At 49.2% G+C, this 60,407-nt stretch overlaps 4 protein-coding genes, 1 long non-coding RNA gene and 1 other non-coding gene across 28 annotated transcripts in view; 4 read left to right on the forward strand and 2 right to left on the reverse strand.

The window, feature by feature from the left end:
• The window catches only part of ESYT1 (extended synaptotagmin 1), a 20,017-nt gene extending 19,033 nt beyond the window's left edge, over positions 1 to 984 (forward strand). For both annotated transcript variants that reach the window (XM_054442027.2, XM_054442026.2), the window contains exon 31: positions 131 to 984. In XM_054442027.2, coding sequence (XP_054298002.1) covers positions 131 to 170 — 40 coding nt within the window. In that variant the 3' untranslated portion in view covers positions 171 to 984. The remainder of the gene's footprint in view (positions 1 to 130) is intronic.
• Positions 985 to 10,256: 9,272 nt separating this feature from the next.
• LOC134737642 (uncharacterized) lies at positions 10,257 to 17,668 on the reverse strand. The gene is made up of 3 exons (XR_010122737.1): positions 17,627 to 17,668; positions 17,110 to 17,421; positions 10,257 to 10,446 (listed from the first exon to the last, which is right to left on the reverse strand). It is a non-coding gene; the product is annotated as an uncharacterized LOC134737642 (long non-coding RNA).
• Positions 10,908 to 17,456, forward strand: MYL6B (myosin light chain 6B). 6 transcript variants are annotated; one of them, XM_054442048.2, is made up of 9 exons: positions 10,908 to 11,499; positions 11,857 to 12,082; positions 13,351 to 13,570; positions 14,291 to 14,318; positions 14,532 to 14,675; positions 14,898 to 15,071; positions 16,944 to 17,021; positions 17,174 to 17,211; positions 17,358 to 17,456. In XM_054442048.2, the coding sequence occupies exons 3-8, from the start codon at positions 13,397 to 13,399 to the stop codon at positions 17,200 to 17,202; spliced, it is 627 nt and encodes a 208-aa protein (XP_054298023.1). In that variant the 5' UTR covers positions 10,908 to 11,499; positions 11,857 to 12,082; positions 13,351 to 13,396; the 3' UTR covers positions 17,203 to 17,211; positions 17,358 to 17,456. The 6 variants fall into 6 exon arrangements, with proteins under 6 accessions (XP_054298023.1, XP_054298025.1, XP_054298024.1 ...); XM_054442050.2 differs by lacking the exon at positions 10,908 to 11,499 and adding an exon at positions 11,703 to 11,782; XM_054442049.2 differs by lacking the exon at positions 10,908 to 11,499 and having other exon boundaries at positions 11,704 to 12,082.
• An 84-nt stretch (positions 17,669 to 17,752) lies between the features above and the next one.
• MYL6 (myosin light chain 6) lies at positions 17,753 to 21,000 on the forward strand. 2 transcript variants are annotated; one of them, XM_054442053.2, is made up of 7 exons: positions 17,753 to 17,847; positions 18,113 to 18,140; positions 19,010 to 19,153; positions 19,397 to 19,570; positions 19,665 to 19,742; positions 20,047 to 20,091; positions 20,808 to 21,000. In XM_054442053.2, exons 1-6 carry the CDS (start codon positions 17,845 to 17,847, stop codon positions 20,073 to 20,075), a joined length of 456 nt encoding a protein of 151 aa, XP_054298028.1. In that variant the 5' UTR covers positions 17,753 to 17,844; the 3' UTR covers positions 20,076 to 20,091; positions 20,808 to 21,000. The 2 variants fall into 2 exon arrangements, with proteins under 2 accessions (XP_054298028.1, XP_054298027.1); XM_054442052.2 differs by lacking the exon at positions 20,047 to 20,091.
• A 780-nt stretch (positions 21,001 to 21,780) lies between these two features.
• SMARCC2 (SWI/SNF related, matrix associated, actin dependent regulator of chromatin subfamily c member 2) lies at positions 21,781 to 49,047 on the reverse strand. Of its 16 annotated transcripts, none has more exons than XM_054442034.2 (30): positions 48,847 to 49,047; positions 46,677 to 46,796; positions 45,638 to 45,723; positions 44,518 to 44,599; positions 44,328 to 44,420; positions 43,659 to 43,728; positions 43,346 to 43,415; positions 41,480 to 41,555; positions 41,181 to 41,312; positions 40,960 to 41,075; positions 40,457 to 40,581; positions 38,472 to 38,531; positions 38,285 to 38,322; positions 37,879 to 38,009; positions 37,498 to 37,569; positions 34,123 to 34,236; positions 33,160 to 33,313; positions 32,398 to 32,490; positions 32,047 to 32,163; positions 31,896 to 31,958; positions 31,147 to 31,405; positions 30,739 to 30,900; positions 29,616 to 29,680; positions 29,248 to 29,383; positions 28,999 to 29,165; positions 27,539 to 27,673; positions 24,738 to 25,119; positions 24,068 to 24,151; positions 23,723 to 23,788; positions 21,781 to 23,178 (listed from the first exon to the last, which is right to left on the reverse strand). In XM_054442034.2, exons 1-30 carry the CDS (start codon positions 48,955 to 48,957, stop codon positions 23,102 to 23,104), a joined length of 3,456 nt encoding a protein of 1,151 aa, XP_054298009.1. In that variant the 5' UTR covers positions 48,958 to 49,047; the 3' UTR covers positions 21,781 to 23,101. The 16 variants fall into 16 exon arrangements, with proteins under 16 accessions (XP_054298009.1, XP_054298008.1, XP_054298012.1 ...); XM_054442033.2 differs by having other exon boundaries at positions 32,047 to 32,166; XM_054442037.2 differs by lacking the exon at positions 32,398 to 32,490.
• An 816-nt stretch (positions 49,048 to 49,863) lies between these two features.
• TRNAS-CGA (transfer RNA serine (anticodon CGA)) lies at positions 49,864 to 49,945 on the forward strand. The gene has a single exon. It is a non-coding gene; the product is annotated as a tRNA-Ser (tRNA).
• The last annotated feature ends 10,462 nt before the right edge of the window (positions 49,946 to 60,407 follow it).

A 60,407-nucleotide genomic window follows, 5' to 3' on the forward strand; every position in this document is an offset into this window, starting at 1 on the left:
GGAAAAAAAGATACAATCTCAGCAGAGAACCATTGATTCTATCAAGTAGAGAAGCCCTTGGATCGTGTCTCATTTATAAATAAGATGACACAAGAGTCATCTTTCTACATGAGCCCTCTTGTTTTCACAGGTATGACCTGATGGACGACAAGGACAAGGGCAGCTCCTAGGAGCTGGCGAGTCCCAGCCTGACTCTGCTCTGTCTTCCTGCCTTCGTCTTGCTCCATCACCGCCTCAATGTGATGAGCCTAAAGCTACGGTCCAAGGGCAGAGCCTGTGCCCTTCAGCCCTTTCACCTAACAGGCCCATATTCGGGCCTTTGCCTGACCAAAGAGAAGAACTGTATGTTCCCTTTACTGCACGGCCTTTATCCTTCTGGGCCCCTAGGGCGGGGACCTGAGCTGGCTGTTTCCTGCTCTGCCTGCACATTGTTCTCCCTTCCTCCCAACTCCTCAGGGCCTTCTGTATCTGTGCCTGGCCACTGGCAGCACTAGCAGTGGTATTAGCTTATGCCAAATACAGCTTTGGAAGGATCTTTTTTTCTTTAACTAGATGGTCACCTTCTTCCCTGCCACACATGGGTGGGAAGGTGGACAGGCTAACCTCTCCAGCTGTGAGCCTCTTAGACTACTGCATGTAGCAAATGTTCAGCAGCTCAGGCCCCCATATCCAGTTCTGTCCCCACTTTCCTCAACCCTGTCCTGAAAATTCTACTGCTCTGATGGCTGGGGTCAGTCTCTTGTCACTTTGGAAACTGGGGACACTTGGATTCTACTCAAGCCTCCAAGTAGTGGCATATCAGTCTTGGAGCTCCTAGCTGGTGATACGGAGAGGGCTTTGGGGGACTTGGGACAGCAGGGCCAATTTTTTTGCCCAAGTGCCTAGGCTGCTAACTCACTGACTAGAACTTAATCTGGTACTCTTTAGTTTTGCACCAACTCTGCCAAGCCACTGTATCTTACATTAAACATCATACTCAAACTAGCTGTGGTTCTTTTCCTTAAGGATAGGGAATCAATCTACCCATCTGATGTTTATTCCTACTGTCAAAAGCCTTTATCTAATTCGTGAATCACGTCAGTTTAATTAATGATCAAAGCCTACTAAGGTTGCAGCCACCAAGAATGTTGAGGATGGTCAAGAGACCTGTGTAAAGTAGCTGCTGTTGCATTTCAGGTGAGACTCATTTCCAGTCACAGTGATGAACTCTGTTACCCATCCAACTTGTCTGCTGACCACTGTAGGCTTTCCAGGGAAGGGATTCCTAAACCTGGTAAACCTGGGAGCTCTGTGCCACTGCACAGGCTCCTGGTGTCTCTGTGCCACCAGGGCATGCTCAGCTACATTCAAAAGGGCTTCAGGCCCATCTAACAGGAGCTGAGAAATACACCCATTCCTATCATCTTGAACTCTGCTCCTTGCAGGGAGTTTCCTGGAATGCAAGCTAGAGAAGCTGTGCTCCATCTGTTCTGCCAATTGAAAGGAGAGAGATGGACAGAGTGAACTACTGAAAACAGGGTCACTGGCATAGGAACTTGGGGATTTCATAACTGCCTCAGGGAGACTTTACTATCTTCTCTTGAAAAATATAAACCTTAGGATGCTGCCCACTGGGAGAAGAGGGAAGACAGGGGAAAGGATTCCTGCTCAGCTCCACAAGTTGTCGAAATTTGCTTAATTAGCAAAAACTGAATTTAAACTCCACACTGTCCACAAACTCAGCCTCTATATTTTCAGCGACCCTTTTGTATTCACTGCTGGTTCCTCTACCATCTCCACTTCCTTCTCATCAATGTAAGAGGACCCCAAGCCTTGGCTTTGAGCAAGAAGGTCTTATTTATTTGCTCCATTCCCCAACTCCAGCTCTAAAAATCACAGGCAGAAAAACTCCAAAAACAGAGCAGAGAAAATTTTTAAGGTCTCTCGTCAAATTTCTAGATATTGGCCGTGCACAGTGGCTCACACCTGTAATCCCAGCACTTTGGAAGGCCGAGGCAGGTGGATCACAAGGTCAGGAGATTGAGACCATCCTAGCTAACACGGTGAAACCCCATCTCTACTAAAAATACAAAAAAATTAGCTGGGCGTGGTGGCAGGTGCCTGTAGTCCCAGCTACGGGGGAGGCTGAGGCAGGAGAATCGCTTGAACCAGGGAGGCGGAGGTTGCAGTGAGCCGAGATGGCGCCACTGCACTCTAGCCTGGGCGACAGAGCGAGACTCCATCTCAAAAAAAAAAAAAAAAATTCTAGATACTAGCTGGGCATGCAACCCAAGGCCTGTTGTTCTAGCTGGCTTCAGATAATACAACCTAGGATTTTGTAATGTGTGATTTTAAGAAAACATTCTTGAGCTAGTTTATCACTTCAAGTAATTATATTTCCAGAAAACTAGAGGACATGGCACAAATTCTTCCGTCCCAGAAGGGTCCCTACTCTTTCCTAACCTTTTTGAGTTCAATATATATAAGGGAAGAGGTACTACTCTACATATTAAATACAAGATGATGGCTAAGTGTGATAGCTCATGCCTGTAATGCCAACACTTGGGGAGGCTGGCTGAGGCAGAGGATCCAGAGAAAACCCCCACCCTTAAAAAAAAATTAGCCAGGCTTGGTGGTATGCACCTGTAGTCCCAGCTACCCAGGAGTCTGAGGCAGGAGCATCGTTTGAGCCCAGGAGTTCAATGTAATAGTGAGCTAGGCTCGTGCCACCACTCTACTCCACCCTGGGTGACAGAGTGAGACCTTGTCTTCAAAAAAAAGAAAAAAAAAAAAACTAAGATGATGACAACCAGAAAAAAAAAAAACAACGAAATACATACAAGATGAGACACAAAACACAATTGCACATTTATATATGAAGATGGAACACATTTTAAGGGTCATTAGTCACATGAATTAAATATACTTCTGTCATTTCTCAAACAACTGACTTTTGACACACATACACAATGCATACCTTTTCCGGAGAAAGACATGACTGCATATGGTTACGCTATCACTGATGTTTGCAAATACTATCCTCTTGGAATGTTTTTATTGGACCAAACAACGTGCTGTAGTTAACTAGGTGTGGCAACACAGTTGTCTACCCAACAGCCATTTCCCCTCTTCCCTACATACAGAATCCCAGAATGTCCCTGGTGGCAGTATGCCAGCCCCAGGAAATTAATCAAGATCCCTTTTGCTGAATAATCACTTTCCCTTGCAAGTTGAAATTACCCTGACCCAGTTTTGAAATTACCCAACAAGATGTTAGAGGAAGTCAGTTAGGGACTGTAGCATCTAAAGAAGAAAGCCCTCATTGCCCCTTCCTTTCTGCGTAGGTTATTGGTATGAGGATATTATGTCTGGAACTGCAGCAGCCTTTTTTTTTTTTTTTGAGACAGAGTTTTGCTCTTCTCATGCAAGCTGGAATGCAATGGCGTGGTCTCGGCTTGCAGCAACCTCTGCCTTCGGGGTTCAAACAATTTTCCTGCCTCAGCCTCCTGAGTAGCTGGGATTACAGGCACCTGCCACCATACCCAGCTAATTTTTGTATTTTGACACAGGGTTTTCATCACGTTGGCCAGGCTGGTCTCAAACTCCTGACCTCAAATGAGCCGCCCGCCTCAGCCTCCCAAAGTGCTGGGATTACAGGCATGAGCCACTGTGCCAGGCCAGCAGCAGCTTTTTTTTTTTTTGAGACGGAGTCTCATTCTGTTGCCTAGGCTGGAGTGCAATGGTGTGATCTTGGCTCACTGCAACCTCCACCTCGCGGATTCAAGTGATTCTCCTGCCTCAGCCTCCTGAATAGCTGGGACTACAAGTGCCCGCCACCACACCGGGCTAATTTTTGTATTTTCAGTAGAGACGGCGTTTCACCATGTTGTCCAGGCTGGTCTCGAACTGACCTCAGGTGATCCGCCTGCCTCGGCCTCCCAAAGTGCTGAGATTACAGACATGAGCCACTGTGCCTGGCCACTGAGATATTTATATACATCTCACATTATTTCCTTAAGGTAAGTGGGGCCAGGCGCTGTGGTTTACACCTGTAATTCCAACACTATAATCCCAGCACTTTGGGAGGCGGAGGCCAGCAGATCACGAGGTCAGGAGTTCAAGACCAGCCTGGCCAACATAATGAAACCCCGTCTGTACTAAAAAGACAAAAATTGCCCGGCACGGTGGCTCACACCTCTAATCCCAGCACTTTGGGAGGCCGAGGCGGGCAGATCACGAGGTCAAGAGATCGAGACCATCCTGGCTAACAAAGTGAAACCCCATCTCTACTAAAAAATACAAAAAATTAGCTGGGCGTGGGACGCCTGTAGTCCCAGCTACTTGGGAGGCTGAGGCAGGAGAATGCCATGAACCCGGGAGGCGGAGCTTGCAGTGAGCCGACATCGAGCCACTGCACTCCAGCCAGGGTGACAGAGTGAGACTCCTTCTCAAAAATAAATAAATAAATAAATTTAAAATAAAATAAAAATAAAAATACAAAAATTAGCCGGGCATGGTGGCAGGTGCCTGTAGTCCCAGCTAGTTGGGAGGCTGAGGCAGGAGAATCGCTTGAACCCAGGAATGCTGGGATTACAGGCGTGAGCCACCATGCCCGGCCAACTTCTATATTTTAATGACTTTTAATACGTTCTTCCAAGCTGCATTCTAAGGAGGTTATATCCATCTTCTATATTCCCACCAGCATTATGTGAAAATGTGTTTTCCTATATTCTCTCCAACCCTGAATTTTTTTTTTTTTTGAGATAGAGTCTCGCTCTGTCGCCCAGGCTGGAGTCCAGTGGCTCGATCTCGGCTCACTGCAACCTCCAACTCCCAGATTCAAGTGATTCTCCTGCCTCAGCCTCCCGAGTAGCTGGGATTACAGGCTTGTGCCACCACACCCGGCTAATTTTTTGTACTTTCAGTAGAGATGGGGTTTCACCGTGTTAGCCAGGATGGTCTCGATCTCCTGACCTTGTGATCCACCCGCTTCAGCCTCCCAAAGTGCTGAGATTACACGCGTGAGCCACCGCGCCCGGCCTCCAACACTGAATATTATAATTTTTAAAAATCTTGCTGGGTCAGGCACAGTTGCTCACGCCTGTAATCCCAGCACTTTGGGAGGCCGAGGCGGGCGAATCACGAGGTCAGGAGATTGAGACCATCCTGGCTAACACGGTGAAACCCCGTCTCTACTAAAAATACAAAAAATTAGCCAGGCATGGTGGTAGGCACCTGTAGTCCCAGCTACTTGGGAGGCTAAAGCAGGAGAATGGCGTGAAACCGGGAGGCGGAGCTTGCAGTGAGCCGAGATCGCACCACTGCACTCCAGCCTGGGCGACAGCGAGACCCTGTCTCAAAAAAAAAAAAAAAATCTTGCCAATTGATGGGTACCATTTTGCCTAGTTTTATAGATTTTCCTGCCTCTCTCACTGTCAGACTAACCTGTCATTTAACTTGTCATTTCTGGCCAGGCACAGTGGCTGGTGCCTGTAATCGCAGCACTTTGGGAGGCCGAGGCGGGCAGATCGTGAGGTCAGAAGTTCCAGAGCAGCCTGACCAACACGGTGAAACTCTGGCTCCACTAAAAATAGAAAAATTAGCCAGGCGTGGTGGCACATGCCTGTAATCCTAGCTACTCAGGAGGCTGAGGCAGGAGAATCGCTTGATCCCGGGAGGCGGAGGTTGCAGTGAGCCAAGATTGCGCCACTGCACTCCAGCTTGGGTGACAGAGCAAGACTCCGTCTCAAAAAAAATAAATAAATAAAAATAACTGTCATTTCTTGTTGGTGTCAGTAAGACTTTTCTCCAGCACCAATCCCCTATCTGTCAATTTTCATTTCTAATCTTGGGCTAGAATCCCCTAAGATGAATGGAGCATTTCACTAGGTAAGTACTACTAGAAATAGTACCAGATTTCCCTAAAGAATTAAAAACCTAAAGCCGGGCGTGGTAGCTCATGCCTGTAATCCCAGCACTTTGGGAGGCCAAGGCGGGTGGATCACGAGGTCAGGAGATCGAGACCATGCTGGCTAACACAGTGAAACCCCGTCTCTACTAAAAATACAAAAAAAATCAGCCAGGCCTGGTGGTGGGCGCCTGTAGTCCCAGCTACTAGGGAGGCTGAGGCAGGAGAATGGCGTGAACCCAGAAGGCGGAGCTTGCAGTGAGACAAGATCATACCACTGCACTCCAGCCTGGGCGACAGAGCGAGATTCCATCTCAAAAAAAACAAAACAAAACAAAATAAAAAAGGGCTGGGCGCCATGGCTCAAGCCTGTAATCCCAACACTTTGGGAGGCCGAGGCGGGTGGATCACAAGGTCAGGAGATCGAGACCATCCTGGCTAACACGGTGAAACCCGGTCTCTCCTAAAAATACAAAAAATTAGCCAGGCGTGGTGGCGGGCACCTGTAGTCCCAGCTACTTGTGAGGCTGAGGCAGGAGAATGGCGTGAACCCGGAAGGCGGAGCTTGCAGTGAGCCGAGATGGTGCCACTGCACTGGGCAACAGAGCAAGACTCCGTCTCAAAAAAAAAAAAAAAAACAAAAAACTAAAACTGGCCCAGCGTGGTGGCTCACACCTGTAATCCCAGTACTTTGGCAGGCTGATGCAGACGGATCACCTGAGGTCAGGAGTTCAAGATCAGCGTGACCAACATGGTGAAACCCTGTTCCCACTAAAAATACAAAAATTAGCCGGGCGTCATGGCGGGCGCCTATAATCTCAGCTACTTGAGAAGCAGAGGTAGAAGAATCACTTGAACCGGGGAGGCGGAGGTTGCAGTGAGCCGAGATCGCGCCACTGCACTCCAGCCTAGACCACAGAGTGAGACTGTCTCAAAACAAAAACAAAAACAAAAAACTTAAAACCAAAAGGAGTAGAGAGATCAGGCAAGTAGAATAACTATAACAAGGCAGGCGCAGTGGCTCACGCCTGTAATCCCAGCACTTTGGGAGCCTGAAGCTGGTGGATCATCTGAGGTCAGGAGTTTGATACCAGCCTGACCAACATGGCAAAACCCCGTCTATACTAAAAATACAAAAAAATTAGGCCAGGTGAGGTGGCTCACGCCTGTAATCCCAACACTTTGGGAAGCCGAGGTGGGTAGATCACAAGGTCAGGAGATCGAGACCAGCCTGGCCAATATGGTGAAACCCCGTCTCTACTAAAAATACAAAAAAAAAAAAAAAAAAAAATTAGGCCGAGCGCGGTGGCTCACGCCTGTAATCCCAGGACTTTGGGAGGCTGAGGCGGGCGGATCATGAGGTCAGGAGATCGAGACCATCCTGGCTAACACGGTGAAACCCCATCTCTACTAAAAATACAAAAAATTAGCAGGGCGTGGTGGCAGGTGCCTGTAGTCCCAGCTACTTGGGAGGCTGAGGCAGGAGAATGGCGTGAACCTGGGAGGCGGAGCTTGCAGTGAGCCAAGATAGTGCCACTGCACTGCGGCCTGGGCGAAAGAGCGAGACTCCGTCTCAAAAAAAAAAAAAAAAAAAAAAAAAAAATTAGCTGGGCATGGTGGCACATGCCTGTAATCCCAGCTACTCGAGAGGCTGAGGAAGGAGAATTGCTTGAACCCAGGAGGCGGAGGTTGCTGTGAGCCAAGATTGCGCCACTATACTCCAGTCTGGGCAACAGAGCAAAACTCCATGTCAAAAATATATATATAATAATAATAATAATAATAATAATAATAAATTAGCCGGGCGTGGTGGTGCTGGGATTGCACCACTGCACTCCAGCCTGGGTGACAAGAGTGAGACTCTGTCTCAAAAAACAAACAAACAAAAAAAAACTATAACAACTAAATATAAGAAATAGCCAGGTACAGTGGCGCATGAATTTGAGGTTGCAGTGAGCTATGATTGTGCCACTGTATCCAGAGCCTGGGCAACAGAGCAAGCCCCTGTTTCTCAGGGGGGAGGAAAGGAAATGTATACAGAGGCCGGGCGCAATGGCTCACGCCTATAATTCCAGCACTTTGGGAGGCCAAGGCGGTGGCTCACCTGAGGTCAGGAGTTCAAGACCAGCCTGGCCAACATGGCTAAACCTTATCCCTACTAACAATACAAAAAAAAATTAGCCAGGTATGGTGGCACACACCTGTAATCCCAGCTACTTGGGAGGCTGAGACATGAGAATCACTTGAACCCAGGAGGTGGAGGTTGCAGTGAGCTGAGATGCACCACAGCACTCCAGCCTGGGCGACAGAGCAAGACTCTTATCTCCCAAACAAAACACAAAAAGGAATGTATACTGAATAAACGCGCTTGAAGAGAGCAGCTAAAGGGCCCTAATACAATCTCCTTCTGCTTCTCTTCCTCTCAACCTTTTCCACTGTGCTCTCTGGCAGCCTATTTCCACATAACACTTCCCACCCATTCCATCTTTTTTTTGTTTTTGAGGGGGGTACAGAATTTCACTCTTGTTGCCCAGGCTGGAGTGAAATGGCATGATCTCGGCTCACCGCAACCTCCGCCTCCCGGGTTCAAGCGATTCTCCTGCCTCAGCCTTCCTGAGTAGCTGGGATTATAGGCATACACCACCGCGCCTGGCTAATTTTGTATTTTTAGTAGAGACGGGGTTTCTCCATGTTAGGCTTGTCTCGAACTCCCGACCTCAGATGATCCATCAGCCCACCTCGGCCTCCCAAAGTGCTGGGATTCATGAGCCACTGCGCTCAGCCTTTCTTTTTTTTTTTAGATGGAGTCACCCTCTGTTGCTCAGGCTGGAGTGCAGTGGCACAATCTCAGCTCACTGCAACCTCTGCCTCCTGGGATTCTCATGCCTCAGCCTCCCAAGTAGCTGAGATTACAGGCGTCTGCCACCACGCCCGGCTAATTTTTGTATTTTTAGTAGAGACAGGGTTTCACCATGTTGGCCACGCTGGTCTCAAACTCCTGACCTCAGGTGATCCACCTTCCTTGGCCTCCCAAAGTGTTGGGATTACAGGAATGAGCCACTGCGCCCGGCCTGCTTTTTTAAAAAAATTTTTTAAGGACAGGGTCTCACTCTGTTGCCCAGGCTGGAGGGCAGTGGCACAAACGTGGCTCACTGCAGCCTTGACCTACTGGGCCCAAGTGCTCCTCCCACCTCAGGCTCCTCAACAGCTGGGATCAGAGGCACACGTGCCACCATGCCTGGCTAATTTTTGAATTTTGTTTGTAGAGTTGGGATCTCTTGCTATGTTGCCATGGCTGGTCTTGAACTTCTGGGCTCAAGTGATCTTCCTACTTTGGACTCCCAAAGTGCTGGGAATGTTGATGTCTGATTAACCCCAGTTTTGGGAATGCCTCTAAGATTTCTATTTTATCTACTGTTCCTTGTGTAAGAGCATGTACTTACCATAATTTCTCCTTAGATCAAAACAATCTTGATCATAAGCCCTGGCCTTACTGAGTATTCTTGCCTTTCCCCGCAGGGTAGACTTCAATTGTCCTAGAGGTTCCTTCTCTGTGGTAAGTCCTGGGGTCAGGACTTACTCCAGGGGATAATGTCCTGGGGATCTACCATTGTGTCTCACCACTACCCAAGACACAGACATGGCTTCTGTTCACAAATTCCTATTAAATATTTCTAAGAAACTGGATTTGTCAGCCTCCTTCCTCAACCTCTTAGCTTCCTTGGACTTTGGGGGTAAGTGTGCATAGACCTGTGCACTGTAGAACAACTCCCCAGTGGCTTTCCATATTCTTTCAATCTAATGGGCCACTCTGGACAGCTGAACATGTGGAGGTTCCTGGAAGACGGCATGCCTAGGGAAGGCAAGCAAGCTCCGGACTCACCTCCCTCCCTGCCCACAAAATGCAATCTCTAAGAATATACAGGCCAATCAAGGCAGGTCACACCTATAATCCCAGAACTTTGGGAGGCACCTGAGATGGGAAGATCACTTGAGCTCAGGAGTTTGAGACTGGGTAACTCAGTGAGACCTCATTTCTAGAAAAAAACAAAATCAAAGAAAAATAAGAATATACAAATCACATGCTAAGCGGGGAGGGGAGAGAGGAGAGACAGGCATTTCTCACAGATAATTCACATATATAATCACCCTATGCCCAGTTAAGACCATGTTTCGTCCAGTTTATGTTATTTATGATCAAGACAGGGATGGCACAGAAAATGAAGGATAGCCTTCCAATCTCTCCAAGGGTCTTAATGTTTTTTCCCTGTACTACTTCTCTATAGAAAATGCTAGAAAGTCAGATGATGCCATAACCATTCATACTTGGCAAAATGCCAAAAGTGGGAAAAGGAAAGAAAAAAAAATTACAAGAGCCATATTTTGAAATCAATGTCTGCAAAAGTGATGAAAGTCACACAAAGGCATCTATAATGTGGCCCTTTCCCAGTCTTATAACCACTTAAAAATGTATTCCTTCTTCCTCTCCGTCTCTTCACAACACCTATTGATCCTTACTTCATTTATGTAAAATGGGGAAAATATCAGCGACCTCATACCTTGGGAAGATTAAAGGAAAGTTATTTAACAAAAACCTATACAGCACTTATGCTGTGCCAGGCCTAGTTTATTTTACACTTTTTTTTTTTTTTTTTTTGAGATGGAGTCTCACTCTGTCACCCAGGCTGGAGTGCAGTGGTGCGATCTCGGCTCACTGCAACCTCCCAGGTTCAAGTGATTCTCCTACCTCAGCCTCCCAAGTAGCTGAGATTACAGGCGCCCACCACCATGCCGGGCTATTTTTTTTTTTTTTTTTTCGTATTTTTAGTAGTGACAGGGTTTCATCATGTCGGCCAGGCCGGTCTCGAACTCCTGACCTCAGGTGACCCGCCTGCCTCGCCTCCCAAAGTGCTGGGAGGCGTGAGCCACCAAGCCCGGCCCTATTTTACCAATAATAACACTTCGAATCCTCCTAAGAGCCCTATGAGGTAGGTACCATTATCATTATTTTACAGATGAGGAACTGAGGCCCAGGAGAGATAACTAAACCTGCTGAGAGTCACTAACCAGGACCTGGTAGAACCAGGATTTAAATCTGAGCAGGCTCGTCTGAACCCCATGCACTTGAGCACCCTCTGAGATAATTTAGCCCCTTCACCGGTACCAGATCTATGGCGGCCTCCAGAAATGGTTGCTAACTTACTATTATCGTTATTTCTGTCGTACAATTCATTTCTACCTTTCCAATAAACTTTCCCCAACCAGTGAACCTCACTTACTGCCCATAAAGTTCACCTGTGCCTCACCACCCTACCCTCGCCCGAGTTTTCTGCTCTGATCTAATCCTCATACGCCTGTGCAGCACCAGCTTCCAACACCAGGTGCACCGCCAGGGTATTTACTGATACAGTGAGTGAAGGTGGCCCGGCCGGGCTGGTTCCCATCCTCTGATCAACGCCTAGGGGAACCAGTGAACTCCAATGCTGACCATAATTGTCTCAGAAAGTAGGGCTGGAAAGCCCAGCTCTCCACTCAGAGACCTGTGAAGACCGAGGAGGATGGCGCATATGCAGCCGCAGGATGGTAACCTCGATCAGAGAAGGCTGGGGCAGGTGACTGGGCTTAATTGCAAATTTTAACATTTACTTCAGCAACCAGATCATTAAAAACAAACTACTCTGAGGCCTCTTTTTTTCCTGCCAAACCGCGAGAGGAAGCGAAAGAGAGTGCAGCGGCTCTCCCCGGGGCGGTTAAGTGCTTCCAACTATGTGACCTCCACGCTGCCTGCTGCAGCCTCAACCTTTCCCCAGGTTGTGAGTTCTTTCAGCAGTAGGTCCAGGAAAACAGTCGCCGCGCCCCCTCCGCCTCCCGAGACTAGGAGCCCGCCAGGGCTAAGTAGGAGGGATACCCCAGGGGCCCCGCAGGGTTTTAGGGTTGGGGTGGATTGGAAATTGTTCATTGCCTTTCAGTTCCGGGACATAAAGCGCGCTGGAAGGACACTGAGTCACCAACCACCGCCATGGGCCGGAAGCCACCGCCCTCGCGTCAGCTGTAATCTAGAGCGCGGCGCATCCCGTGAGCCCGTGGGGGACTACGACTCCCGGCATGCTCCGCGGCCATCGGAATTAACCCTTCAGGGCTGGGGGCCGCGCTATGCCCCGCCCCCTCCCCAGCCCCGGACACGGACCCCGCAGGGTGAGTTTTTAGGGGCTGAGGAGAGCCACTTTCTTTAAGATTTAGAGGGGGGTGCGTGAGTATGTGTGTGTGTGAGTGTGTGTGTGTATGTGTGTCTGTGTGTCGTGTGTGTGTGATGTATTTTGTAAAAATGGGACAATTTGCAGTCATGAGATTCAGACGCTGTTTTGCGAATGGGAGACCCAGCATCAATCCCGGGGCCTAAGTGGAATCACTGCTATCTTCCTCAGAATGCTACCTAAATCCTTTCCTAATTTCCCCCAGAACAAAATTAGCCCGCAACCCCTCCCCACTCCCAAACGCCCCCCAACTTGGACTCTCTCCCAGCGCCCCCGGCAGGGTTTGTGACCTGGCGCCTGAGTCAGGATTTTTATTATACCCCTGGTTGTGGGGTGAATACTCATGGAGGCCATAGGAGCACCCACATCCTCTTGGATTAGGGAATTTAAGCTGTCTCCCAGAGCCTGCCCTTCTCCTCAGGTGCCACCACAGGGTCCCCACAGGTTCAGCAAGCACCCTACCTTTTGTTTGTCTTGAATGACCCTGAGCTTGTGGAAGAAGGTTCCTTCCATGGAAGAATGGGTAGCAGATGTTAAACCTGATCTTTGCCCCCACTCCTGCCCCTAAAACAACACTGGGCACAGGAGACAATGAGGGATGTCATACTCCTGTTTTTATGACTATTCTTCCTTTATACTGTGAATAGTTGCAGTTCTTGGCTGGGTGGGGGCTCAGGAACTACAAGTATTAGGGATCATTAGACTCTAAGGTTAACTACCCCTGCTCTTTACAAAGCCATGGTCAGAAGGGAGTGGAGGGGCTGGGCAGATGGGCTTCTTGTTTTTGTCATTGCTCCCAGACCACACTTTAACTTGTTCCAGTTCACACAAGCCTCCCTGACTGCTACCCCTCACCCCACCCTTCAAGAAGACTAAAGCTGCTGGATCACCTGCTTTGCCTCACCACCCCCATCTCAGTGCCACTGGCAAGCATCCTTTCCTCACCCTGGAGGTTAACTACCTCATTCTGGGCAGTCTCTGGCTTCCTCCCCTACCCCTAAAGGAAACATTGTTCTTTTCTGGTCAGCCTTTGGGGATAAGGGGACAGAGGGAAGAAGACCTTGGGGCATGAGTCCTGAACCATAGGAGGCCAGGGGAGTGAGGGCAGGCGGTTATATCTCTCCTCTACCTCACCCTTGCCACAGCCAACTGGCTCCCTGCCCCTGCCCCCGCCCCTTGACATCCCAGACTCCCTGGCTATTTAAACAGAGATGGGTGCCCCCATCCGCACACTGTCCTTTGGCCACCGGACATCATGCCTCCCAAGAAGGATGTTCCCGTGAAGAAACCAGCAGGGCCCTCCATCTCCAAACCTGCTGCTAAGCCAGCAGCAGCAGGGGCTCCTCCAGCCAAGACCAAAGCTGAGCCAGCTGTCCCCCAGGCCCCTCAGAAAACCCAGGAGCCTCCAGTCGATCTCTCCAAAGTGGTGGTGAGTCTCTGGAAAGTGAAGATAGAATTGGAGGGGGTGGTTTGAGGGTGGGATACAGCCTAGGGGATTAGGGGGTATCTAGACGGTAGGGAATCAATGAGCCCTGGAATGAGATTGGGGCTTTCCCTTAGTCCCCCATTTGGAAGCATCCAGTCTTATGACTCTGCTGTTGTCTTTGCTGTTCTCTCCCTCTAACCTATAATCATGTGTGTACAGCACATACACACTCACTTACCCCCTGCTGGAGGCAGGGACTCTTAGATGGGGAACATCTGGGTTCTGAGGACAGTTTCAAGGTGAAGGGAAGAGAGCTGTTGCCTGCCCCTGGCTGGTGGTTCAACTCAAAAGGCCTGCAGCTCTGAACTCCAGGAGGGGAGGCTGAAGAGGACAGACTTGTTAGACAATCACAGCTGGGGGCCAGGGGTAAATTTAGCCTTTGTTCAGCCCCCAGTTATGTGAGGGATGCAGGGCTCAGGGCAATGGAGGGAGGGAAACAGGTGGCATGGGATTAACCCTGTTCCCAGGAAACCCTCCCCACTGTAATTCCTCTTCTTGGGATTCTCCCAAGGCCCAGAGCTGGGAATGGGACTGAGGTGGCTGGGCTTCCAGCCTGGTCCCTTTGGGCCCCTCCTCAGAAGTGGCTGCCAGTTGGTTGGGAGGAGTGTGGGAGAGGGATTGAATAAACTGTCATCTCTCCCCACCTGCTTTTTTCTTCCACAGATCGAGTTTAACAAGGACCAGCTGGAGGGTGAGGAGAAGCTGGTCTAAGCCCACTGTCCCATCCCCAATCCCCTGGTCAGATTCTCTTTCTATTCCCCTAACCCCAGTCCTGACCTTGAAACCTCCCATACTAGTCCTCTTTTCCTCCCTTGTTCTGTTCACATAGTTTCTGAAATTCCGTCTGTCTGGGGGTGATGGGAACCCTAGTCAGTGTCTACACTGATCCTTCCTTATACTTTAGAGTTCAAGGAGGCCTTCGAGTTGTTTGACCGAGTGGGGGATGGCAAGATCCTGTACAGCCAGTGTGGGGACGTGATGAGGGCCCTGGGCCAGAACCCCACCAACGCCGAGGTGCTCAAGGTCCTGGGGAACCCCAAGAGTGATGGTGAGGGGACCCTTGGGAACAATTTGGGTTTTTAGTTTTCAAAAGTTGGATGTTGGTAACAAAAAGAATGAGGTAGATCTCAGGACTTCAAAAGCTGTCAAACACAGAAGCAGGAAAATATCCTAAATGCTGTGAATAGGATGAAAGCATTGTGGTAGGGTTGGGAGCTGGGTCCTATGTGATACTACAGTGACCTCTCCTTTACCTCTCTCCAACCTCCAGAGCTGAAGTCCCGGCGTGTGGACTTTGAGACTTTCCTGCCCATGCTCCAGGCAGTGGCCAAGAACCGAGGCCAAGGCACATATGAGGACTACTTGGAGGGGCTTCGTGTGTTTGACAAGGAGGGGAACGGCAAAGTCATGGGAGCAGAGCTCAGACATGTTCTCACCACCCTCGGTGAGGCAGGCAAGGGGGACCAGAATTCCTTTAGAGTGGAGAGGGGGATGGGGTGGGCCAGAAAAAAGACTGGCCAGATAAGCAGAGCCAGCAGGAGGATTACTATCCTGCAGGTGGTCGGCAGGAGACTGAGAAGGTCAGAGCTATGGGGGTAGAATCTGAAGGACTCGCTCTTCCAGAGGCTAAAGTGCCTTCCGGAAGGCAGAGGAAAAGGGATGAGGCGGGAAACCTGAATTTTCATTTTGGAAGAGACGTGTGGGTTGTGTGTTTTGGTATGTCTCGTAACCTCCTGGGATTGTTTCCTTGTGGGTCAATACTTTTCACCAGTACTAGGGTGAAATAGAAAGCAAGAGGCATCCATGACCAGGGGAGGATTCCCTTGAGGACTGAGGCTATGGGAAGTCTCCGGGGTGGGAGAAGAAGAGGTACCACTCTAAAGAGCGTGTCCTGGCCGGGTACGGTGGCTCATGCCTGTAATCCCAGCATTTTGGGAGATCAAGGCGGGCGGATCACCTGAACTCAGGAGTTCAAGACCGGCCTGGCCAACATGGTAAAACCTCATCTCTATTAGTAATATAAAAATTAGGCGGGCATGGTGGCACGCACCTATAGTCCCAGCTACCCAGGAGGCTGAGGCAGGAGAATCGCTGGAACCCGGGAGTCTGAGGTTGCAGTGAGCCGAGATCACACCACTGCACTCTAGCCTGGGGGACAGAGGAATATTCTGTCTCAAAAGGCCAGACACAGTGGCTCAAGCCTGTAATCCCAGCACTTTGGGAAGCCAAGGCAGGCGGATCACTTGAGGTCAGGAGTTCGAGACCAGCCTGGCCAACATAGTGAAACCTCATCTCTACTAAAAACAAAAATTAGCCAGGCATGATGGCGGGTGCCTGTAATCCCAGCTACTCAGTAGGCTAAGGCAGGAGAATCGCTTTAACCCGGGAGGTGGAGGTTGCAGTGAGCCGAGACCGTGCCACTGTACTCCAGCCTGGGCGAAAGAGCAAGACTCAGTTTCAAAAAAAGCAAAACAGCATAGGCTGGCCGCGAGCAGTGGCCCACTCCTGTAATCCTAGCACTTTGGGAGGCCAAGGCAGGAGGATCGCTTGAGCCCAGGAGTTCGAGACCAGCCTGGGCAACATAGTGAGATTCTATCTCTATTAAAAAAAAAAAAAGTACAAGGCCAGGTGTGGTGGCTCACACCTGTAATCTCAGCATTTTGGGAGGCCGAGATGGGCAGATCATTTGAGCTCAGGAGTTCGAGACCAGCCTGAGCAACATGGCAAAACCATGTCTCTACAAAAAAATTAAAAAATTAGCCAGATGTGGTGGTGCACAGTTGTAGTCCCAGCTACTTCGAAGCCTGATGTGAATCACTGGAGCCCAGGAGGTGGAAGTTGCAGTGAGCCATGATGATGTCACTGCACTCCAGCCTGGGTGACAGAGGGAGACCCTATCTCAAAAAAAAAAAAAAAAAAAGTACAATTGTTATGTTTATATTGTTGTTTACAAAAATATATGGAAAAAGCCAGGCGCGGTGGCTCACGCCTGTAATCCTAGCACATTGGGAGGCTGAGGCAGGTGTATGACTTGAGGTCAAGAGTTTGAGAGCAGCCTGCCCAACATGGCGAAACCTCGTCTCTACCAAAAATACAAAAAATTAGCCGGACGCCTATAATCCCAGCTACTCGGGAGGGTGAGGCAGGAGAATCGCTTGAACACGGGAGGCGGAGGTTGCAGTGAGCCGAGATCGCTCCACTGCACTCCAGCCTGGGCGACAAGAGCGAAACTCCGTCTCAAAAAAAAAAGGGAAAGCGTGGCCTGGGTGAGTGAAGGAGGGAAAAGAGGGCCTCAGACGTTGTGTCTGGGATTCAGGAGAGAAGATGACTGAGGAGGAGGTGGAGACTGTTCTGGCAGGACATGAGGACAGCAACGGCTGCATCAACTACGAGGGTGAGGGGACAAAAAAGCGGGAGCGGGGCCGAGGGAGGAGGGCAGCCAGGCGTCTTGCCGCGTGTGGGCGGGGGCACCCCTGGATTACCTAGAGTCAGATGTATTATCCAAAGGCCTGCTTCTGAAGCCCCTCTTGCCTCCTCTCTCTGCAGCCTTCTTGAAACACATCCTAAGCGTCTGAGTGCTGCAGGTAGGGCCCTCCCACCCCTTCGCCGCGCCTTACGAGGCAAGTCTCCCGCTCTTCTCTCAGCCAGCATAGAAAAGCAGCGGAGTTCATTCTGCTGTCCGGTTGCTGCACAGGCTCCAGCGCTTCGCAACTTTGGTTTTTTTCCACAGATCCAGTGGGGTCCGGACACTGGGCCCCGCAGGCGGAAACACGTTCCAGCCACCAGGAGGCCACCTATTGTTTCAAAATAAAGACTGGGTTCCTCTCGGTTTCAGACTGCTATTTTTTTCATGGTTGGGGGAGCAGCGGGAGACGGGGAGGGTGCTAGGAGGAGAGGGCGGGAAAAGAGGGCTCTCTCCTCTTCCAATCTGATCTTCCTGCTGTTGGGAGGTGCAGATTCATTGTGCCCCCGCCCACGCCCCCCCCACCTCTCCCCCACCTCCGAGCGGTTCTGTGCCTAGGTGACGCTGGAGAAAGGAACAGCGGACCCCGCCCAAGTCATTACTAATGTAGCAATCATCTGCATAAACCCAGGCCACGGTTCCTATTGGCTGAGTCCGCTGAGGGTGACGTCATCGGGACGTACTAAGACTAGGGTTGGGCCGAGAGTCGCAGCCATTACTGCAGGAAAAGGTCCCGCAGAGCTGAGCAGTCAAGATGGTGGGGCCCAGGTCCTGGGAGATGGGCAGGATTGGGGACGAGAGGCGGGAAGAGACGGGTGGGGGGCGAGGAGAAGGCAGGGGTAGGAGGCAAAGGGAACCTGAGGACCCGAAAGGTTGGAGGTGGGGTTGGAAAGCCTGGGGCCCTGCGGGGAAGCGAGTCTGCAGCCTGAAACAGGAGTTTGTGGGTCAGAGTTTGTGGGGCTGGGATAGAAACTCGGGGGATTGGCGTTCAGATGCTGACCACTTCCCTCTTCTCTGAGCAGTGTGACTTCACCGAAGACCAGACCGCAGGTAGGTTATCTCTGATCCTTACCGAGGTCACCCTTAGGGAGAGGGACACCCGCCCCCCAGCACCTATCCTGTAATCTTAATCTGTCATCTCTTTAGCACCCCCATGAGATTACCCCCTGGATTATTTTCTCTTTTTCTGGATCCTCCATTTTCTTTTCTCACTTTCTTCCTCCCTCCCCTTCCACTCTAGATCTGAGTCCCAAGCACTGGGTGAGTTTTAGGTGGTGTGGGTATGTGAAAAAACTTGGTCACCTAATGCCTGCTGTGTGTGGGGTCTGGGGAGGGTGTATAAAGCTGCCTGCTTTCCTTTGTCCTTTAATCAGCTACTTCTGCCTCTTTTCTCCTCCTGTGATAACTGTCCCCGCCCTCCCAGCTTGCAGTTGTGAAGATTGTAGAGCGGTGACCTGATATTCTGTGTAGATGGGGACAAGACAGGGGAGTTTGCTAAGGATATGACTAGCTATACTCTCTGGAAGTTCTCTTTGTACTGGAGGGATGCGAAGTGGCAGGTTGGGATGACCCTAGTCCCAGGCTGCTGCTCCCACTTCCTTATAAGGACAGGACTGAGACTGGGCGGTGGCAAATTCCTGCCCTGAGAAGTGTAGCAGCAGTAGATTGGCAGGCCTGCTGCAGGCAGAGGGGGTGTATAAATGGATGTTACCAGGCTGCCAGAGGGGGAGGAAGGCTCTATATAGGACACCTGAGTTGGGAGGAAGAGAAATAGAGCCCTCTTAAGTAGACTTTGGTGTACAGTTTGGTGCAGATATCTGGTTTCCTCAGCATGATCAAAGTTGAATGGGCAGCAGAGCTCTGAGGTAGGGTTTGGATTAACCCTCAAATCCTGTGTTGACATTCATCTGAATCCTCAGAGTTCAAGGAGGCCTTCCAGCTGTTTGACCGAACAGGTGATGGCAAGATCCTGTACAGCCAGTGTGGGGATGTGATGAGGGCCCTGGGCCAGAACCCTACCAACGCCGAGGTGCTCAAGGTCCTGGGGAACCCCAAGAGTGATGGTGAGGGGCCTAAAGAACAACTCCTAAGTGTGGTCATGGGCCCACAGTTCTTCAGCTAAGAGCTTCCCTTTATCTTCATAGGCCCCAAACTCAGCAAGTCTGGATTAGCAAATCCCATGGATTTCTTTGCTTTTAGGGGGGAGTCATCTGTCATCTCTCTGTTCAGTTGAGGTCTCTATAATCCCCTGTCCTGAGAACTTGTGTTACTTCTCTGGCCTGACACTTCCACCTCCTTTATGGCAGAGATGAATGTGAAGGTGCTGGACTTTGAGCACTTTCTGCCCATGCTGCAGACAGTGGCCAAGAACAAGGACCAGGGCACCTATGAGGATTATGTCGAAGGACTTCGGGTGTTTGACAAGGAAGGAAATGGCACCGTCATGGGTGCTGAAATCCGGCATGTTCTTGTCACACTGGGTAAGGTTCTGTGTCCTTGTCCTTGAGCTGAGATGGCACCCTGAGATACCTCACTTATCACCCAATTCCAAAAATGCTTTCTTTCCCCCTGCAGGTGAGAAGATGACAGAGGAAGAAGTAGAGATGCTAGTGGCAGGGCACGAGGACAGCAATGGTTGTATCAACTATGAAGGTAAGAGGTAAACTGCGCTTTCTCAGAGGAAGCAGCCATATGGGGCAGGTCAAGTATAGTGTCTGGGGCTTTCCCTATCCCTGGACTTGGGCTCCAAAAAGAGCCAGGAGGCAAGGTGCAGGGCCCTGCCTAGCCCAGCCCAGGAGTGGGAGGTCAGGGTGGTATAACAGGAAAGGAAGGGGTAGTATTGTAGAGGGTGGGAAGGAATGAGAAGTGAAATAATGGAATGTCTGTCCCCACTGCCTGACCCCTCACCCCATGTCTGTGTCTTGTCTTCACCATGAATGTCTCTTCCTTCCTGCAGCGTTTGTGAGGCATATCCTGTCGGGGTGACGGGCCCATGGGGCGGGTACGGCTCCTCCCAGCCTCTCCTCTAGTTGATCTCCCCAGTGTTTCTTTTTTCCCCAACCTGTGCTCTTTATCCCCTGCCCTTACCCTACTACCATCTGACTTCCTCCTGGCATGTTTCTGCATGGAGCTGACTAGGGAGGGGAGGGATTCCTCAAAGAGGAAGACAACCTGGGGGTACGGTACCTCCTTACCTCTAGAATGGGCCCTGAGGTTTTACTTATAGGGCCCTGGGTGCTGGCGTCTGGGAACTCTCACCAGCCTGTATACCAGTCTTGCTTTAGGGTGACCTTCTGGCCCTGGAGCATGGGTAGCTGGCATAGAGGGGTATGGGTTGCCTGCCCCATTCTGCTGCTATAGCTGAACAGTCCTTTCCCCTTCCCTCGCTGGGCAGCTTGGAGGTACCCTAACCCAAAACTCTGTCCTCTCCTCCCGCCAGTGGCTGACAGTAGCTGTAGGTGTAGTGGAGAACTTTTCTGCCTCTGCTGTGTTCTTGCTGCTCAGGGTTGGGTGGGGGACTAACAGCTGGTGGGAGGGGAGCTAGGGGCAGGGAGAACTGGTCAGACTCAAGGTGGCTCCTCTGCAAACTGACCCCAGGGTTGGTTGCTGTGGGCATGTTCCCACCTATGCTACCTTTGCAGTCTGGTAGTCCCCTGGCCCTTGGCGTACCCCTCCACAGCCCTGTTCCCTGGCTCATCCCACCTTTCCTTTCCACAGAGCTCGTCCGCATGGTGCTGAATGGCTGAGGACCTTCCCAGTCTCCCCAGAGTCCGTGCCTTTCCCTGTGTGAATTTTGTATCTAGCCTGAAGTTTCCCTAGGCTTTCTTGTTTCAGCAACTTTCCCATCTTGTCTCTCTTGGATGATGTTTGCCGTCAGCATTCACCAAATAAACTTGCTCTCTGGGCCCTCGGTTCGGTTCTGCTTTCTTTCCTGAACAGGGTAAAGGGGAAGAAGGTGAGGTGGTGATGATTTCTGCCCTGAGGCAGAGTCCAAGGTCAATGGTGCAGGGGTTGAGGAAAGCTGGGCAAGGCCCTGTACTAGCCGTCTGGGCTTCATTTAAAAACTGCTGGCCCCATTCATCCATCTTACACAAGCTACCTCTTGGGAGATTAGGAAAGCCATAGATCCCAGTAGGACCAAGGCTGGCCATCCCTGTTCCGTTCCATATCAGGCTGTCTTCTCCTAGCCTTCCAGCTCCTTAAATCTGGCCCCCGCCCTCCCAAGCTCCCAATAAGGCCTTTTGTGGGGAAGCCTGTGGAGTGTTTATTGGAGCTAAAGCCAGACCATTATTAGCACTGCCTAAGCCTGTCCATCACCTCAGCAGGGCGAAGGGCCAATTATAACAAAAGTAGGTAAGGGGCTTGCCTCCTCCCTAATAAGGGAAGGAGTGAAACCACTACTTCTGAAGGGACAGAGATACAAAATTCCATGTTGTGGGAATGTCCTTCCAAGTCTTAAACAGCTTTTAGGGCAGGTGAGATTCTCTGCTCCTATACCAGCACATAGTCTTGACAGTTGTGCTGCCGTTGGTGTTTTGTGGGGAGGCGCAGTGTCTGTAGGCCGTGGTGGCTTGCAGAGTGTCTCTCCGGCCCAGGTAAACGCTGCTGCGAAGGACTCCAGGAAAGCTGCTCCCATCCCAATCCCCCTGCCTGACAGCCACAGGTAAGAACACAGAATGCACCCACAAGATGGAACTGAAAGCAAATTAATTTATAAAAAAAAAAAAAAAAGAAAAAAGAAAAAAAGAGAAAATTTACAGAAAACTTTGAACAGAAGAAAGGTGCTAAGACGCAGAGGGAGAGAAACATGGGGACATGAGGAACAAAGGGCCTGGTGGGAGGAACCAAGAAGAACCAGTGCAGAGCCTGGAGTCACACCTGCCTTCCGGTCACGGGGGAAAAGCTGGGACGTGGAGCAGGAATGCAGGAAGCAGAGTTGAGCTACGAGCCAAGGGTTGGTCCAACCCAAGGTTGGGCACCCTCTTCCACTGCTCCCAAATCCCTGCATCCTCATCTAGGGAGCCCCCAGCTATCAGCTGAAGTTCTCACAGTCTTGGTGGGAGAGGGAGGAGGCTAAGGGGTGACCCACCAAGTCATAATATGGAGGTGCTTAAGTGCTTTAAAAAACAATTTCAGGTTTTAAAACTTCACATCCTCTTATAGCTCCCCTCTCTGCGCCTTCCAGGAGTCCATGGATACAGCCCAGGGAAGGAAGGAGAACAGCCCTCAGTGCCCTTTCTTCTATTACCTACCACAGAAATCCCCAAAATTAGGTTTTCCCCACCAAATACACATATGCTGACATCAACTAAGCAGGTGACTTTTAAAAACAAAACTGACATTCAGAGGGAAAGGAATCATTGGCTGAGCTGGGGTGGCCTAAAACAGCAACAATGAGGAAGCCGCAGGAGGGATTATTAGTAGAATGAACTCGAATAAGCTCGGCGTAGGGTGGGGGAGGGGAGTTGGGGCCTTGACTTAAGTCACTAAAAAGGGGCTTGGGGAGAGATGGAATCTGCACCCTGTTCTATCCCCAGAGCTCTCCCTGGAATCTTTATTCCCCTTTCCTAAAACTCACTCCCCCTCAAAAAATGTAAAAATTGGTTATTTTTTAGTGGGTAGAAGGGAGCTCCAATGTGGCTTTTTAAAATCTATTTTTTTTTTTTTAATCCATAGAAAATGCAGTAGTTTGGAGGGAGGTGTACCCTTAGAAGTGGTTAATAGAACCTTGTATAAACACCTTTCACCAGCCCTTCCTTTAGGGCAGCATTCCCATCCTATCGTCTCTCCCAGACATTAGAAACATCTTTTAAACAGAAGTCCTTGAATAATCTGATATAAAAATGCATGCCTCTGTTAGGCATGGTGAGGGCTTTGGAGGGGCGGAAGGAGCTTTCCTTACGTAGTGATGAACTCTCCAGGCTGGGGAGGGTCCCAGTGGTGGGGGAAGGGCTGTTCCTGGAACCGTGATCTCCACAGGGGGTGAGGGGGAGAGATGTCTGGCTGGCTCCTCACTGTGGAGGTGGCACAGGGGTGACCGTGCCTGGGCTCGGGGCTGTGGGGTCTGGAGGCAGGGGGGTGCCTGGGTCTGTGAAGAAAAGGAAGATGAATCAGTTAGAGTACGCAGGAGAGATGGCTCCAGACCCAGACCACCACAGACAGACAGAACAAACCAGGCATGGCATGCAGTGGCTGGGTGGATGAATGAGGTACCCACAATGTTCAACTTCTGTTCCCAACACTCTCTTCTACCTCATACTGAGAAAAACTGGTTGAAAAGAGACTCTCTATATGGGGCATTTGAACGTGATAGGAATAAGCAAAGGGATGCCACTCAATCATCATGCAAACAGCTGCTTTTCAAGTTCACAACTGAGATGCTCTCTGCCACAGGACTGCTCCATGACCCACCAGTGAAAGGCCCCAACATCATCCCAAAGGTAGCAGCTGCCAGGCTGGGGAATGGTGGAGGACAGCCAGAGAGGCCCTTCCTCCTGTATTCTAATTTTACCAGAGTGTTCAAAAAGGATTGTGGAAACTCTAATACCTGACTTCTTCCCCACCTGCCCGCTCACCCTCCCTCCACGTGGACCCCTCTCCCTCACCCTTCTCCCCTCTTGGCCCCTTCTCACCTGGCAGTGGGCTGGCACTGGGCAGGAGGTTGCCCTGAACAGCTGCCACAATGGCAGGGCTTTGGGCTGCGGCGGATCCGAGCCCCGGCCCGAGAGGCAAGGAAGATGGCATGGTGGTGGTCGCCGGCAGGTTAGGATGTAGAGGGTTCGCCATGGACACAGGCAGGTTAGGTGGGGGGAGAGTGCCCGGGGCAAACGGGAGATGGTGGTGATGCCCATGCAGGTTAGGAGGAGGGGGGAGGTTAATACTGATGGAGTCAGCTAGACTACCAAATGGGATGATGGATGGAGCAGGAGGAGGAGGAGGAGGCGGCATGCCAAAAGGCAAACCCAAAGGAGCATTACCCGCCACGCCTGGGTGCCCGCTGCCTGGCACTGCCCCTGGCATCATTGAGGGAGGAGTTTGTTGGTTGGGGAACGGTGAGGGGCCTGAGAATAAAGATGAGAGATGGAGAAAATTAGGTATAAAATTTTGCTTAACAACTCACCTTTTCTATTTTTTTTTTAGACGGAGTCTCGCTCTGTCACCAGGCTGGAGTGCAGTGGCACGATCTTAGCTCACTGCAACCTCCGCCTCCCGGGTTTAAGCAATCTCCTGCCTCAGCCTCCTGAGTAGCTGGTACTACATGTACGCACCACCATGCCCAGCTAATTTTTGTATTTTTAGTAGAGACGGGGTTTCACCATGTTGGCCAGGATGGTCTCGATCTCTTGACCTCGTGATCCACCCACTTTGGCCTCCCAAAGAATAACTCACTTTTACAAACAAGCATAATCTAGCCATTCCTTGACACCATCTTCCCTTTTTCTGACACTAGAGTAAGTGAATAAAATTCCAAAGCTCTAGAGTTTGGGGAAGGATTCCTGCTGATTTAGGGGCCTAAGAAAGACGGGCCCATCTATAGAAACTGAGGCTAACCTCATCTCCAGACTCATCTTGTATCCCCTTCGAGGAAAACTGGGACATTCACCTGGATTCCTCTAGCCAACAAAAGTTCTGGAACATAACACTTACCATGGGGTCCAGGGGGGGGAACCCCTGGTGGGACTGCCCCAGGCTGGGGGGCTCCAGCTGGTTGCTGCTGCTGTGGCCCTGCAGTTGACCCTCCCTGCCCAATCTGTTCAGAAGGGCCCAAGCTTCCTGGAGGGGCCCCACTGCCAGCAGGAGCAGGGACTACAGAGGCTGGAGCCACAGCCAAGCCATGGACTGCAGGTGGCCCAGCAGCCCCTGTCGGGGGGATAGGCTGGGAGCCTGGGGGCAGGGCTGGTGGTGGCTGCTGCTGCTGTTGGTGCATCTGTTGGAAGTGCTGCTGCCGAGCCCTCATCTCTGCATACTTCAGCTGTTCCATGTGGAAGGCTTGTCTGTCGGCCAGGAGCTGCTGCCTCTGATACTCCAGCTGCCAGTGCCAATTGAGTATTGTTATCCAATTTTCAGCAGATCCCAAAGGCAAATGCCTTGAACCCTGCTTTGTCTTCTTCTGAAAGATCCCGCCTCTCAATCAGGTTCCCAAAATCTACATCTTGCGCTTGTGCTTCCTCTGTCCTCCCCACCCCACTTTGTGCAAATTCCCATGACCTTTATGTCTCCTGGGTGCCCACATGGTTTCTTATTGCAATGACTTTAACCTGGCCCAAGCTCACTTCAGCTACAAGGCTCTGAACTTGCCATTACCTTGATTTGGAAAATGCTTCCAGTTCCTTTTGTCAATTCAAGTTCTTTTCTTACTTCAAAATTCACTAAAAACTCACTGTTCTTAGGAAGCTATCCCAGATCAATTCATTTGCCTCTGAGCTTTAGCTTTATTCTATGATCTCAGGACTTAGAAACTTGATGTGCAATCTCTTTATTTTTTTGAGACTGAGTCTCACTCTGTCGCCCAGGCTGGAGTACAGTAGCGTGATAGCTCACTGCAACCTCCGCCTCCCCAGTTCAAGCAATTCTCCTGCTTCAGCCTCCCGAGTAGCTGGGATTACAGGTGCGGCCAGCATGCCGGGCTAATTTTTTGTATTTTTTTGTTCTTTAGTAGAGACGGGGTTTCACCATGTTAGCCAGGATGGTCTTGATCTCCTGACCTCGTGATCCGCCCGCCTCAGCCTCCCAAAATGCTGGAATTACAGGTGTGAGCCACCACGCCCGGCTGATGTGCAATCTCTTCATGTGAATTTGTCAGATACTGTAAACCTTAACTGTTTCTGATGTCTCCATATTGTATATTCATTTGATGTCTCCCATTAAACCTTAAGTTCTCTGAGGTCCCTATCTTCTATTTCTTTTTCTTCTTTTTTTTTTGAGATAGGGTCTCACTGTGTCACCCAGGCTGGAGTGCAATGGTGCAAACATGGCTCAGTGCAGCCTTGACCTCCTGAGCTCAAATGATCCTCCCACCTCAGCTTCCTGAGTAGCTGAGACCACAGGCTCGCGCCACCATGCCCGGCTAATTTGTTTATTTTTAAAAAATTTTTGGGCTGGGCACAGTGGCTCATGCCTTTAATTCCAGCGCTTTGGGAGGCTGAGGCGGGCGGATCACCTGAGGTCAGGAGTTTGAGACCAGCCCGGCCAACACAGTGAAACCCTGTCTCTACTAAAAATACAAAAATTAGCTGGGCATGGTGGCATGTGCCTGTAATCCCAGCTACTCGGGAGGTGAGGCAGGAGAATCGCTTGAACCCAGGAGGCGGAGGTTGCAGTGAGCTGTGATTGCACCACTGCACTCCAGCCTGGGCGAAAGAGTGAGACTCCATCTCAAAAAAAAAAAAAAAAAAAAAAAAAGCGTGATGACTCACACCTGTAATCCAGCACTTTGGGAAGCAGAGATGGGCCGATCACCTGAGATCGGGAGTTCAAAGACCAGCCTGACCAACATGGAAAAACCCCATCTCTACTAAAAATACAAAATTAGCTGGGCATGGTGGCACATGCCTGTAATCCCAGCTACTAGGGAGGTGGAGGCAGGAGAATCGCTTGAACCCAGGAGGCGGAGGTTGCGGTAAGCAAAGATCACGCCATTGCACTCCAGCCTGGGCAACAAGAGTGAAACTCTGTCTCAAATAAATAAATAAATAAAATAAATTGTTGAGACAGGGATCTCACTATGTTACCCAGGCTGGTCTTGAACTCCTAGGCTCAAGTGATCGTTCTGCCTCAGCCTACCAAAGTACTAGGATTATAAATGTGGGCCACTGTGCCCAGTCCCTATCGTCTATTTCTTTTTATGTCCTCCAAAGACAAAATGGTTCAACACTGTGTCTGTCCCATTCCCTTTCCAAGTTCACCTCCTGGATCTGAGGCCCTTACCCTCTCTCATCATCCCTTATGCCCATTCACTCAATCACTATTTGAGTCTACTATGGGCCAAGCACTGTTCAAGGACCTGGAGATGCAGCAATCAAAACAACCAACTAGAGTCCCTGCCTCATGGAGCTGACCTTCTGTGGGACTTCAGTCCCCATACTTCACTTGTGAGACCACTTAACTGTCCAACTGGATGCCCTACTCCTGCCCTGTTCCTGCCCTGCTCTGAAGCCCTCTAAGTCTCAGGCTTTCCCCACTGTTGCTTATCTCTCTTTCACTGAAACACACACACACACACACACACACACACACACACACACACACACACACACACACACACACACACACACACACACACACACACACACACACACACACACACACACACACACACACACACACACACACACACACACACACACACACACACACACACACACACACACACACACACACACACACACACCCCTCTGATTTTAAACTGAGGCACAGTGCAGCAGGGTTCCAGGGCTCCTGCTACTCACTGCTTCTCGCTCCCGGTCCATGATAGTCTCCAGCTCCTCAAAGTGCCGAAGTTTGATCTCCAACTTTTTCATCTGGGTCTCCACCAGCAGGGCCACCAAAGATTTGATCTTCCTTTCCTCAACAGCGGCCAAATGCTAGGGAAGGAGGGGTGAGACAGCACATCAGTGGGAGGACCCAACTGAAGACAATACAGAAGAAAGGTAGGGTGGATGCTGGCAGGTATAAGAACAAACTTGCTGTGGTCACAACCCATGGTGAAAGGGCTTGACTTTTTTTGTGCTGGGATTATAAGCGTGAGCCACTGTGTCTTTTCTCTCTTTTTTTTTTTTTTGAGACAGTCTCACTCTGTTGCCCAGGCTGGAGTGCAGTGGCATGATCTCAGCTCACTGTAACCTCCACCTCCTGGGTTCAAGCAATTCTCGTGCCTTTCCCTCCCCAGTAGCTGGGATTACAGACATGCACTACCACGCAGACTAATTTCTGTGTTTTTAGTGGAGATGGGGTTGGCCAGGCTGGTCTCAAACTTCCAACTGCAGGTGATCCAACCGCCTCAGCCTCCCAAAGTCCTGGGATTACACGTGTGAGCCACTGCGCCCAGCCTTTTTAAAAAATTAAATTATTTTGGCCAGGTGCAGTGGCTCATGTCTGTAATCCCAGCGCTTTGGGAGGCTGAGGCGAGCAGATCACTTGAGTCCAGGAGTTTGAGACCAGCCTGGGGCAACAGGGTGAAACTCCATCTCTACTAAAAATACAAAAATTAACTGGGCATGGTGGCACGTGCCTGTAATCCCAGCTACTCAGGAGGCTGAGGTGGGAGAATTGCTTGAACCTGGGAGGTGGAGGTTGCAGTGAGCCGAGATTGTGCCACTGCACTCCAGCCTGGGCAACAGAGTGAGACTCCATCTCAAAAAATAAATAAATAAATAAATAAAAGAACATGGAGGCTGGGCACGGTGGCTCATGCCTGTAATTCCAGCAGTTTGGGAGGCCAAAGCAGGTGGATCACCTGAGGTCAGGAGTTCAACACCAGCCTGGCCAACATGGTGAAACCCCGTCTCTACTAAAAATACAAAGAGTTAGCCAGGCGTGGTGGTGCACACCTGTAGTCCCAGCTACTTGGGAGGCTGAGGCAGGAGAATCACTTGAACTTGGGAGGTGGAGGCTGCAGTGAGCCGAGATCTGACAGAGCAAGACTCCGTCTCAAAAGAAGAACATGGAGATAGTGTGGCAAAGGGTAACACGGAGTCAAATACTGACAGGGTTGAAAACAGGCCCAATGGTGATATATTTTTTAAAGCTTAGAGAAGGGATGACTAACTTTACCTCTTCCTGAGATAAAGATAAAAAATAAATAGGTCAGCATTATTTAAGGTGTGAGTGAGGAAAGATTTCCTCTAAGTGAGACGAGACTAGAGAAGTGGACATTTTCTTCCCTGAGGTCTTCAAGGTCTGGCCTCACCTTGGCTTTCACTGCGGCGGCGGCCAGGGCGGCAGCAGCAGCGGTGGAGAGGTTGCCCTCGCCAATGTCCCGCTCCACCTTTGTCTTCCTTTCCCCCTCAGACTCCACCACTTCCTTCAGCACTTCCTCCTGCCCTTCCTTTGGCTCCTTCTCCTTCTCAGGATCGACTGGGCCAGGACAAGGGTTGAGTTAGCCCCACAGCTTCACCTCTCTTTCCTGCACCCCCACCTACCCTTGTGGGAGGCTCACCTATTGGGTCTCCATCACTCTTCTCGGACTCCTTCTCACTGTCGCCTTCTTTCCCTTTCTCCTCATCCTTCTTGGGAGCCTCGCTGGTTTTCTCTTTTGCTTCCTCCTCTATAGCACCCCCTCCTTCTCGGGGTTCCTGAAATTCCAGTGATAGAAAAGGAGAGTTATCAGGGATTAGGGTGATTAGTTCTCACACAGAGGGGCCAGATGGGGAACTAAATTTATTCCTCTTACTTTGGAGGTGATCTGATTCTAGGAGACAACCCCGTCCAAAACCAGCCCTTGCCCACCTAAGCTGAACAAGGCCAACTCCCCCATCACCACAGTGCTGCACGCAGCCCCTGCAGCTCCCAGAAATCCCTCTATACCTTGGGCTCCTTCTTCTCATCTGTGGCCTGGCCTTCCACCCGAGCCTCGTCATTCCCGCTCTCCTCTGGGCCCATGAGAAAAGAAAGAAAACAGGAAATGTCTAATACACAGTTGTCTGTGTTTAACACTTTTCTTTTTTTTAGAGACAGGGTCTTGGTGTGTTGCCCAGGTTGGTCTCAAACTCCTGGGCCCACACAATCCTCCCACCTCAGCCTCCTGAGCAGCTTGGACTATGGGTGTGAGCCGTTGCACCCAGCTTCTCCATAACACCTGTTTTTTTTTTTTCTTTTTTTTGGTGACAGGGTCTCATTCTGTCGCCCAGGCTGGAGTGCAGTAGCACAATCATGGCTCACTGCAGCCTCGACTTCCCGGGCTCAAGTGATTCTCTCACCTTAGCCTCCTGTGTATCTGGGGCTACAGGCGCATGCCACCATGCCTGACTAACTTTTTTGGTATTTTTTGTAGAGACGGGATTTTGCCATGTTGCCCAGACTGGTCTCAAATGATCTGCCCACCTCAACCTCCCAAAGTACTGGGATTACAGGCATGAGCCACTGCGCCCAGCCTTCACAAGACTTTTCTTTTCTTTTTTTTTTTTTTGAGAGAAGAAGTCTTGCTCTGTTGCCCAGGCTTGAGTGCAGTGGCTTGATCTTGGCTCACTGCAACCTCTGACACCTGGGTTTAAGCGATTCTCCTGCCTCAGCCTCTGAAGTAGCTGGGATTACAGGCGCATGCCACCACGCCCAGCTAATTTTTGTATATTTAGTAGAGACGGGGTTTCAGCATCTTGGCCAGGCTGGTCTTGAACTCCTGACCTCGTGATCCACCCACCTTGGCCTCCCAAAGTGCTGAGATTACAGGCGTGAGCCACCGCGCCCGGCCTTCACAAGACTTTTCTAATAGCCCCTTCTACAAGCAAAGATTTTTCTACCCAAAATCTTCATGAGAGGACCAGTAGGGCTCCAGAGCCCCTGAGGTAAACTCATGGGGAAAATTAAAACCTTACCAATTTTCTCATTCATGTTGTGCTCTAATGCCAACTTGAGGCAGAAATGGCACAGGAGGCCAGGTGGCTCTGGATCTTGTGAAAGGCAAGAAATCTGGGAACCTGCCTGGCCTTACCAATCCGTTCAGGCTCATCAGAGGTGGTTCCCGCAATGCCACTACTTTCCAGACCGAAGGCAGGGTCCGCCTTGCCTGTTACTTTGGCTGCTTCTTCCACTTTTCGAACATGGGCCTCCACCAAGGCCGTGGGTACCTCTTCCTTCATTTTGGAGAACTCCTCTGCAAGACCCAGAAAGGATGAGGCTGGGAGCAGCACAGGGGAACAGTTCTGGCAATCCCTGCAAAAGCTTACTCATAAGCCCATGTCTTCATCTAAGCTAGTATGACGCCTAGACAGGTGCCCGAGCTGAGGCCCGCAAAGACAAGGCCAGCAGGGCAGCCAAACTTGAGAGGATTCACAGTCTGAGTAACCAGCCCTTCAAAAGCAAACTAAGAAGGCCAGGTGGAACCGCCCACCCCCATTACCTAGGGCTGACTTTGCAGCAGCAGAGGCGACTCGGGGATCGACGACAGAGGCCAGGAAGGCAACAGTGCTCATAACAGGGTTGCCCGACTGACTGAAGGGGATGGGTTGGTAGGCCAGGGGGCCTAGGGAGGCCTCTGAGTCCTCCAGGTATGGGTCTTCAATGGGAAGACGAAGAAAATGCAAGATGCACTCGTCCTGTGTGCGGCTTCCCACATGCTCGGACACTTTGTTCCAGTCATCTTTGTACATTTCCAGTGCCTGGTGGTAGTGGTGGAGACATAACTCCGCTTACTTAGCCACTTTTCTTGAAGGCTGACTCCCCCCATCCTACTAAGGGCAGCTGGTTTCAAAGTTCTCTATGTTCTGGTATTTGTGTACTCTGCTAGGTCCAAGGGGGATCTTGAAGTAGCACTAAGAAAGGATATGAAGTTAATGAAATGGCCCAAATCCCCAGCCTGGAGCTGGTCCTGGAGCTCACTGGAGCCTTGACCTCCTAGGCTCAAGCAATCCTCCCACTTAGCCTCCTGAGTAGCTGGGACCACAGGTGTGTGCCACCACACCTGGCTAATTTTTAAAATTTTTCGTAGAGACGGAGTCTCACTGTGTTGTCCAGGCTCATCTCGAACTCCTGGACTCAAGTGATCCTCCTGCCTTGGCCTCCCAAAGTGCTGGGATTACAGGCGTGAGCCTCTACACGGAGCCCACTTCTGTTTTCAGAGAAAAACTCTCTTTTCTTTGCCCCAATTACCTCCAGGAGAAGCAGGGTTTCCTGTTCTGTCCACTCACGAGTGGCACTGGCTGCAGCTTTGCTCTGCAGGGGAAACACAGGCAGGTGAGAAGAGAGGAGCCTGTGACCTCTCAGGAGCGAACATTCTCTACCCCTAAAGTCGGCCTCCTACCTTGGAGGGAACATTCTTTTTTGTGTACATGTCTGTGCGCAGCCCAAAGTTTTGCATGTCTGTTGGTTTCTCTTTGCCTTTGTCAGGAAAGTTGAGCATTTGTTGGGAAGCAGAGGTCTGCTATTTGTGGAGGGAAAGAAACAGGTGAGTACAAGTGACCACTGGGAGCCAGGGGCTGACAGAGAGAAAAAACAGACAGAGGAGCTTCTTTCCCAAAGCCAGGGACACCCCTGGGTGGGACTTCCTCCCTTACTGCTGTAGTTCCTCTGCTCTCATGTCTCTTCTTCCCGGGCAGGGGCCCCCCAATAAAGGGGAAAATGAGCAGCCCAGCAGGGTCTGCACCCCACCTACCAGCTCTGGCTTGCCCTTAGCCGTCTCTGGCACCAGGTCATCCAGCTCTTTGCCCTTTCGCCCAGCCTTGGTATCAGCATCAACCTGGCGGCCCTGGGGGACAGAGCTTGGCGTCATGGAGGCTGGGCAGGAAATGACCAGGCCAAGGCCCTGGAGGCCTCAAGACCAAATGCTGGGCGGCCCGCAAGCTCTGGGGGCACTCATGCCACTGTTCCATGTTCCCTTCATGATTAATAAGACATGTCGTTGGCATGATATCCATACATATTCACATTATCTTTACAGGTTCTCTTAGGAGCTGGACAATTAGGTTCTAATCCTAGATTTGGTACTCTGTGACCTTGGGCAAGCCACATAACCTTCTTCCTAATTTTTGTAATGGATGAAGTGGAAATGGAAAAAAAAATGAAGATGATAATTATGAGGCAAAAATGAAAAAATGTGGCAAAGATGACAAAGTTTAAAAATTTCATGCAAGTTAATTTTAAGCCATTTTTCTCTATCTATTGACTCCCCTACATTAGCCAGTCTGCTCCTTGAGTAAAAGGATAATCTCTTCTCCCTCAGCAATTACAGCCTTAGGTACAAGGGCTGAGAGAAGATGCTAAACACACGGGGCTGATTCCTGTGACCCTTTGCATCCCATGGAAAAGGAAGAAGCCTCAAAACACTCCTGAACCATTACCCCAAAACCAGGAAAAGAAAAGTTCAAAGAAGCCCAATCTTCCCAACCCGCCCTGTCCCCACAGCACCTCACCCTACCTGAGGTGTCTTGGGCTGCAGAGGCACCAGCCCTGATGGTGTGTCAGCCAAGACATGGAAGTGAGAGGTAGGCGGAGGCCCCATTGGGGTTGGTCGACTCTCAGCATCCACCTGGTAGTTAATAAGACCCCACTGTTCTAGGAAGGCATGGACCCTGTGCAGAGAGAGGCAAAGACAGGGTCACACGGATAGCCAGAAAGGTGCACAAGGAAGAGGAAAAGTGGGGGGTAGAAGGGGCATAAACCCCCTCCCCACCCAACCCTGGCCTTTTCCTCTGTTCACTGTACTCCTTAGGAAATCTCACCTACTCCAGTTGTTCATTTATCACCTAAATGCCAGTGACACCCAAGTCTACATCTCCAGCCTGGGCCAATCTCTATATCCACCTACCTACTCAACATTTCTTCCTGAATAGCTAGTAAAACTGAACCAGTTTCTTTCTCTCTTTCTTTTTTTGCCTAAGAGAGACTGAAGTGTAGTGGTGTGATCACCGCTCACTGCAGCCTCCACCTCCAGGGTGCAGGTGATCCTCCCACCTCAGCCTCCTGAGTCACTAAGACCACAGGCACGTGCCCCCACGCCTAGCTAATTTTTTTGCGTTTTCTGTAGAGATGGGGTTTCGCCATTTTGTCCAGGCTGGTCTCAAACTTCTGGGCTCCAGCGATCCTCCCACCTTGGTCTCCCAAAATGTTTGGATTATAGGCATGAGCCACCACACCTGGCCTGAACCAGTATCTTTCAATTACAGACGTGCTCCTTCTTTGTCCTATATTCTACACTTCAGAGAATGCCATTGCTAATCCCTCAAGTCATTCATTCCCCAAATCTGTACTTCACCTTTCTCTAGAGGTGCTTTTTTCTGCCCGCTCCTCTATGTTCCTTGCTGGCATCTCTACTGTTGCCAAAACACATCCATAGGCAGGCATCCTCATGTACCCCCTTCCCCTCAGCCACAAGACCCACCTCATGATGGCACAGACATCACCCGCTAGGTTTCGGCGGCAGGCGGTAGAGGTAAGATACTCTTGGGGGTTCAGTCGGTAAGTGTCAATCATAAAGTTTCGATAGGCCAGGTAGCTTAGAAGAAAGAGAGAGAAAGAAGAAAAAAGAAAAATAAATGTTTGTTAAAGGGCTAAAGGAAAAAATGGTAAGAGAGCTAATGACTTCTCCTGCATGATAAAGATGGAAAAAAGTAGATTATTTGACTCAACATGCTGAGTGCCTGCTATGTGCTAGATGAAAGGGTTTCAAATGTCTTACTTTTCCTTGATGGGGTTTTCTTTAAATGAATTATCTCCTTGGCTATACTTATGGATATTTCATACTTTTTTTTTTTTTGAGATGGAGTGTCCCTCTTGCTGCCCAGGCTGGAATGCAATGGCACGATCTTGGCTCACGGCAACTTCCGCCTCCTGGGTTCAAGCGATTCTCCTGCCTCAGCCTCCTCAGTAGCTCTGATTACAGGCATGTGCCACCACAGCCGGCTAATTTTCTATTTTTAGTAGAGACAGGGTTTCTCCATGTCAGTCAGGCTGGTCTCAAACTCCTGACCTCAGGTGAGCCTCCTGCCTCAGCCTCCCAAAGTGCTGGGATTACAGGCATGAGCCACTGCACCTGGCCATTTTATACAATTTTTAAACAAGGAATTAGAAGTTAAGAAAAAGTACTCATTTCCAAACTCAGATGTTAAAAGGAAGTCCTTACTCATGCATATAGCTAGTCAGCATACCATGGTAAAAAACATATGTTTTGAAGTTGAAAAGATCTAAGTTCAAATCCCAGTTCTACCATGAGGACCTTGGCAATTTACTTCGCATTTTGAAACCTCAGTTTCCTCATCTGTAAAATGGAATGTCTGTTGAGAGGTCTATAAAGTACTAGTACAGTGCCTGGCACATTGTAGGGGCTCAAAAAAATGGCAGCTATCATGTGGTACAGTGTAAAGTTTCAGATCATGGGCCAGATTAAAGGATTCAGATCCTGGTTTTATTTACTAGCTCTGTGACTTTATGCAGGTAACTTGACTCCTCTATACCCTATCTGTCAACTGAAGATGATATCTACCTCTAAGGTTGATGTAAAAATTAAATTACTCAATGTATGTTGGACATTTAGTATAGTGCCTGGGAGATACTAAGCTCTCAATAGACATAGGCAATGATCATGATTTACTATTTTTTTTTTTTTTCTGAGATGAAGTTTCACTCTTGTTGCCCAGGCTGGAGTACAATGATGCGCTCTTGGCTCACTGCAACCTCCACCTCCCGGGCTCAAGTGATTCTCCTGCCTCAGCCTCCCAAGTAGCTGGGATTACAGGTGCGTGCCTCCATACCCAGCTAATTTTTGTATTTTTAGTAGAGACGGGGTTTCACCATGTTGGCCTCGCTAGTCTCGAACTCCTGACCTCGTGATCTGCCCGCCTGGGCCTCCCAAAGTGCTGCAGTTACAGGCGTGAGCCACCACGCCTAGCCCATTTACTATTTTATACCAAGAGTTCAGTTCCTACTCCAACCCTGCCTGCATGTCATGTTGAATTCATTTCACCTGAACACTACTTTCACACATACTGCTTTCTCCAGGAAGAGAAGGAAGAGAGAACCATAGCAAGCTATGAGGAAAAAACATGGAGGGACCCCCAGAGAGGGGAAGCTGTGGAATAGCTGGGAAGAAAACTTGTTCAGTTCTCAGTCTCACCCACCTCATCAATGTGGTTATCTTGAAGTATTCCTAACCAAAGAAGATTGCCACGTCTTATCCAAAGCCAAGCAGGTTTGGCCTGAGGCAAAATCTTTTTTTTTTTTTTGAGATGGAGTCTTGCTCTGTCGCCCAGGCTGGAGTGCAGTGGCGCGATCTCGGCTCACTGCAAACTCTGTCTCCCAGGTTCACGCCATTCTCCTGCCTCAGCCTCCTGAGTAGCTGGAACTACAGGCGCCTGCCACCATACCCAGCTAATTTTTTTTTTTTTTTGAGACGGAGTCTCTCTCTGTCGCCCCGGCTGGAGTGCAGTGGCGTGATCTCGGCTCACTGCAACCTCTACCTCTCAGGTTCAAGTGATTCTCCTGCCTCAGCCTCCAGACTAGCTGGGACTACAGATGCATGCCACCACGCCCGGCTAATTTTATTTGTTTTTTTTTGGTTTTTTTGAGACGGAGTTTCACTCTTGTTGCCCAGGCTGGAGTGCAACGGCGCAATCTTGGCTCACCACAACCTCCGCCTCCCAGTTTCAAGCGATTCTCCTGCCTCAGCCTCCCTAGTAGTTGGGATTACAGGCATGTGCCACCATGCCCGGCTAGTTTTGTATTTTTAGTAGAGACGGGGTTTCTCCATGTTGGTCAGGCTGAGCTCGAACTCCTGACCTCAGGTGATCAGCCCGCCTCGGCCTCCCGAATTGCTGGGATTACAGGCATGAGCCACCGCACCTGGTCTTTTTTGGTGTTTTTAGTAGAGACGGGGTTTCACCATGTTAGCCAGCATGGTCTCGATTTCCTGAGCTTGTGATCCGCCCACCTCGGCCTCCCAAAGTGCTGGGATTACAGGTGTGAGCCACCACGCCCAGCCTTGTTCATTAATTTTTTTAGATATGGGGTCTTGCCATGTCAGCCAGGCTGGAGAGCAGTGGCATGATCATGGCTCACTGCAGCCTCAAACTCCTGGGCTCAAGCAATCTTCCCATTTCAGCTTCCCAAGTAGCTGGGACCACAGGTATGCCCCACCACGCCCAGCTAATTTTTTTTTCACTTCTTTAGAGATGTGAGTCTTGCTATGTTGCTCATGCTATTCTTGAACTCCTGGCCTCAAGGAATCCTTCTGTCTCAGTGACCCAAGTAGCTGGGATGACTTAAGAGTCGTGAGCCACCATGGCTCCTACACTTCTTTCCCAGAGAGCCCTCTCCATCCCTTAATTTATATAAACTGGTCTTCTATTAGTTCCTTCTCTTGTTTTTCTATCAAAACCTACTCTCAGGAACCAGCCTGGTAATAGTAATTTACACTTTAATCAAAGCTTTTGTGCTAGGAATATCTGCAGTACAGACAATATCAGTCATATGGATTTAAAGGCTCTATACCCTGTTAAACAGAATTTGAGGCACTGGAGTAGGTACTTGTTACGTATAGAACATGCTTAATATCACCCTTGGGCAAATCCTAAAGAACATGTGTCTACATGCTAGGCCAGGGCTGCCTAAAGGCAGATATTGTGCCTTTGTAAGCCTAGCATAGTGCCTGGCTCATGGAAGATGCTCAAGAAATGTTTGCTAAACTGAATGTTACTGGATCAGGAAGGGTGAATGTGGGGACAGGAGGGAGAAGGAGAATCATGAGATGAGATTTCCTTACATCTCTGGAGTCTTGGACTTGTTCTTGCCGTTGAAGAACTCGGGGAGAGCCCTCCGCTCAATGGCATGAACGCTGCAAGAAAAGCAGAGTGGTTTCAGAAGAAGGCATTGGTGAAGGGATGGGGGCCCCAAAGAGAGGAAGAGCCTAGAAGGCAAAGAAGGAAAAGAGCTCAAAATTGCTGAAGTTAGAAGCTTGGGGAGAACATCCCACAGGCTGTAAGACTCAAAAGGACACCAGGAGCTCCCCTAAAACTAAAGTGTACTCTGGTCTATCTGGGTGAGGAAAAAATAACCTATTTGGAGGAGGCAGGGAGAAGAACAGCCTGTTGACCCCTGGAGGCAGGGAAATAAGGACTCAGTGAGAAGTTGGGGACAACCATACCTATTGTAGTCAAACCAGGCAGCGTAGCTGGGAATGATGATGTGGTGGGTCTGTTCAGTCACGTTGTCCTCATGCAGGTCTGGATTCTTGGTCTGCTCTCCCTTGTTCCCCGTACTGTTCTCATCCTCATCCTACGAGTATGGAGGCTGCTGGACACTCAGCATTCCTGTTTCCTTCCTAGCAACCCTCTGCTTCTCCCACACCCCAGGAATGTGGACACTAAAGATGGGTGATGGGACTGAGCAGTCATGGGCCCCAGGACTCTGAAAGGGTCAGAGTTTTGAACCAAGCTAGAATTAGTCTACGGTGGGTAAAGTCTGGGCAGTGAAAAGTTTGGGCAGAATGAACTTTATAATCACAAATCAGAATCACATAGAGAGGTAGGGCCTCTCTAAACTGGCTCCACCTTGCCCGTCGTCTCCATGCTTTCATCTTCCTGTTCATCTGAAAGAGAAAGACCAAGATGTAAGGCTGGAGCCTCCTGAGGGGCAAGAAAGCCCTACCAAAAGCCCATCAGGCTAGCGAAAAGGGGGCAGCTGAGCCCTCCCCTTCCCTTGGCTCTGACTGCCTTGCCCAAGAGGCTCCTGTCTTACCCAGGTCAGTCATGGTGCCGCCTTTGACTGGGGCCGACTCTGAGTCTTTCTTTGTGTTGACTGCAAAAACAGAGAGTCATTTTATCAGACAGATTTTGCCTAATTCAAGCCTTCAATTTAATAGTTCCAGAGATCCTACTTTCTCCAAAAATTGTCTCCACCTGATTGCAAAATATAGTAATTCTCTCCGGTCACAATTATTCTAGGGCTTCAAACTTCTTGCTACTTTCCCCACTTCTCCAACCAAAAATTAATTTAACTTATTTCTCTGTGTACATTCATAAATGATTCTTGTCTTTCACAGGCCTTTGTCTCCATCTATGTATCTGTAAGCTTTTAACGGTCTGATACTGAATCTGACCAAATCACTCTGTGGAGGAATGGTTAAGTGTTAAACATTTTTGAAAGCAGAGAATACTTTCCTCAACTGAATTCATATGCATATGCTCAGGAGCAAACATAGAGAGGAGAGCTGATTGATGAGGAGGTAGAAGCCAGAACTCTTCTTGGTGGCACCCCTAATCCTACCCCTGAAATACACTTCTGGAATACCTGGGGTGAGTCTATAGAATACAGACTGTAAACCAGTATTGGTGGAGCAATGTCTCCAAGGTGGGGTTCTAACATAGGACGCAAAAGATGATCCACTGCAACTCAGGGAGAGAATACAGAACTTCTCTTCATGTTTTGTTTTGTTTTGTTTTCTTGAGATGGAGTCTCGCTCCGTCGCCCAGGCAGGAGTGCAGTGGCGCAATCTCAGCTCACTGCAACCTCCGCCTCCCGGGTTCAAGTGATTCTCCTGCCTCAGTCTCCCAAGTACCTAGGATTACAGGTGCCCACCACCACGCCTGGCTAATTTTTGTATTTTTAGTAAAGACGGGGTTTCACCGTGTTAGCCAGCATGGTCTTGATCTCTTGACCTCGTGATCTGCCTGCCTCGGCCTCCCAAAGTGCTGGGATTACAGGCGTAAGCCACCATGCCCGGATTCTTCATGTTTGTTTTTATCATTCTTTACATTTTTCAATTTTTTAGATATGTTTGTGTTTTAAAACGTTCCCACAGTAGTGGCTTAACAGTACATGTACATAATTAATGCATATATACATATTTTTTTTCTTTTTCTTCTTTTTTTTTTTGAGATGGAGTCTCACCCTGTAGCCAGGCTGGAGCACAGTGGTGTGATCTCAGCTCACTGCAAGCTCTGCCTCCCAGGTTCACGCCATTCTCCTGCCTCAGCCTCCAGACTAGCTGGGACTACAGATGCATGCCACCACGCTCAGCTAATTTTTTGTATTTTTGGTAGAGACGGGGTTTCACCATGTCAGCCAGGATGGTCTCGATCTCCTGACCTCGTGATCCGCCCACCTCGGCCTCCCAAAGTGCTGGGATTACAGGCCTGAGCCACCGTGCCTGGCCCTTTTTTTTTTTGAGATGGAGTTTTGCTTTTGTCACCCAGGCTGGAGTGCAGTGGCGCAAACTCGGCTCCCTGCAACCTCTACCTCCCGGGTTCAAGCAATTCTCCTGCCTCGGTCTCCCAAGTAGCTGGGATTACAGGTGCCCACCACCATGCCCAGCTAATTTTTGTATTTTTAGTAGAGATGGGGTTTCATCATGTTGGCCAGGCTGGTCTCGAATTCCTGACCTCAGGTGATCCGCCCGCCTTGGCCTCCCAAAATGCTGGGATTACAGTCATAAGCCACCGTGCCTGGCCATGCTCAAATATATTATACTGTCAGAAACACGTAATCAAAGAGTTTGGAGACAACTACTCTCAGGCACAAAGCACAGTCCACAACTCAGATATGAATATAAAGTTAGAGGATTTTCCAGGGTAATGACTATAATTCCAATAACCAGCTAAATTTAAGGAAAAGATCCTGTAGACTGGGAGGTGGACCTGAGAAATCAGCTCACTTGGGGTTTGGCAAAGGAGAGTGAAGACGGGGAGTGGGGGTGGATCCCAGGAGCTCAGCCTGGCCTGTACCTGTTTTGGGAAGCGTCACCTCTTCTACATTGGGGACTGGTGATGGCTCGTCCATGTCCTTTGTCAGGTCTTCTTGCTCCTCTTCTCTGTGGCCACGCTTTGACTTAGTGTAAGGTGTTGAGGGACTGGGAAGGAAAGAGTGAAAGAGAACCCAGTCATCCTTGGACAAGGAGTCCCTGGAAGTTGAAGTTCAAGGGAAGGGAAGTGACAGAGAATTCCAAAGGTAGAGCTAAGTACAAACAGAAACCAGTAATCACAGAGTAATGGGAAGTGGCAAAGGCTTTTCATTTGATAAAGCTCTCTTTAAATTTACTAGTGGGGCCAGAACCAGAACTAACAACTGAGCAGCTAAAGATCTCCTCATCTTCCCTCTCAGGACACCTGCAGTATTATGGCACACCCAGGTCAGGGCCAGGTGGTTATAGGAAGGGATTTGTCTTTCCTTCCTTCAACATGATGTGGAGAGAATGGTGAACATGGGGGCAGGCTAGGGGCTGGCACACCCTTTCTTAGCATTTTTCTTCTTCGCTTCTGGGGTTGGTGAAGGAGAGGGGGAGCGCTTCCTCTTCTTATAGTTTCCCCCCTTCTTGTCCCGTCGATCTGAATCCGGGCTGTTCACCTATAGGATGGAGAATTAGGACAAATGTCAGCCTACAACCCCCATTGAAGATTTGTTCTGAGACTTATGCTAAGGGCGCCAGGAAAAAAGAACAGGATTTGTCACCTCATCTGTCAGTGTCTTGGCTGAAATCTTCTTTCGGCGGGAGACAGGGTTTTTGTCATCATTTACTTCGTAGTCTTCCTCATTCATCCATTCATTGAAGGTGTCGGTGTCCAGGATCCACTTTGCATGAACCTAAAGTACAAAGGCAGATCACGCTGCAGAGAAGCTGGAAGCCACAGCTCTGTCTGGGGACCCTTAACAGAAAAAGCCCAAGGACACACAAGCCTCTGTTTCACTTCCAAAGGGTAGACTGGTCCTGGCATTCTTTTTGGGGAAGAGGAGATACAAGAAAAGCTCACCTTCCTAGGTTTCTCAGGAGTTGGAGCATCTTCCACAGATGCTTCAATTTCACTTGCTGGGATCCATGTGTCATAACTGCCATGGGAAGTTGAGCACACAGTAGAATCAATGGGATAGAATTGTGGAAAAGTAAAGTGCAGATCTTTTACCCTTTCCATTTACAGAAAGTATTGGGTTCTTGGCTTATTTTTTTTGTATTCTATTCATTATAAAGTAGTAAAAGCACATTATGAAACATTTCAAAAATAGAGAACAAAAAGAATCACCCTTACGTAACTACTCTTGATACTTGTTTATCTGTTTTTCCTCCTCAGTAATTTTTTTTTTTTTTTTAATACGGAGTCTTGCTCTCGCTCTGTCGCCCAGCTTGGAGTGCAGTGGCGCGATCTCGGCTCACTGCAATCTCCACCTCCCGGGTTCAAGCGATTCTCCTGCCTCAGCCTCCCGAGTGGCTGGGATTACAGGTGCCTGCCACCGTGCCCGGCTAATTTTTGTATTTTTAGTAGAGATGGGGTTTCACCATCTTGACCAGGCTGGTCTCAAACTCCTGACCTCGTGATCCACCCACCTCGGCCTCTCAAAGTGCTGGGATTACAGGTGTGAGACACCGCGTCCACCTGGGGTTTTTGTTTTTGTTAAGACAGGGTCTCACTTTGCTGCCTAGGCTGGTCTTGAACTTCCAGGCTTTAGTGATCCTCCTGCCTTGGCTTCCCAAAGTGCTAGTATTATAGGAGTGAGCTACTGTGCCTGGTCCACAATTTTATTTTTACATAATCATAACCATACTAAATGATGTTTTTACATAATCATAACCACACTAGATGATATTTTACACACTTTTTTTTTTTTTTTTGAGACAGGGTCTTGCTCTATTGCCCAGGTTGAAGTGCAGTGGTGCAATCATGGCACAATGCAGACTCAACTTCCTGGGCTCAAGCAATCCTCCCACCTCAGCCCCCTAAGTAGCTAGGACTACAGGTGCGTGCCACCATGCCCAGCTAATTTCTGTATTTTTTTTTTTTTTGTAAAGACAGGGTTTCACCGTGTTGCCTAGGCTGGTCTCAAACTCCTGGGCTCAAGCAATCTGCCTGCCTCAGCCTCCCCAAGTGCTGGGATTATAGGCATTAGCTACTGCACCCAGCCTACCTGCTATTTTTTGTTTTGTTTTGTTTTGTTGAGACAGAGTCTCGCTCTGTCGTCCAGGCCAGAGCACAGTGGTGTGATCTTGACTCACTGCAACCTCTGCTGCCCCGGTTCAAGCGATTATCCTGCTTCTCAGCCTCCCAAGTAGCTAAAACTACAGGCGTGTGCCACCACACCCTGCTAATTTTTTTTTTTTTTTTTGTATTTTTAATAGAGATGGGGTTTCAGCATGTTGGCCAGGCTGGTCTCGAACTCCTAACCTCAAGTGATCCGCCTGCCTTGGCCTCCCAAAGTGCTGGGACTACAGGCGTGAGCCACCATGCCAGGCCTACATGCTACTTTTTGCAATTATTAACAATATTCACTTATAAATTATGCATGTTATATCACTTTAAAGACTGCATAATAATCCACTGAGTAGATAAACAAATTTACTGAAACATTTTCCTACTGTTAGACATTTAGATTGTTTCTAACATTTACTTATCAAAAATGATGCTGGCATAATCAAATCACATATAAAGCCTCAATCTTTTTAGCCCAAGGCTTGTCCAGTAAGTCCAAACCTCCCCCAAGACAGAGGTTCACTTACTAGGTGAGAGGAAAACAAATTAAGTGATCTAAAAATAACTCTGAAAGAGTGGCCTCTTGCTCTGCTAGATGTTCTAGGGCTTCTGGGTCTGGCTCTTATACTTAAACCTGCCCCAGGAACCCATCCTCACCTGTCAGGATAGTAGCCCCAGTGCAGAAGAACCTGCTTATCCCTCTTCATGACTGGTCGTACCCATTCCTCTGGGGATAGAGGAAGAGAAGGGAGAGATATAAGCTAAAGGGGGACACAGAAAAATACTGTACAAAAGCCCTAACTAATGCACTCTCCTGTTGTAGCAGGGGACTTGGTAATAGGAACTTAAGGTGGTAGGAGGATTCAAGATTGAAAGAAGAGGAGGAGCCCAGGTACTGAATGGTGATCTTAGTCCTCTGCCTCCTAGTCCAAACCATCCACTCAAGTGGCCAGGAAAACCCAGGTCTCACCTTCTTCTAGATTCCCCGGGACAGGATACACAACATGGGAGGCATTGTTCTTATCCTCAGTGACTGTTCCCTGGATGGTACAAGGAGAAGCAGGTAAATTATGGTCCCCTCTGAATTACTCAAGGTTTAGCCACAGAGCTGCCTTCCTAACCATATTTTGCTTGTAATAGTATTAAAGTTAGTTTGCATTCTCTAAGCACACACCAGCTAAGTGGCAGAGGGAAACAGCTGGGATTGTGCTAATAATGGAGAAAAGTCAAAGAATTAAAAATTGCTACAAATAATCTTCTGAACAGATAATCTACAGATGGGAAATTTAAAGTCAACTGTACATCCTTATCAATGACATCTGTTCATTATTATAAAGTTCCAAAGAGCAGGGATTTCATTTATCTGAGATCAAGCAATCTCTAGCTCAGTAGAAGTGGATACTATTTTTCCCCAGGCCAACATAGTCTCTAGAACAGTAATGCAAATCTGTCAGGACTGAAAAATGGGAGAAGCAGACAGAAAAAGACAGATTCAAGGCTTTAACTCAAGTCTTTTTCCAAGTAGACAGAGCCACCTCTGAAGCAGAAAACATGGTAATTCGGGGCTGCTGCTTGGTATAGAAAACACTGGGAAAACAGTCATGGAGTTTCTGAAACCTCTCCTCACCAGACCATTTACCTGGTGTCTCTTGATAATGTCCTTTAATTTCCCTAGTAGTTTGGGCTCAATTTCTGGGCACAGAAAAATGTTAGGTCGAGACAGGCAATTATTCTGTGGAGAGAAGAAATAGACAGAATTAGATTATAGGAAAGGGGTATTTTAGATTCTCACTGAGGGAAGGGAGATAAATAGGGGATATGCCTGTTACCTGCACCAAGGACTTCTCAATGGTCATAAACATTTCCACATTGCGGTCCATGCGTGATGGATTCTGGAAATCGTAACGCCGCCTTGTGAAGAGGCAATAATCTAGTGAGTGGTATAGCTCAGGTCTGCAGATGAGGTGAGGGCATGTGACTTTTTTGTTTGTTTTTTGAGATGGAGTCTTGCCTGTCACCCAGGCTGGAGTGCAGTGGCGCGATCCCGGCTCACTGCAACCTCTGCCTCCCAGGTTCAAGCAATTCTCCTGTCTCAGCCTCCCCAGTAGCTGGGACTATAGGCACACACCACCTCACGTGACTAATTTTTGTATTTTTAGTAGAGACGAGGTTTCACCATATTGGTCAAGCTGGTCTCGAACTCCTGACCTCAGGTGATCCACCTGCCTCGGCCTCCCAAAGTGCTGGGATTAGAGGCATGAGCCACCACACCCGGCCTTTTTTTTTTTTTGAGAGGGAGTCTCGCTCTGTTGCCTAGGCTGGAGTGCACTGGCGCGATCTTGGCCAGCTGCAACCTCTGCCTCCTGTGTGCAAGCCATTCTCCTGCCTCAGCCTCCCAAGTAGCTGAGATTACAGGTGCCCGCCACCACGCCCGGCTAATTTTTGTATTTTAGTAGAGATGCGGTTTCGCCAAGTTGGCCAGGCTGATCTCAAACTCCTGACCTCAAATGATCCACCCACCTCGGCCTCCCAAAGTGCTGGGATTACAGGCGTGAGCCACTGCGCCCAGCCATGACTTCTTAATATGGGAAATTAGGAGGTAAGCTTGCTCACAGCTATTGCCAAAAATCACCTGGGATCTGAGGTTCACTGATCTCAACTCCATGAATCACTCTCTGTGCTTACTCCAAAGGGACAAAAAAAGGTTTGAGATGCCAACCTAAGAATCCCTTTTCCTCTACAAAACACACACTGATACTCACACACTCACTCTTGGAGACTGTTTTGGCTCTGACTCCCAACCATTTTTCTGACCTAGTAAGTCAGGTCTACTGACCTAGCAAAATAAAGAGACTCACAAGAATTTCTACCCCCAGAAAGATCCCAGGGAATCAAAAAGGGGGATTTCCTCTAAACTAAATGTAAGAAGAATAGAGAGAATCATCTCACCATCCCTGGTCACTCTTGAATTTGTAGGCAGCTGCAAGAATGTGGCACAGGGAGCCTCCCGCTTTGAAATCTAGGAAACATTTGATCTACAAAATCAAGATACGGAAGAAGCATGTCAGGGTTCCACTGCAAATTCTCTCATCACTTAATAATCTAATAATCCTTTCACAAAATCCCATGCTGAACTCATCTCCCTCTTTTTTTTTTTTTTTTTTTTTTTGAGACGGAGTTTTACTCTTGTTGCCCAGGCTGGAGTGCAATGGTGCGATCTTGGCTCACCGCAACCTCTGCCTCCCAGGTTCAAGCAATTCTCCTGTCTCAGCCTCCCGAGTAGCTGGCATTACAGGCATGAGCCACCACACCCGGCTAATTTTATATTTTTAGTAGAGACGGGGTTTCTCCATGTTGGTCAGGCTGGTCTCCAACTCCAGACCTCAGGTGATCTGCCCGCCTCGGCCTCCCAAAGTGCTGGCATTACAGGCATGAGCCACCACGCCCAGCCTCAAAGCTGAAATTCCTTAACCCTTGTGCCATTGCATCATGTGGCCTGGAAGAGGGGAGTGAAACAAACCAATATACAGAAAGCACCACCTTGTGCTAACACTTTACTGTATTACCTCAGGTACCATTATAGAAACTCTACAAGGTAGGTTTACTAATCCCATGTAGAGATGAAGGAACCAAGACTCATAAATGTTGCCCAAGATCACAGAGCCATCCAGTGGCAAAGCCAGGATTTGAACATGAGCCCGTGCAAATCCAAATCTCAAGTCCCCTTTTAACCATGCCATGAGAGACTTGTGGACTGATCCCAGGTACTCTGAAATAATTTGTTGCACAAAATATTACTAAGAAAAAAAGAATGGTAAACTGGAGACTAGGCCAAGCCAATAATTCCCTGACCAGGGATAGGGATGGTGGAAAATAACCCAAATTTCAAAAATTACAAAATTCACAAATCTTTTTTTAAAATACAACTCTCCAGTTTGGAGGATTCACCACCACCACCCCCCACCCACCCTGCTACTTCTGCACTCACCGGCAGTTTAGTGAGCGGTGCATTGCTGACATGTTTGCCAAAAACTTCTTCCTGAAATTGTAGCAACTGTACAACCAGGCTAGACAGGGACTTGTTGGTGGGTGGTTCAGCTTGTATATACTAAGGAAAAAGAGGAAAAGGAAAGAAAAATAGATCTCAGATAAATTGTCCACTATCTCCCATATTTCTCCCCCAGGGGCTCTGGAAGCATGTGGAGCAAAGAAAATAGTGCCTTTCTCCCCATTTAGTCTCTATAAAGAAAATGGCAGAAGGGAGGCCCTGGACACTCCAACCAGGAAGCCGAAATTCTGCTGCCACCAGCTCACGTGGCCAGTGTTGGGGGGAACAGGGAAGCTTACTACTCTTCCTCAGTTATACTCTGAAATTGGAGTTGCAGGACCCTATTATCTTGGCACCTCATCTTTAACCAACAGCACTGAGAGTTGTAAAATTCTGGAGGTTTATAGAGTTCAGGTCATGGAAGCAATACCTGGGGGCTCTAAGAGAGACATTTCTTAGGGGAACTCTGTGTAAAGCCATGATTCCCCCTATAATGTAGCCTAACAAGAAAAGGTACAAGAAAGTGAAGGAGGGCAAGCTGACTGAGAGAGTGAGCTTGTGCATTTTGCTTCTGAAGACTGGGTATAAACGTCTTTATAGGCCCTCCTAGACAGGAAGGGCCATCCACTACCCAGCCTGATGGAGAAGAGCAAGACAACATCTACCCTGTCCGAGGAAACTGTATCTGAGACAAGTAACCCTGGCCCTACTTCTATGTTTCCACACTCTGCTACCTAGTAGCATCCTAGCCTTCCATTCTAATTTGAACCTGAGCCAGGAGACTTTCTTTTTACTTTTTGACCCGTTTTCTCCCCACTCATCACAAAGAAGACAGTGCCTCTCAGTGAGAGGTGAAAAGAGATAGATCTGTGAAGGGAAAGGTAAATGACAAAGAGCTAAGAGCATGGAAGCTGAACCAGGTCACAGTTGTCAATTCCCCCAAGGCCGGAGGCTAAGCCCCTAGCCTGACCTCCCTGCAAAAGGTCAAAGGTAGAAGCCTGGGGATAAGAGCCCCTCACAGGCGTAGAGACATGCCATAGAAATAGCAGCTATTTGTCAGGATTCTGACACCCAGAGAGACCCCAAGGGCAGGGCCAGGCTCACAACCAGGATCAGTAGGAAGTTCTCCTAAGCCACTAAGCACACTTCTGACGAGCTGCAAAGCCGGCAGGAAGAACTGGGGAGCTGAAAGAAAGCCATAAAGAGAACCCCTCTCTGAGGGTAGTGAGAAAAAGAGGCAGACCATTTCCAGAGAAAACCAGGCCTAGAGACAAAGACGACACCAGGAAGAGGTTTGGTAAAAAAGACAGGTAAGGATTCTTGAACCTTTTGTTCACCACCTTATGATCTCCAGTTATGGGGTTTGGGGGTGAGGGGCTAGAGATAGAAAGCTCACCCTAACCTCTCGACCCCAAACCCAGGGTACTGCAAAGCTAGGTTGCAGGGTGACTTCATTGTAAAATCGAGGAAAGGTTTCGGAATGGGCCCCTACCCAGGAACTCCTATACGCCGGCTCCCTGAGAGATTCTGTTGCCCCTTAGATGAAGGTGGGGGGATGAGCGGCGGAGACAGGTGATCCCTGGGTGGGGACCTTTTACAGGCTGATGAGCAGCCAACGGCTTGCTCTGTGACTGTTTACCCTCCTGCTTTCCATTCTCTCTCTCTCTGAACATACACAAAGCACCGGAGAGGCCTCAGCCCCGCTGGTACCTGGCTCCGTGGGGAGCTCTGGCGGGCACGCTCCGGGTTGCGGGGGAGCCCAGTGGGCACCCGGTCCACACCCGGCCGGCCGCCTCTCCCAGAAAAGCCAGGAGGGCGATGGCTGAGGGGAAGGTGGGCTAATGGCACCGGGGCCCGCCGGGCAGTAGAGAAAAACAAGGGGCAGAGGGCGCAGCAGTGGGGGCGGGGGCTGGGCTCGGAGGCTGGGGGTGCGGGGAGAGGGAGGCTGGGGGAGGGGCGCGGGAGCGCGGGAGGGCGCGCGGGGGGCTGCTCCGGAGGCCGCGGGGGAGGGGCCGGGGCGCCTGGAGGGTGGGCAGGATCCCGGGGCTGCAGGGCCGCGGTCCCTTTGTCCCGCCCCCGGTCCCCGCGCGGCCCGGCCCGGTCCGCGTACCTTCTTATAGTTCTTGCCGAGCCACAGCCGCACGTTGTCGAACTGGGTCACGGTGTCCGCGGCCTCGTAGTACTTCACGTTGGGGCCGCCGTCCTTCTTCCGCACCGCCATCTTCTCCGGCTCGGGCCCCGCCGCCGCCCGCCCCACTCAGCTCAGCTCCCGCCTCCTCCGCCTCCTCCTCCGCCCGCCTCCCGCCGCCTCCCGCCGCCGCGGCCGCCGCCTCCCGCCGCCTGGGCCGGCCCCGGTCCGCGCTGCGCCCCCTGCCGGCAGGCCGGGCGCGGCGGCGGAGCTCCAGGCGCGGGCCGACCCTGGCGGCCTCCCCGGCAGCGGCGGCGGGAGCCTCCGGGGAGAAGGACGCTTCCTGGAGGGGGCGCCATTCTCTTGAGATCGCTCTTACCAGACGCGAAGCCCTTTCCCTCTTTTTGCCTCAGCTCGGAAGTGTCACCTCGCTATCCCACCCCAGGCGGCCGCCAGTCGCTGGAGCAGCCCCAACCCGTAGACCCGAGTGGCCCTCACCTTGCGCATTCCTAACCCGACAGAGCCCCTCGTCCCCCCAAACCCCAAACGCCTTTCCCCAAGAAGTTCCTTCCTTCCGTCCATTCACAGCAGCTCCCCATTTAAACTTCTCAGAGTCTCCCTCACCCCTCGCGCCTTGTCCACCCAGCACCCCCCTCACTTGTTAACCCAAAAGTCCCCTAGTCGCCACCCTGGCGGCCCAGTGCCTTCCCTCAACTGCTTCCTCCGCAGGCCTCGCTGTCGCCTCCTAAGTAGGTGTGAGCTCCTACTCGAGACCCCGACTCTTCGCTAGGCAGGAGACCCTCCCTCCCTGGGTCACCCGGTCCATCCGACTCTTTTTCTTTGGATGGCGTAGATAGGAGGTAAGGAACCGAGGGGTGGGGAGTCCTCAGGTGTGTGTGTGTGTATGGGGGCCGGTACCCTGCTTCCGGTTCCCGCACGCATTCCCGGATTGCAGTGCGGACCCCTTCTGTAAGTGCGCGGCAAAGTGCGGTTTTGGAAGTCACGGTGGCCGAGTGGTTAAGGCGTTGGACTCGAAATCCAATGGGGTTTCCCCGCACAGGTTCGAATCCTGTTCGTGACGGTTTTTTTTTTTTTTTTTTTTCCTTTCTTATTAAAAGGGAGTCTCGCTCTGTTGTTCAGGCTGGAGTGCAGTGGCGCGATCTCGGCTCACTGCAACCTCCGCTTCCCGGGTTCAAGCAATTCTCCTGTTTAGCTTCCCGAGTAGCTGGAACCACAGGCATGCGCCACCACACCTTGCTAATTTTTGTATTTTTAGTAGAGACGGGGGTTCACCATATTGGCCAGGCTGGTCTCAAACTCCTGACCTCAGGTTATCTGCCCGCCTCGGCTTCCCAAAGTGCTGGGATTACAGGCGTGAGCACCGCGCCTGGCCTGACGGCGACTTTTTTAACCCCTTTCACAACACATAAAGGTAACCCCAGTTCTCACACGTGTCTTTCGTGCACTTTCTCTCTCCAAAAGGGAAGCCGCCAAAAGGTCTTAACCCCTGGATTTGGGAGGATGGGAGTGATCTTGGGAAGTTTAATTATGCACGACTGTATTGGCTGCTAGACTGTGAGGCATGTTCAGAATTTTGTAACTTCAGGCTTGCTGGGAGAGCTTTGGCACTGTCTCATTCTTCTGAGGGCATAGGGAAGGATTTGGTTGAAGGGTTACATTTTGGGAATGTGAGTGGCTGTTTTGCAATATTAGTCAAACCTAGAGTTTCCTCTAAATTTCATGACCAGAAGTCACACCTTGTAGGTCTGATTACACCGAAGACCCAGGAAACAGGATTCTCTCATCTGGATTTCCTTGAGGTGTACAGGGCTAGAAGGGAGTAGCCTATTGAAACATCATTGCAGATCCAGCTAGAGCCAAGGTGTGGGAAGATAATTCTCACTTTTTATTGAGTGCTTATTATGTGCCAGGTACTGTTTTAAATTATGTGTATTAACCAAGCAAGGAAATTAATTTCATCTTTAACCTTTAACCCTCCTATACTCATCTCACCCCATTTTTCCTATCCCCTAATTTCTGATTGTGGGGAGGATCTAGGCTGCTTGTTGAGGATTTTGTTGTTTGTTTTGGGGGGTTGTTTTTGAGACAGGGTCCTGCTCTGTCGCCCAGGCTGGAGTGCAGTGATGCGATCTCAGTTCAGGGCAACCTCAAACTCCCAGGCCCAAGCAATCCTCCCTTCTCAGTAGCTGGGACTACAGGCATGCACCACCATGCCCAGCTAACTTTCTGTATTTTTAGTAGAGACGGGGTTCCGGGATTTCGCCATGTTGCCCACTCTGGTCTCAAACTCCTGGACTCAAGCAATCTGCCTGCCTCAGCCTCCCAAAGTGGTGGGATTACAGGTGTGAGCCACTGTGCCTGGCCAAGGATGTTCTTTTTGTATTTCTTGCACAGCCTCTTGTCCAAAAGGAATCCCAAAGGGCAGGGGGCTCTAGGGTAATACATAGAGCTTTCTACACATTTATACCTTAGAGTTTCCCACCTTCATACCACTGCTCAGGCTGTTATTTCCAGCATGACCCTCACATTGCCTCCCTGTCCCTCACCATTAACACTTTCCAAAATCCTTTAGGCCCATCCTCTTTGATGCTCTTGATCACTCCAGCTACCTGTCAGTCTACCAGCACCACCATTCACTAAATTGCATGCAAGGACTTCTCCCTTGATATGCTAACATAAAAATAAAATAAAAACGGGTGGGTGTGGTGGCTCACGCCTGTAATCCCGGCACTTTGGGAGGCTGAGGCAGGCGGATCACGAGGTCAGGAGTTCAAGACCAGCCTGGCCAATGTAGTGAAACCCCATCTCTACTAAAAATACAAAAATTAGCTGGGTGTGGTGGCGGGCGCCTGTAATCCCAGCTACTTGGGAGGCTGAGGCAGGAGAATCGCTTGAACCCAAGAGGCAGAGGTTGCAGTGAGCCAAGATTGTGCCACTGCACTCCAGCTTGGGCGATGCAGCGAGACTCTGTCTCAAATAAAATAAAATAAAAATAAATAGAAACATGTTCCATTTATTTTACCTTCTAAATAGATATGTCTCAAATATGCTCACTTTTCTCAGGGGTGAGTGCAGGCTGAGCTAGAGCCTTCATTTGGAAGGTAGTGGTATTTGTGAGCACCATACGAGGTAATATATAGAAAGTTGCACTAAAGCATCCACGCTACAGTCCGGGACCTTAAACCCTTCTATGGCTGCTTTCTGTGTTGCAGGATATGACCCCTTTTCTCTCACCACTCTTCCATATTCACTATATTCTGTCCACTGGCATTCTTTTAGTTCTTCCTGGTAGTTATTTAGCCTTGCTCATGGTGTTCTCTGCCTGGAATAATCTTTCTCTTCCACACTTTCTACTCATTCTCCACCTAAATGTTGGTTCTCCTGTGGATTTGTTGCCTACCACATCCTATGCTCTCAACTTATTATGTGAAGTCTTTCTTCCCCTGTGGCATATAAACACATTAAACACAGATAAGCCAGTCCGTTTTTAAATTGTTTTGCATAAATGGGTGTTTTTTACAGTAGTTACGTGTACATGTTTCAATCTTTAGACTGGTATATAAGCTTCTTGAGAGTTAGGGCTGTGTATTTTATTTATTTGTATCTTCTCTACAAGGCCTTATAGATGTGATCAGCTATGTGTTGAATGAATTTATAAAATCTCATAGGCTCATGATTCTCCTTCCTACCAAATCCCAATTTGCACAGGTTCTCATATTTAAATATCTGGCGAGCCAAGACCAGAACTGACCAGCAGAGGGCAACCAACAACTATGTTGTGAAGGGAAGAAGGCTCCATGGTTTACAAAATGGAGGATCTGGACCAAGAAGGGAAATATGGCAGAGGGAGTTTGCTACTTGAAGTTCATCCCTTTTACTCTCAGATGCTTCTCTTGTAACTTTTGTGGGTGAGAGGCCAAGGCTTCAAACCTTCATATACAATAGATCATTTTAAATTTCCACCATCCCCATGTACCCACCCCATCTCCCCAATTCCTTCACCCTTCCTCTTCCACTCCAACAAATCCTATCTATTCTTTTACCTTTCTTTACCTTGCATGATCTGGCCCCCTCTCTCTCACCATTCTTACATATTTACATATCACCCACTGGCATTCTTTAGTTCCTGCTACAGTATGTGGCCCTGCATATTTTCCCTGAAGTAATCTTCTCCTCTTAGGCCTGTAGTCCCACTCATTTAAACCTCCTAAGGAACCTTCCATAAATATCCTTCCATAACACCTTCAAATTCCTCTACTCCACTGGATCAATCCTTCATGAATTCAGAACAAACAAAACCCCACCTTCATTTGACACTTTCAAATTTCCACATTGTTTTCTACTTCCTTTTATTTTCGAATAAAATGTATACCTCTCTGCCTCCAGTTCTATGCTATCAGATACCCTGTCATCTGGTTTCTGCCTCCTGAAGTGTTTTGGTTGTTTTTATTTTTTTTTGAGACAGAGTCTTGCTCTCTCGCCTAGGCTGGAGTGCAGTGGCACAAGCTTGGCTCACTGCAACCACCACCTCCCAGGTTCAAGCAATTTCTCCTGCCTCAGCCTCCCGAGTAGCTGGTATTACAGGTCCCTGTCACCATGCGCCTGGCTAATTTTTTTTTTTTTTTTTTTTTTTTGTATTTTTAGTAGGGACGGGGTTTTGCTATGTTGACCAGGCTGGTTTTGAACTCCTGACCTCAAGTGATCCACCTGCCTGAGCCTCCCAAAGTGCTGAGATTACAGGTGTGAGCCACCGCGCCCGGCCTCCTGAAGTTTTTTAGACGTTAATAGAAACCACTGGACAAATTTAATAATCTCTTCTCAATCTCCATCCTTTCTGTGTTTGAAACAACATTGATTTCTTACTGGCCTTCAGAAACACTTTTTGTTTTTCTCCTTCTCAGTATACTGCTTCTCCACCTCATTTGCTTTCTTCTTCCTCCTGTGGAATTCCACCAAAGCTTCATTCTCCTCCCAAGACAAAATCTCAGAGCCACCTTTCCAGGTATGTCCTCAGCTAAACCATGGTCCTTTATCTCCAGCTGCTTACATCTCTGCACAGCTGACCTAGTGTCACCTAATATGCAAACAAATCTTCTCTTCCTCTCCCACAATCATCGTTCTGAACTTTTCGCACTTTTGTTGATACCACTATTCACTCAATTCCTTCATTTCCAGATCTAAGAATTAATTATCTGAAATTTTGTTTTCTCCCAAGCCCATCACACTGATTCATCAGTTGCTTCCCCAAGCACATCATCTTAATTCATGCCTGTTACAATGGCTTTCAAGGTGCCCTAGTTTCACCACACTGAAATCCACCCTATATTAGTGTGATTACACTGCTTTCATCACATTATTCCCCTGTCCAGGAACCTTAGTTCCCCATCTAAACAAACACATGATCCTATTATCAACATACCCTGCCTAAATTGCCCGTTTTTCTTACCCTTACATCTTTCCACTAAGATAGCTTCCATGTAATCTGGCTGGTCATCTCCATGTGACAGCCCAACCCCTGCCATCCCTCATGAAGTTCCTTCTCTTTACTAACTAGGTAGTCTCACCATATAATGATCTTTTCAGCAATAAATTCTTAGATCTTAAAAGTATTATTATTTTGCCTGGACACGGTGGCTCACGCCTGTAATTCCAGCACTTTGGGAGGCCGAGGCAGGTGGATCACCCAAGGTCAGAGTTTGAGACCAGCCTGGCCAACATGGTGAAACCCCATCTCTACTAAAAATAAAAAAATTATCCAGGCATAGTGGCGCATGCCTGTAATCCTAGCTACTCGGGAGGCTGAGGCACGAGAATCGCTTGAACCCCGGAGGCGGAGGTTTCAGTGAGCCATGATCACACCACTGCACTCCAGCCTGGGCGACAGAGTGAGACTTTGTCTCAAAAAAAAATTAGTCTCACTTTGTCGCCCAGGCTGGAGTGCAGTGGCGCAATCACGGCTCACTGTATAACCTCTGCTTCCCAGGGTCAAGGGATTCTCCTGCCTCAGCCTCCTGAGTAGCTAGGATTATAGGCGCATGCCACCACACCGGCTTATTTTTGCATAGTAGAGACGGGGTTTTATCATGTTGCCAGGCTGGTCATGAACTCCTGACCTCAGGTGATCCGCTCGCCTCGGCTTCCCAAAGTGCTGGGATTACAGGCATGAGCCACCGGGCCTGGACTTAAAATTATTTTTATGTAACTAACTTTTTTTTTTGTTTGAGACAGAGTCTCACTCTGTCTCCAGGCTGGAGTGCCGTGGTGCAATCTCGGCTCACTGCAACCTCCGCCTCCTGGATTCAAGTGATTCTCCTGTCTCAGCCTCCGGAGTAGCTGGGACTACAGGCACATGCCACCACGCCCAGCTAATTTTTGTATTTTTAGTAGAGATGAGGTTTTACCATGTTGGCCAGGATGGTCTCGCTCTCTTGACCTCGTGATCCACCTGCGTCGGCCTCCCAAAGTGCTGGGATTACAGGCATGAGCCACCGCGCCTGGCTGGTAATGTTTTTTTTTTTTTTTTGAGACGGAGTCTTGCTCTGTCGCCCAGGCTGGAGTGCAGTGGCACGATCTCGGCTCACTGCACCCTCCACCTCCCGGGTTCACGCCATTCTCCTGCCTCAGCCTCCCCAGCAGCTGGGACTACAGGCGCATGCCGCCATGCCCGGCTAATTTTTTTGTATTTTTAGTAGAGACGGGGTTTCACCGTGTTAGCCAGGATGGTCTCAATCTCCTGACCTTGTGATCCGCCCGCCTCGGCCTCCCAAAGTGCTGGGATTACAGGCATGAGCCACCGCGCCCGGCCGATAATGTTTTTTAAAGCTAAAGCTGGGGAAGAACTATATAGAAGATTTGAGATAGGGTCTTGCTCTGTTGCCAAGGCTGGAGTGTGGTGGCACAATCTTGGCTCACTGTGACCTCCATCTCCCGGGCTCATGCGATCATCCCACCTCAGTCTCCCCAGTAGCTGGGGACTACAGGCATGCACCACCACACCCAATGAACTTTTAAATTTTTTATAAAGACACAGTTTCACCATATTGCCCGACACAGTTTCACCATATTGCCCAACCTGGTCTTGAACTCTTGGGCTCAAGCAATCCACCCACCTTGGCCTCCCAAAGTGCTGGGATTACAGGCACGAACCACTGCACCCAGCAATAACTTAGTATTATCTTTTCAAGTTGTTGACTTGTTCCAAATTCTAAGAGGCTTGGGTCTCTGCAGTTTTTGTTTTTTTTTTTTTGAGACAGAGTTTTGCTCTTGTTGCCCAGGCCAGAGTGCAATGGCGCGATCTTGGCTCACCACAACCTCTGCCTCCCATGTTCAAGCGATTCTCCTGCCTCAGCCTCCTGAGTAGCTGGGATTACAGGCATGTGCCACCACACCTGGCTAATTTTGTATTTTTAGTAGAGATGGGGTTTCTCCATGTTGGTCAGGCTGGTCTTGAACTCCCGACCTCAAGTGATCTGCTCGCCTTGGTCTCCCAAAGTGCTGGGATTACAGGCATGAGCCACCGTGCCCAGTGGGTCTCTGCAGTTTATCCAGTAAAGCAAATCATTTTAAGACTTGGGCAGAAATGACCTCATCCTACACTTGCATCAAGGATGCTCTCATGGCACAAAACATTTCCGGAACTCCTTCACAGCTAGTTTATGAGCCACATTTAAGTGATTCATTACTTCAAAATTACTTTTAAAAAATTAGCCAACCTTATTATGCATCTATTTGCCAGATTTTGTTCCAGATTTTATCTGGAATTCCTCATTCCAGATAGCTAAGAAGTCCCACTCTTAGCCTTCTTCCTGTTCTTAAGTGTTTGCATGCATTCCTAGCATTTCTTGATCTCCTCTGGGCAGATAACTACTCTATACACATCTTTAGCCCTAGTTTCTTGTTTTGTTTTGAGACAGAGTCTCACTCTTGTTGCCCAGGCTGGAGTGGAATGGTGGTGATCTCATCTCACTGCAACCTCTGCCTTCTGGGTTCAAGTGATTCTCCTGCCTCAGCCTCCCAAGTCGCTGGGATTATAGGCATGCACCACCACACCCAGCTAATTTTTATTATTTTTAGTAGAGACAGGGTTTCGCCATGTTGGCCAGGCTGGTCTCGAACTCCTGGCCTCAGGTGATCCACCCACCTCGGCCTCCCAAAGTGCTGGGATTACAGGTGTGAGCCATCGCACCTGGCCCCTAGCTTCTTGTTCTTAAGCTCCAGACCATGTTTCCATTTCCTGGCTAAACACATCTATGTGGGGGCACTCCCAACCCAGTGTTCCCCAGATGAACTCATTTCTTCACCCCCAAAACCTGCTCATCCTCTTCTACTCCCTATTTAGGTTAATGATACCATGTTCTCATCCACAGTCTGGAAATCTCCATCTTTATCTGTGACTCATTTTTGGTTACTTGTCCATGTTTTTTGTTTGTTTTTTTTGAGACGGAATCTCACTCTGTCACCCAGGCTGAAGTAGAATGGCGCGATCTCGGCTCACTGCAACCTCCGCCTCCCAGGTTCAAGCAATTCTGCCTCAGCCTCCCAAGTAGCTGGGATTACAGGCGTGCACAAGCACGCCCAGCTAATATTTGTATTTTTAGTAGAGACGGGGTTTCACCATATTGGCCAGGCTGGTCTCAAACTCCTCACCTCAGGTGATCCACCCGCCTCGGCGTCCCAAAATGCCAAGATTACAGGCATGACCCACGGCACCTGGCCTGTTGTTGTTTTTTAAGAGATGGGTCTTACTCTGTTGGCTCACCATAGCCTCTGGGCTCAAGCAATCCTCCTGCCTCAGTCTTCCAAGTAGCTAGTACTACAGTCATGCACTACCATGCCCAGCAATAGTGTCTTTTTATTAAAAGTTGTTAGGATGACTAAATTAATGTTTAATGTTTACAATAGTGCCTCACAGTAAATAATCTGGCCATTACATTTATTTATTGCCAGTGTCCAATCCTGTTCAGAACTTAGCCCTGATGATTCCTTTACGAAGCCTTCCTTCCCACATTCCACAAGATATGTAGTTGGCCCCTTTCCTCCTCATTGTCCCATTGTACTTAGTCCCTATCTATTAGCAACATACTACTCTGTATTTCCCATTATTTGTTGTTCTAGTGTGTGTCACCTACAATGCTGCAAGTTCCTTTAAAGTCTATTCTTATTTTTTTTCTGAGACAGGGTCTCACTCTTGACACCCAGGCTAGAGTGCAGCAGCACAAACACAGCTCACTGCAGCCTCAATCTCCCAGGCTCAAGAGATCCTCCCACCTTAGCCTCCCAAGTAGCTGGGACCACAGGCATATGCCACCATGCCATTTTTTTTTTTTTCCATAGAGACAGGGTCTTGCCATGTTGCCCAAGCTGTTCTCAAACTCCTGGGCTCAAGGAATCCTCCCACCTTGGACCCCAAAGTGCTGAGATTACAGGCATGAGGCACTGGCCCCTTTAAAGTCTTATTTCTCAATTATTTATATATCTTAAATGCTTGGTACTATGTCTAACACATGACAGGTACACCATAAATGTTGGCTGAATCTTATCACTTACTAAAACCTGTCAATTTTTCTTCCCAAATGTCATTCTCTCTTTCCTTCAGTATTTCAAGCCCTTATCCTCTGCTTCATTGAATTACTACAAAGCTTACTAACACTGCCGACGCCAGTTTCTTACATTCTTCCCATTCTTGCATTCTTTCCAGAGTAACGGGTTAGAAGTCATTCCTCTTCTCAGAAACTTACCGGTAAAGTCCAAATTCCCTAGCATGCATTCAAGGCCTTCCAATAATTGGCCCCAAATTACTTCTAGTCTTATTTTCCATTATTTTCCTTCATTATTCACCTTCCAATAAACTCTATGCTCCAGATTACATTAGTCTCTGCCTTCTTCAACATTTTCTTCACCCTTTTTTTTTTTGAGACAGTTTCACTCCTGTTGCTCAGGCTGGAGTGCAATAGTGCAATCTCGGCTCACCTCAACCTCTGCCTCCCAGGTTCAAGTGATTCTCCTGCCTTAGCCTTCCGAGTAGCTGGGATTACAGGTATGCACCACCATGCCCAGCTAATTTTTTTTGTATTTTTAGTAGAGACAGGGTTTCTCCATATTGGTCAGGCTGGTCTCGAACTCCTGACCTCAGGTGATCCGCCCGCCTCAGCCTCCCAAAATGCTAGGATTACAGGTGTGAGCCACTGCACCCAGCCCTCTTGTTTTTATTCATGCTGGGATCTCAACTTAAAAGAAAGTGCAAATTGGTGGACCTTACTTTTTGTTTTTTGCCCACAAGCATTTTAAGCAGATGAGGTCTCAGGGCAGGGAGGTGGCAGTGAGCCAACATCACGCCACTGCACTCCAGCCTGGGTAACAGAGCGGGACCCTGCCTCAAAAAAAGGAGACGGGATCTCAGTCTCTTACCCAGGCTGGAGTGCAGTGGTACAATCACAGCTCCCTGTATCCTTCAACTCCTGGGCTCAAGGGATCCTGCCACCTCAGCCTCTCAAGCAGCTGGGACTACAGGCACATGCCACCACACTTGGCTAATTTTTAAAAAATTCTTCTTGTAGAGACGAAGTCTCACTGTATTTTGTAGGCTGGTCTTGAACTCTTGGGCTCAAATGGTCCTCCCACCTCAGCCTCCCAAAGTGCTAGGATTACAGGCATGAGCCACTGTGCCTGGCCCACAAGCTTTTTTTCTTTTTTTTTTTAATTTGAGCCAGCATTTAAAAGCTGTGAAATTTAGCATAGCCAGGCACGGTGGCTCACACCTGTAATCCCAGCACTTTGGGAGGCCGAGGCGGGTGGACCACCTGAGGTCAGGAGTTTGAGACCAGCCTGGCCAAAGTGGTGAAACCCCGTCTTGACTAAAAATACAAAAAACTAGCCGGGCATGGTGGCAGGTGCCTGTAATCCCAGCTACTCAGGAGGCTGAGGCAGGAGAATCACCTGAACCAGGGAGGCGGAGGTTGCAGTGAGCACCATTGCACTCCAGCCTGGGCAACAAGAGCAAAACTCGGTCTCAAAAAAACAAAAAAAAGATCAGGCTAATGGTGGGGCAATAGGGCATATCTCCTAATGTTACAAAATGAAGAACATTTCTCTCCTGTGATGTCTTCTATCCCCAGAACTGTTTAACTTGAATCTCTCAAAGCCCTAATTTTGTTTAGTAAAACAGGGGCTAGGCCAGGCGCAGTGGCTCATGCCTGTAATCCAAGTACTTTGGGAGGCCAAGGTGGGTGGATCAGTTGAGGTCAGGAGTTCAAGACCAGCCTGCCCAACATAGTAAAACCTCGTCTCTACTAAAAATACAAAAATTAGCCGGGCGTGGTGGCATGTGCCTGTAGTCCCAGCTACTTGGGAGGCTGATGAGGCAAGAGAATCACTTGAACCCAGGAGGTGGAGATTGCAGTGAGCTGAGATCGTGCCACTGCACTCCTGCCTGAGGGACAAAGCGAGACCCCATCTGAAAAGAAAAAAAGCAGTCAATCAAGTTCAAACGACCATTCTCCAGAAAACTGGCTCAATCTTTTCTT

Source organism: Pongo pygmaeus, chromosome 10, assembly GCF_028885625.2.
Source record: "Pongo pygmaeus isolate AG05252 chromosome 10, NHGRI_mPonPyg2-v2.0_pri, whole genome shotgun sequence".
Lineage (NCBI taxonomy): Eukaryota > Metazoa > Chordata > Mammalia > Primates > Hominidae > Pongo > Pongo pygmaeus.

Excerpts from the sequence above, each read along its gene's own strand:
- MYL6B (XM_054442046.2), top strand. The coding sequence starts at position 13,397 with ATGCCTCCCAAGAAGGATGTTCCCGTGAAGAAACCAGCAGGGCCCTCC. Across the intron at positions 14,319-14,531 it reads TAACAAGGACCAGCTGGAGG|AGTTCAAGGAGGCCTTCGAG; the intron begins GTGAGGAGAAGC and ends CTTATACTTTAG. Across the intron at positions 14,676-14,897 it reads GGGGAACCCCAAGAGTGATG|AGCTGAAGTCCCGGCGTGTG; the intron begins GTGAGGGGACCC and ends TCCAACCTCCAG.
- MYL6 (XM_054442053.2), top strand. Across the intron at positions 18,141-19,009 it reads CACCGAAGACCAGACCGCAG|AGTTCAAGGAGGCCTTCCAG; the intron begins GTAGGTTATCTC and ends CTGAATCCTCAG. Across the intron at positions 19,154-19,396 it reads GGGGAACCCCAAGAGTGATG|AGATGAATGTGAAGGTGCTG; the intron begins GTGAGGGGCCTA and ends CCTTTATGGCAG.
- SMARCC2 (XM_063646991.1), bottom strand. The coding sequence starts at position 48,957 with ATGGCGGTGCGGAAGAAGGACGGCGGCCCCAACGTGAAGTACTACGAG. Across the intron at positions 37,570-37,878 it reads GCCTGGTTTGACTACAATAG|CGTTCATGCCATTGAGCGGA; the intron begins GTATGGTTGTCC and ends CTTTTCTTGCAG. Across the intron at positions 27,674-28,998 it reads CCGCCGCAGTGAAAGCCAAG|CATTTGGCCGCTGTTGAGGA; the intron begins GTGAGGCCAGAC and ends CTCCTTCCCTAG.